General features: G+C 36.1%; 4 protein-coding genes and 2 pseudogenes across 4 annotated transcripts; 4 read left to right on the forward strand and 2 right to left on the reverse strand.

Moving 5' to 3' along the window:
- The first annotated feature begins 12,802 nt into the window (after positions 1-12,802).
- Positions 12,803-14,428, forward strand: LOC107607088 (uncharacterized). The gene is made up of 4 exons (XM_016309075.1): positions 12,803-13,246; positions 13,685-13,813; positions 14,114-14,185; positions 14,285-14,428. Exons 1-4 carry the CDS (start codon positions 12,803-12,805, stop codon positions 14,426-14,428), a joined length of 789 nt encoding a protein of 262 aa, XP_016164561.1.
- A 2,173-nt stretch (positions 14,429-16,601) lies between these two features.
- Positions 16,602-25,134, reverse strand: LOC107609176 (kinesin-like protein KIN-4C). The gene is made up of 26 exons (XM_016311033.3): positions 24,659-25,134; positions 24,162-24,308; positions 23,709-23,861; positions 23,377-23,621; positions 23,114-23,253; positions 22,804-22,928; positions 22,664-22,700; positions 22,481-22,572; positions 22,247-22,363; positions 22,046-22,159; positions 21,849-21,932; positions 21,553-21,751; positions 21,103-21,212; positions 20,824-20,922; positions 20,626-20,739; positions 20,437-20,553; positions 20,239-20,319; positions 19,994-20,065; positions 19,800-19,916; positions 19,581-19,666; positions 19,140-19,211; positions 18,821-19,048; positions 18,503-18,647; positions 18,216-18,302; positions 17,554-18,102; positions 16,602-17,330 (listed from the first exon to the last, which is right to left on the reverse strand). The coding sequence occupies exons 1-26, from the start codon at positions 24,776-24,778 to the stop codon at positions 16,908-16,910; spliced, it is 3,873 nt and encodes a 1,290-aa protein (XP_016166519.1). The 5' UTR covers positions 24,779-25,134; the 3' UTR covers positions 16,602-16,907.
- A 2,631-nt stretch (positions 25,135-27,765) lies between these two features.
- Positions 27,766-29,178, reverse strand: LOC107607087 (RING-H2 finger protein ATL43-like). The gene has a single exon (XM_016309074.3). The coding sequence runs from the start codon at positions 29,176-29,178 to the stop codon at positions 27,766-27,768; it is 1,413 nt and encodes a 470-aa protein (XP_016164560.2).
- An 8,963-nt stretch (positions 29,179-38,141) lies between these two features.
- LOC148550914 (uncharacterized) lies at positions 38,142-39,308 on the forward strand (annotated as a pseudogene).
- A 155-nt stretch (positions 39,309-39,463) lies between these two features.
- Positions 39,464-39,934, forward strand: LOC107607086 (uncharacterized). Its single transcript, XM_016309073.1, has one exon. The coding sequence runs from the start codon at positions 39,464-39,466 to the stop codon at positions 39,932-39,934; it is 471 nt and encodes a 156-aa protein (XP_016164559.1).
- A 23,704-nt stretch (positions 39,935-63,638) lies between these two features.
- On the forward strand, positions 63,639-65,126 carry LOC148550915 (uncharacterized; annotated as a pseudogene).
- Positions 65,127-72,089: the final 6,963 nt, after the last annotated feature.

Consider the following 72,089-nt stretch of genomic DNA (forward strand, 5'->3'; position numbering starts at 1 on the left):
TGGTTCGGGGGAAATACTTAGATTTTAGTCCGGAAAATGTGAGGTTGGCGTTCAACTTGCCAAACATGGAAGAGAACGCACGCCCCTACACAAGGAGAGTCAACTTTGATCAAAGGTTGGACCAAGTCCTTATGGACATATGTGTAGAAGGAGCTCAATGGAAGATTGACTCCAAAGGCAAGCCGGTTCAACTAAGAAGATTGGACCTCAAGCCTGTAGCTAGAGGATGGTTGGAGTTCATTCAATGCTCAATCATTCCCACTAGCAACCGGTCTGAAGTTACTATAGACCGGGCCATCATGATCCATAGCATCATGATTGGAGAAGAGGTGGAAGTTCATGAGATTATACCTCAAGAACTCTACAAGGTGGCTGACAAGTCCTCCACTATGGCAAGGTTAGCCTTTCCTCACCTCATTTGCCACCTATGCAATTCGGCTGGGATTGACATAGAGGGAGATATCCTCATTAAAGAGGACAAGCCCATCACTAAGAAAAAGATGGAGCAAGCAAGAGAGCCCATTCATGGAGCTCAAGAGGCGTATGAAGCTCATCACCATGAGATCCCGGAGATGCCTCAAATGCACTTTCCTCCACAAAACTATTGGGAGCAAATCAACACCTCCCTAGGAGAATTGAGTTCTAATATGGGACAACTAAGGGTGGAACATCAAGAGCACTCCATCATGCTTCATGAAATAAGAGAAGATCAAAAAGCAATGAGGGAGGAGCAACAAAGACAAGGAAGAGACATAGAAGAGCTCAAGGACATCATTGGTTCCTCAAGAAGGAAACGCCACCATCACTAAGGTGGATTCATTCCTTGCTCTTAATTTTTCTCTTTTTCGTTTTCTATGTTATGTGCTTATCTATGTTTGTGTCTTCATTACATGATCATTAGTAGTTAGTAACTATGTCTTAAAGTTATGAATGTCCTATGAATCCATCACCTCTCTTAAATGAAAAATGTTTTAATTCAAAAGAACAAGAAGTACATGAGTTTTGAACTTATCCTTGAACTTAGTTTAATTATATTGATGTGGTGACAATGCTTCTTGTTTTCTGAATGTATGCTTGAACAGTGCATATGTCTTTTGAAGTTGTTGTTTAAGAATGTTAAATATGTTGGCTCTTGAAAGAATGATGACTAGGAGACATGTTATTTGATAATCTGAAAAATCATAAAAATGATTCTTGAAGCAAGAAAAAGCAGCAAAGAACAAAGCTTGCAGAAAAAAAAAAAAATAGGCGAAAAAAAATAGAAAGAAAAAGCAAGCAGAAAAAGCCAAAAGCTCTTAAAACCAAGAGGCAAGAGCAAAAAGCCAATAACCCTTAAAACCAAAAGGCAAGGGCAAATAAAAAGGATCCCAAGGCTTTGAGCATCAGTAGATAGGAGGGCCTAAAGGAATAAAATCCTGGTCTAAGCGGCTAAACCAAGCTGTCCCTAACCATGTGCTTGTGGCGTGTATGTGTTAAGTGAAAACTTGAGACTGAGCGGTTAAAGTCAAGGTCCAAAGCAAAAAAAGAGTGTGCTTAAGAACCCTGGACACCTCTAATTGGGGACTTTAGCAAAGCTGAGTCACAATCTGAAAAGGTTCACCCAATTATGTGTCTGTGGCATTTATGTATCCGGTGGTAATACTGGAAAACAAAGTGCTTAGGGCCACGGCCAAGACTCATAAAAGAAGATGTGTTTAAGAATCATCATACTGAACTAGGAGAATCAATAACACTATCTGAACTCTGAGTTTCTATAGATGCCAATCATTCTGAACCTCAATGGATAAAGTGAGATGCCAAAACTATTCAAGAGGCAAAAAGCTATAAGTCCCGCTCATTTGATTGGAGCTATGTTTCATTGATAGTTTGGAATTTATAGTATATTCTCTTCTTTTTATCCTATATGATTTTCAGTTGCTTGGGGACAAGCAACAATTTAAGTTTGGTGTTGTGATGAGCGGATAATTTATACGCTTTTTGGCATTGTTTTTAGTATGTTTTTAGTAGGATCTAGTTACTTTTAGGGATGTTTTCACTAGTTTTTATGTCAAATTCACATTTCTGGAATTTACTATGAGTTTGTGTGTTTTTCTGTGATTTCAGGTATTTTCTGGCTGAAATTGAGGGACTTGAGCAAAAATCAGATTCAGAGGTTGAAGAAGGACTGCTGATGCTGTTGGATTCTGACCTCCCTGCACTCAAAGTAGATTTTCTGGAGCTACAGAACTCGAAATGGCGCGCTTCTAATTGCGTTGGAAAGTCGACATCCAGGGCTTTCCAACAATATATAATAGTCCATACTTTGCTCGAGGATAGATGATGTAAACTGGCGTTCAACGTCAGCTATCTGCCCAATTCTGGAGTTCAGCGCCAGAAATGGATCAAGAACCAGAGTTGAACGCCAGAAATGGATCAAAACCTGGCGTTCAACTCCACAAATGGCCTCTGCACGTGCAACACTCAAAGCTCAGCCCAAGCACACACCAAGTGGGCCCCGGAAGTGGATTTATGCATCAATTACTTACTTCTGTAAACCCTAGTAGCTAGTTTATTATAAATAGGACATTTCACTATTGTATTTGACATCTTTGGATTATATTTTGATCTATTGATCACGTTTTGGGGGCTGGCCATCTCGGCCATGCCTGGACCTTTCACTTATGTATTTTCAACGGTAGAGTTTCTACACTCCATAGATTAAGGTGTGGAGCTCTGCTGTTCCTCAAAGATTAATGCAAAGTACTACTGTTTTCTATCAAATTCATTTTATTTCGCTTTTAAGATATTCATTCGTACTTCAATCTGAATGTGATGAACGTGACAATCATCATCATTCCCTATGAATGCGTGCCTGACAACCACTTCCGTTCTACCTTCGACTGAATGAGTATCTCTTAGATCTCTTAATCAGAATCTTCGTGGTGTAAGCTAGAATGATGGCGGCATTCAAGAGAATCCGGAAGGTCTAAACCTTGTCTGTGGTATTCCGAGTAGGATTCAATGATTGAATGACTGTGACGAGCTTCAAACTCACGATTGCCGGGCGTAGTGACAGACGCAAAAGGATAGTAAATCTTATTCCAGCATGATCGAGAACCGACAGATGAATAGCCGTGCCGTGACAGGGTGCGTTGACCATTTTCACTGAGAGGATAAGATGAAGCCATTGACAAGGGTGATGCCTCCAGACGATTAGCCGTGCCGTGACAGGGCATTTGGATCATTTTCCCGAGAGAAGACCGAAAGTAGCCATTGACAATGGTGATGTATCACATAAAGCCAGCCATGGAAAGGAGTAAGACTGATTGGATGAAGATAGCAGGAAAGCAGAGGTTCAGAGGAACGAAAAGCATCTCTATTCGCTTATCTGAAATTCTCACCAATGAATTACATAAGTATTTCTATCCTTTATTATTTATCTTTTAATTATCTAATCCAATCACATTTAACCCTACCTGACTGAGATTTGCAAGGTGACCATAGCTTGCTTCATACCAACAATCTCCGTGGGATTCGACCCTTACTCACGTAAGGTATTACTTGGACGACCCAGTGCACTTGCTGGTTAGTTGTGCGAAGTTGTGAACCATGGTATTGGCATCATGTTTTTGGCGCCATTACCAGGGAAAGAAAGAGCGATGAATTTTACACAATCAAAGTGTAATCACAATTTCTGCGCACCAGTAACATATGTGAATAATGAATAGGAGCATCAATATTAAATGGATATCCTGAGGCAGGAAGACCCGAAAATGGTTGATTGGTGGTGCGCGAATTAGGATTTCGCACAGCTTAACTGGCAAGTGCACCGGGTCATCCAAGTAATACCTCAGGTGAGTGAGGATCGATCTCACGAGGATTTCCGGGTTGAACAAACAACGGTTGTCAAGTTGGACTTAGGCAAATCAGAAAGAGGTTTGGTGAGTACAATTCGCATAAAATAAAGAAAGCAATAAACAGTTTGGTGTGAAAATAATATGAGAAAACAGTTAAGGTCTCCGAGATGTTAACTTTTTCTGGATTAAAATATCTTACCAACTATTTTAACAAGTGATTCATTCTATGGCAAACCATAAGTGTCTAAACCCTAATCTCTTAGTGATTTAGCCTCCTCTAACCTTCGTCAACCGACATTCTCGTGGTTACTTAACTCCGATTAGAGGGTGAAGTTTGGAAAACTAGTTTAGTGCCACGAAAATCCTAATTACACAAGACTAACAGGATTATATGTCACATATCCAAATTAGTTCATGCAATTAGCGGTTCAAGAGGAATTTGTTTTTAAGCTGTAGTTCAAGCGAGATAACTCTATCGAGAATCACAAGAACTCATGTAAAAAAGGGTCATACTCTTGTTCCACCCAGTTCATAAGATTAAGAATGAAAACAATCCTTAGAATTGAATCAAACATAAACTAAAATAGAAGAATAATAGTTCTAATCCATAGAAATAAACAGAGCTCCAAACCTTAACCAAGAGAGGTTTAGTTGCTCATACTTAGTGATCACAGTGTTGTAACCATATGTTTTTGTTGAATCTATCGGCCTAGTCTACCATCCCATGCGATAAACCTCTCAAAGAATCCATGTACCACTTGTACCCAACCTTGCTTGGAGTATAAGCAGAATTCATGAGATATCATTTTCCCTCAGTAGATTTGAAACAAGACATGAAGTTCGCGACTATATGCCTGACACAATAAGCATGGAACGCTTTAGGAGGCTTTTAACCACTATCATCGACTCTAAGTGCAGCCTTGATCACTTGGAATCTATAAGATATAATCAAAAGTCCTTCTTGTGGTGTCACATGTCGTCTCAAGTTGTTAAGGAAGAACGACCAGGACTCCATAGTCTCAGACTCAGCAATTGCAAATGCACACAGGAAGGATATTACTATTACCGTCTTGTGCCACTCCAATTACTAACACACCATCATGTTTGCCATACAGATGCATGCCATCAACGGAGACGAAGGGCTTGCAATGTTTGAAAGTCTTCACACATGCAGGAAAAGCCCATAATACCTTATCAAATTGGCTGCAGTTGCGTACCACCAAGTGCCCATCATAGTACGGTATGACCCTAAAATCACATTGTTCCGGGACAACAAATCTGCAATGCTTGGAGCAACCTCAACACCTTATTATATGACTTCTCTCAATCACTGTATATCTATGCAATTGCCTTTTGCTTTGCCATCCAGACCTTTTTGTACGAGGGTTTGAAGTGATAGCTTTGCCTAACTGCATCTTATAGATCATGGATAATGCCTGATGGACTGGACTATATGAGGAGCAAAATGACACTATAAATGAGGTTACTGTCCAACAGTCGATGGTCCTGGGACGTGGTGAGGGGCTACACAGGTGTGTGCACCTTCCTAATGAAATAAAAGATATAAGCTAGGCATTTATAACCAAAATAATCATGATAAATAAGAATATACAACACAATTAAAAACTTGACCTCACCAATATTTGAGATTCTGTCCAAGGACATCCTGACTCCTTATACCTACAATGCACATGGTACTTTAATCGATTTGATTCCACGACTCAGTACTAAGCACTTCTATGAATACTATAATTCTTCACACTAAGCATTATTGCCTCTCTGCTTTTGAATTAGTGGCCAACCTTAAACTCCACACTACTACTATCTATGTTGTAATCATCCCCACCAATATTAAAAATTGGAGTTTCCTCATGCATCGCGTCCAGATCCAATGTGTGGTAGTGACTGGGTACAACTAATAATTCCAGAATTGGTTGCAGGGTAGGCAGAAGATACCAAACTGATGCGTCGACCGGAGTCTCTGGTACAAACTCCTCCCCATCATCATCCTCAGAAGAACCATTATCGTTGCTATTAGCAACATACTCCTCATCGGATTCTTCACCATCGACGTCCAAGTCTATCGCTAGACTAGCACAAATAGTTGCATATCCTTTTATAGCTGATCAAAATTTATCGTACTGTATCTCGTTTATAGTGAAAACATTATAACTTCACGCCTATTTCGTTTATAGTGTAAACAAAATAAGTGTATGTATATCTCGTTTACACTGTAAACGAGATACGTATTGATCGTTCACTCCCATGTATCCCATGTGCAAACATGATACTGCAATAGCAAATGTCTTATCTCGTTTATGATGTAAACAAGATAAGTAACACAATACGAATAAATAAAAACGTTCCAAATTATCTATATCTATAAATAAAATATTTATTTTATTTATTTAAAAAAAATTCAAATAAAATAAAAGTATTTAGATGCAATATGTGCTTAAATACATTATTTTTTAATGTACCAATTTCATTTTGAAATAAAAATCGCAAACTATAAACTAGTGACGCAGATACTATTAATAATTATAATTGTTGTAATTTTAATTTTTTAACAAATTAATTATATAAATAATAATTGGGTGAACTACATTAGCATTTTGTGCAAGTAAATTTATTACACGCAGATCTTTTGTATTGTTATGCCAATAAAGTCCATGGTCATAGATATGGTGCTGGCTTGGTTTGTCTGCTAAGAAGGTAAATTTGGTTGCTTCTACCAAGTTTCGGATATTGTTCTTTTTTGGGGCCATTTTCGTGGATGTGCAGCTCAAGTAACATCTTCATTTAATTTTTCTGCTTTAACTAATTAATCCACTTCAATAACAAAAAAAAAAAAAGCCTAATTAATCCACTTTATTAGAGTTTGAGTCATATTGTTCTTGATTTCGGCTATGGAGTATTATTTTATGATTATGGGCTCCCATAGGTGATCTGAATCTGAATACATTAATTATTGACGGTGTTTAGTTTATGTATGGTCTTCATTTAATTTGTGTTTCTTCCGAGGGTTTGTCTTCTTTTATCATTAAAAACTCAATCATGCTTTTTCATTTTAAATAACTCGACTAAAATAATCTAATGATGATTACTAATATCAAAAGTTTGGTTTCAACTAATGGTTAACGCGTGGCAAGTTATCATGTGTCTGGTGACAATATCTCACATTAAATAAATGATTATATACCCATTTTGGTCCTCAAAGAATTTTAGACTAGACACTTTAGTCCCTAACTAAAATTAATTACTCGATTGGTCCCTAATAATTAACTCCGTCAGTCACTTAGGTCCTTTACTCTGTTAATTCTAACGGAGGACAAAATAGTCCCTGACAACTCTAACAGGAGACAAAATGGTCCCTGATCTCCTCTGTTCGAAAACGACATTATTCTCTCCCAATTTTCATCATATCTCATATAACACTAACAGTCTAACACTGTAACTTCAAACTACACAATGCACACTATAAATTTAATGTTCACAAGAAAAGAAATCCTCAACTTGTTCTCAACCAATTCATACTCAGGAAACTAATGCCTATGTCTCTCAACTAGTTGTCGTCTTCGATAGATCCCATGAATATAGATAGCAAGTCTGATTTGTTAAGACTCATCGTCGTCGTTGCCATCTCCCTCCTCCTCTGCCCTAACATCTCCATGACCACATTGTCCACCACTCCGATCGCTTCCTTCAGCTTCTTCTCCGAATCAATGTTCAGTAATCGCTTCAGTTTCCATATGAGCGGCAACGATGACATTGCTCGTTGTAATAGCTTGGATGCGAGGTCGAAGCTGTCTGCCAACTTGGACTCCGGGAAAGAAGGAATGAAACACTCAGTATCTATTTCAAATGAGAATTTGCATATGATGTCGAAGGAGAATCTTCTCATGATGTCATAATATCCAACAATCTATATTGCTTGTCGGAGAGTGGAGAAAGGCGTGCCCTTGGAGTAGTTGTAGAACTTGGTCTTGAGGATGTCGTGGACGTTGTCGGCGTTGGAGGTGATATTATCAAAGACGTGGAAGTGGATGCTTTTGGTGGGTGAAGTGCAGAGGAGGTGGATGTACCATTCACAAAGATTTAGGAAGTGTGTGGTCCATGACATGTTAAGGTAGGTGCGACACATGTGACAATTACACCATGCCTTAATCTTGGAGCTAAAGAGGAGGAAGGAAAAGATGGAAAAGAAGATTGTGGAGGTGAAGAAGGAGAATATGAATGTTAGAGTTATGCGAGATATGATAAAAATTGGAGAAGAATAGTGTCGTTTTCGAATAAAGGGGTCATGGATCATTTTGTTCCTTATTAGAGTTGTCAGGGATCATTTTGTCCCATGTTAGAGTTTTCAGGGACCATTTTGTTTTCCGTTAGAGCTGACGAAGCTAAGGACCTAAGTGACTGACGGAATTAATTGTTAGGGACCAATTGAGTAATTAATTTTTGTTGGGGACTAAAATGTCTAATTTAAAATTCTTTGAGGACCAAAATGAGTATATACTCTAAATAAATTAATATTTGAATTAAATAAATATAAATGTCACGAGCCAATATTTATACGTTGTATTTATTTTGTATTTGAATTAATATTCTTTCTATTTTTCACTAAAAAATATGGATTTTTTAATAAATAATTTAAATATTTTATTTACAGATATAAATAATTTGTAGCATATTTATCTATTTATAATTTTTTTTATTTAGCTCATTTATATTAATCTCGTTTCAAAACACGTGTAGAAACGTAATACGTATAATATTAAACGTATCTTATTTTGTTTACAGTGTAAACGAGATATATATATAAACTTATTTCATTTACATTATAAACGAAATAAATAAAGAAATAAAAATTGATAAATAGACTATAAATTATCTATATTCGTAAATAAAATATTTAAATTATTTATTTAAAAAATTCTTAAAAAAAGGGTAAATACCCTATACGACCCTGACCTTTTTTTCGTGAGACATAACATACCTTAATCATTCTTAAACTTTAACCATCCCCCTTTAAGGAAAATGGACAAATCGACTCCTGTTACTGGATGACAAAAGATTGTTGTTGATATGTTAGGTAATAGTGTCACGTGTCACCTCCAAATAGTTATGGGACTAAAACCCCTCCTCCCTTCAACTACCCCTTCTTCTTCCTTCTTCTTATTCTCTTCTTTTTCAAAATTTTAACATTGTGCCTTTGTTTCTTCTTGGATAATGTACCCCTTTATTTCTTTTCTTCAAAGTCTTCCTTCCTTCACTCACTCATTTTCAATTTCTTTTACACAAATACCACTAAACTTTTATTTCTTCATCAATGTCAGACACCATTGAACTTCCATTCCTTCATCAAGGGTGGACTTCACTGTCATTCCTTTCACAATCACTAAATTTTATTATATTTTTCATTCACTTCAAGGATCTGTTATCCAAAATCTTCTACCACCATCTCCAAAAAAGGTAAATTTAAAATACCCAATAATTCATAGAAATTTTAAGCAGGTAAAATTTAAGAATCATTTATATAATATATTACGTCACACACACATAAAAATTTAAACTTCTATTTGTTCAATAACAAAAAATAAATCTAAAAATTGTAAATGAAGAAGAAGAAGCTAATGGCTTTGGATTTTCCGATGAAATTGACGATGATGGAGGTGACTTCGAAGAGGATGGAGGAGGTGTCGACGCCGTTGAGGGAGACGTTAGTGGAAATGTTGAGGCACGTCATCATTTCTCTCTTTGTTCTTTATTGTTTACCAGTAAATTGAACAAGTGAAGAGAAGAACAAAAACAAGAAAGAAGGAACAAGAAGAAAAAGGGTAGAGAAGAGTTTTTATCCCCTGCAGCCATTTAGAGGTGACGCGTGACATTGTTATCTAATACGTCAACATCAACCTTTTGTCATCCGGTAACAGAGGTCGATTTCTCCATTTTTCTTAATAGATAGGCGCTTGGTTGAAATTTAAAAATAATTAAATTGCGCTATGTCTCAAAAAAAAAAAAAATCAAAGACTAGATAGAGTATTTACCCCTAAAAACATCTACCTCTAACATTTGTCTTAAATAGTTTATTTAAAGCATCCTACAACATTTTTAAATTAATTAATTTATATGTTAGATAACAATTTGAACATCAAAAGAATACGTGGTAAAACAATAAAAATTAAAAATCAGTTTCAATTCTTTTATGAATTTTTTGGATAAGAACCAAAACTTTAAATTGCAAATTTTATAGGACCAAAATTTTATTCAACTCAGAAAAAACATTAGCTAGTCAATAATAGTGTAAATTACGCATATAAAATACTTTCTAACAAAATTTGCTCAAATATCCTAAATGAAATTTGGTAACATTTAGGTCCTCTTTTAATTTATTCTATATAATTTGTTATAGTAAAAAACGAACAAAATAATTTAAAGTAGTTTGTTTTAGCCCACAACAATTTAATATTAGAATGACTGTGTAGTTAATTCACCAACAAATTAATAAGAAGAGTGTAGGACTGTAAATCGTTGTGAGGCGCAATGATTTAGTAGCGTTAGAGACAGGTTCGTTGTAGCCTCCATTGATTTAATATAAGAATGTGTAAATTTATTATTACAAACTACAACGAATTAATGAGATAACTCGTTTGTGTAGTTCATTGTGAGGTGCAACGATTTAGTAAAGCAGAGAGAAGTTCGTTGTAGTCTCCAACAATTTATTGTCTCAATTTGTTTGACCTACCAACGATTTAGTAGAGAAGATGAGCCTATAAATACTTATTTAGACGTAACCTGTAGAATAGCAAATACAATGTTTAATAATAAGTTTTTATTTTTTAAACTCTTGTACACCACAAAGGGAAGATAAAAAAAAAAAATTAGAGGGGAATAAGTTTCACAAACAAAGAACGTATTTTTTTATTTGTCAATCAACTAGTTTTGTTGAGTTACAATTTGCAACTAACATAATACAAAGACTTGAAGTGTATAAAATCAAGCGTGTAGAGTAATCATTTTACAAGATCTTTATTGTTATCATGGTAGATTTTGTGAAGGTTTCTTTAGTAAAACAAAAAGTAGTTACACAAATTTATGGAAATTGAGAAGAGTTATACACGAGAAACCAAGATAGGTTCTAAACATGCAGATAACCATGTTCGACAACATTGCAGCGTTAAAGACTTTTCTGGTTAGAGTTGGGATAAGGTTGATGAGTCGTCAGTGCACTTTTACTGTCTTTTTCAACACATGTTGAGACTTTCAAACATTACAAGCTACTCATTAGTATTGATGGGACTCACTTATATGTCAAATTTGAGAGTATATTACATCTAACGATTGTGCAAGATGAAAATTCTAACATCATCCTAGAGGCTTTTACACTTGTTGAGGGAGAATATGTTGAGTAGTAGTTATTTTTTCTATCCAATCTTTGTTAGTATGTGACATCTTAGTAGGATATTCTTATTATATCAGAAAGATCAAAGCACATATCACATAGTAATTAAGCATTTAAGCTAATTGTGATTTCTCAATATCCTAGTTGATAGACATATGTGAGGTCTGTTATATCTTCCCTCGTAAGTATCTTTTTCTTGTCGAAATGTGATCTAATTCAATCAATTGCAATATTTTTCAAATTTCTTGCACTTTTCTAATACTTAATGTGATCTGACTTCAATAATTTATACTCAATCCTACCATGAATGCTATAACTCTTGACATTAAGTATAGCTTCCTTTTTATTTTGGAAGGATTGTCCAATTTAAAACTCAGTTAGAGTTGAAATACCATGCGAATCTCCAGCCTCAAATCCAAATTCTATGTCCGAAAATTCTTGTTATGCCATAAACTCCAAATTTAAAGTCAAAAAATGCATCGAGTATTATTGTGTTTCAAAACTTGAGGAGCCCTCATGTTGAATTGGAATGCTCCTAAAATCTTCGTCGATATCTTAAACAAAACATGATAGGCTCTGTCTTCATCATCGTCTCATGAGAGTACCTCTTCTATAAAATTTGGTTCTGTACTCTTCTATGCAGAAACTAAGATCATATGAGGAGAATCTATCATGACAACCACAAATTTACTAAACAAACGATTATCTTTGAGATTACAAGAAGCATCAACAAGTGTCTCATTATAACCTACAACGAATTTACTAGAGTCGTTCTCATATTAAATCGTTGTGGGCTAAAACATACTATATTAAAATATTGTTTGTTTTTTACTACAACAAATTACAAAGAAATAAAAGAAGACATAAATGTATGTTACCAAATTTCATTTCGGACATTTCAGTAAATTTTGTTGAAAGCATTTTATGTACTTAATTTACCCAAAGTTTGACTTACTATATATATATATATATATAATATATATATAAATTGTGATAATAATTTTGATATTTTAAATTTAATTTAATTAATATCCGAAAAAATGGTTCAAGAGATGTTATTAGTAAATTTTTAAAATCCATAACTTAAATTTTTAAGGTTTTCAAAAGGATAACAAAAACATTGTTTTCTTTTAAATTTTCTTTTAAGTCTATCCCCTTTTTCATTCTAGAGTTTAGTTAATATATGTTGTAAAAACAGATGTAAAATTATTAACTGAATTTTTTTTTATAAACATATAGAGTCTTAAATTTTATTGTGTTTATTACATATTTATTATAAAATTTAAAAACTTTTACTAATATTAACTAAACTCTTTCAAAATATCATATGGACATTTAAAAATTTTAAAAAGTAACCAACGTAATATTAGGCAATATGATAAATATCTTGATTCCTTAATCAATAGAAGAACACTACTAAGAAAATTTTTAAAACTTAAGTAAAAATGAATTAAACTAGTCACATTCTTGATAATAATAGGGCTCGAATAATATTGTTAAATTGGACTTTTAGAAAGTCTATGATAAAGTGAGATGAAACTTTGTGGATATAGTGATACAGAAGATGGGTTTTGGTATTAGATGGAGGACCTGGGTGAAAAAATGTGTGACTACAGCATCTATGTCAATATTGATCAATGGGTCACCAACCAAGCCGTTCAAGATGGAGAGGGGCCTCAGACAAGGCGATCCTCTCTCTCCATTCCTGTTTGTTCTCGTTGTTGACGTTCTGCATAGGATGGTGGGGGAGGCGGTTAGAAATAGCAGAATATCTCCACTGCTGGTGAGAAGGGACAATATAAAATTGTCGCATCTCCAATTTGCAGACGACACCATATTATTTTGTCCTCAGAAAACGGAGAGGCTAGTGAATTACAAGAGGCTCCTGCGTTGTTTTGAGTTAATGTCTGGCCTGAGTATCAACTTTGAAAAATCGAGCCTAATTTCAGTCAACTGTGAGAAGGAATGGGTGACGAATATGTGTGGTCTGTTGGGTTGTGGCGAAGCGGTATTACCTGTCAGGTACTTAGGGATTCCTCTTGGTGCTAATCCTCGATTGGTGAAGACCTGAAAACCAATCATTGACAAGGTTGAAGACAAGCTGAGTTTATGGAAAGCTAGGTCTCTCAACAAAGCGGGTAAGTTGGTCCTTATAAAATCTGTTCTCAATAGCCTGCCGGTTTACTACTTAAACTTATATAAGATGTCAAAGGGGGTTGCAGAAAGGATTATTGGGCTTTAAAGAAGGTTCCTGTGGAGTAAAGAAGATGGGAATAATGGGATACCACTGGTGAAATGGGAGATAGTTCAAGCTCCGAAAAAGCTAGGAGGTTTGGGGGTGGGGGATGCTCTAATTAGGAATGCGGCGCTACTGTTCAAGTGGTGGTGGTGTTTTTCAAAGGAGGACTGCCCGCTTTGGAAGAAGATTGTTTGCTCTTGTAATCAGTTGGACCCAACTGTAATGTTATCAAACCAACCTGTGCCATCAAGAGGGGGGCCGTGGAAAGATATTTGCCAGCTTAATATTAAGGAGCAACAGGCAAGAGATATGATGATCAGGGGTCTGTTGATAGAGGTGGGAAATGGCAGGAACATTCGTTTTTGGGAGGATGCGTGGTTACAAGATGGCTCTTTGAAAGAATATTTTCCAAGACTCTTCTCTATTTCAAATTAACAAGGGGACTGTGGGTTTTGGGATGGGTTAGAGTGGGTATGAGACTTCCAATGGAGGAGGGAACTCTTCCAATGGGAGTTAGAGTTGCTAAATCAATTACACGACCGGTTGAGGGTTGTGAGGTTATCGGTTGATAGATAGGATTCAGTGGTATGGAAATTTGATAAAAATGGAGTGTTTTCTACTAATTCTTTTGTGCAGGTGCTACAAAATGAGACGCTCCCAACCGACATCACAAGTTACAACTTCACAAGCTCCATTTGGAGAGGCTTGGTTCCACCAATTAATCATCATGACAACATTTGTGTTTTGTGTAAAAAGAACATAGAATTTGTACATTATTTATTTTTTACCTGTGAGTTCACGTGGCAGGTGTGGTGTGCATGGCTGACATTTTCTGATAGAGCTTGGGCCATCCCGGGAACCACTAAAGAGTTCTATGAGAGCTGGATCGAAGCAACAGGTAGGAAGTCTGAGCAAAGAAAATGGCTGATAGAATTTTGTGCGGTTATTTAGAACATCTGGTTGAAGTGAAATAGCAGAGTTTTCCAGCAAGTAGAGACAAATGTTGAAGGAGTTAAGATCATGTCCTTCTTGAGTTACAAGGATTAGTGTGGAGTCGATCCGTTCGATTGTTGATGACAATGCCGGAAATGACAACGAATACCAACTTTTCAGTTATGTCTGTGTTTATTTTGGTTGTCCTTGTTCCTCTGCTCCACTTTACTGTGTTGAACTATTTTGTTCAAAAAAAAAAAAAAAGATATTGGAGGAGACGATGAGAGGTGAATTTGATCACAGCTTAGCATGCATTAGCATGAAGACAAGAGTTCCTCCATCATCACATGTTCACATCCTATAATATTTTGTCTTATACGATGATATTGGAACCAATCATTCAATTAGCAATCTACCATCCAATCCACTTGCCAGAGGGTCCTTAATTCCTTATTCGGTCCAATAAACTCTACATGCATATTGAAAGTTTGAAACCCATCCACGAAATGTTTGTGGCTTATTTTGATTTCCTCATCCACATCCACGTGTCACTCACTAATTTAAACCTTTCATAATTGACACGAAAATTATCACTTGTTCCTCCTGTGAAAATAGGAACAAGAAAAGGACTAATATAACCCTAATTTTTTAGGTAAATTGACAGAAAAGGCCAGCTCAAAAACACTATTTGTGGCTCTCGGCTATCATAATTTGTAACATAATTCAACTATTATTCAATGATATATATTTTTTCAATAAAATTTCATATATATGTTTTATTAATATTTAACATTTATTAATATTTACTCATCAACTTATTATCTATTACTCAATTTTATAATTATTTTCACAACACACAAGTGTATAAATGAGATATTTAAAATATAATGATATAGAATGCTTATACAAATATTTTATGATATCCATTTTAATATAGAGTTTTAGATCTACCATTCAACAATGTCAATGGATTATATTAACTACAATACTGATGTTCAAATTTATTTATTGGAACATTTTAGATGCAACCAAAATTAATAGCGGCGAGGTTCATGTTGGTGGAAAAGTATTTAATTCATTTTGTGAAAATACCAAAATATGCTTATAGTGAACTTTTCTTTTAAGAATAATTTGGTTTAACTGTATTATAAACTAAAAATTTAAAAACAAAACGACTAATATACCCTTTAGTTGATTATTACACTAAAATGCTCCTTAAAACATTAACTTTAAAAATGCTATATTAGTATCTCTAAAATTAAATTCAAGTTTATTTAGAATAAAAATGAAACAACTTTAATCTTATAAGGTATATTTTAGTATTTTAAAATAAAACTCAAATTTTCGGCTAATAATTCAACTAAACAACATTAATCTTAAAAAGACATTTTCATTTTTTTAAGATTAACCAACCTTTTAGTTTTGACTTTTTAAGTTCAAATTGAAATGTCTATGACTAGTTTAGTTAAACAATCCTAACCCTAAAAAGTCATTGTTGTCTTTCTAAAATAACTAAAAAGATATTTTAATTTTTTTAATATTAAATTCTAAATTCTAATTTCTAATACAAATTAAACGGTCTTTGTTCTAAAAGATTATTATAATCTTCTTATAATTAATGTTAAAATGAATTTTTGTCTTTCATAATCATCAGAAATACTATTTTAGTCTTTTTATAATCAAATTTTAATTACTAATACAATTAAAGAATCGTAATATTTAAAAAAGACATTTTAGTATTTTATAATTAACAAAAAGGTATATTGGTTTTTCAAAAGTGTTTTGACCTTTTAGTTACCAATACAATTAAAGAATCGTAATAATTAAAAAAATATTTTAGTCTTTTAAAATTTTATCAAATTCATCCTAAATCACCTTGTAATTCACTTGCTAATTAGTATTAGTTAGAAGTCTAATAATTATAAACTATAATAATAAAAATAAACAAATTTATAAAATTAAATAAAAATCATAATAAAGATAGAAAATGAAAAAAAATAATTGAAAAATAAAATGAAAATAATTTGCATGTAAAAAAAATGACAATAAAAAAAAGTTAAAAAATAAAATAAAATAACCGTGTACGTAGAAAAAAAAAGGTAAAAAAGAATAATTGAGAGAATAAATTTTTTAATCAATTCTCAACGGTAAGAATTGAAAGCCAAAGCTACAAAATGTTGCTTCTTGATTCAAATAAACCTACTTTTGAAAGTAAAAATCATGTTTAAAAGAATCATTTAAACAAGTTTGGTCTAGCATTCAAGATTTGTTCATGCTCTAAACCAAACATAAACTACACTTCAGTAGTTAAGATGTGATCATCTGAAGATCAGCAATCTCCAGCATAGAATCGCTTACATGAACTATCTAATCTAATTAAAAAATGAAAAATAAAAAGACAAGTTTTCTATATTTGTCTGCTTAAGACAAAAACAACAATTTGGTACACATTCCTAGTCATTTCATACCCAACCGTGGAGTAAGAAAAAGACAAGATTTAACGACCGTTGTTCTCTTTTTCCAGTGCTCTTTTCTGTTGGATTGGACTTCTGGCATCAAAAGCTTCAGGCTCCTTCTTACTGACAGATTCTTCTTGCTTACTAGCATTCCTGTCACCCAATGGAATGCTGCCACCAATCGAAGGTGCTTGTTTTCGCATGGCCCGTGGTATTCTCAAAGGGATATCTGTCTCAATGAAGTTATTCTCTACCTTGGGGATCACTAAAGCATTTTCAGATCTGAATGAGTGCACTTTCTGTGGTATGTTGTTAGAGGCAATAGCTTCAATAATTACATTATTTTCTTTCTTAATGGCTTCAGAATTATCGGGTTGCATGGATGTTGCCGGAACTGGAACAAGCTGTATTTTGGATTTCCGCCATTTCTTTCTCTGGGTATCCTTTTGTATGTTTGATTTGGCCTGCAAAAGTAACACAGTATTAATTTGTTAATAAGACTATCATTATCATAACCTTTTAGATTCAACAAAAGCGCAAGTAATGGCAGCTATACCAAAAAAACAAAATACTGAAACTAATGGCAGTTTGAAGCAATTTTACATTCAATTACAATCTAATTAATCGGGGAAAAAGAATTAAATGAATTTCCAATGTTGAGAGATTTTTAAAACATAAATCAAGCACCTGTGTGTTTCCAATGTCAGAGAGAGCCTTTCTTGAACCATGACCATTGTTGTTGGTCTCAGTAGGCACATCAGTTAGTGCACCCTGCAGCAATTCAGCACCTTGAGTAGCAAGAATGCGGTCTTTCTCGGATTCCTCAGTACTAGAATCATTTCCAGTCCCTTTAACCAATCCCAAGTATGCCGGTTCTTCCGATGCAACTCTGTTGGCACACTTGCTTGCACGGCAACCACAAGAGCTCCCACAAGAGCTTCCCAGAGTTCTACACTTGCATTTTGATGTCTTGCAAAGTGAATTTTTACTGCACGAGCAGCAAACTTCCGATGCAATGTTGCCAGATGCACCAGATCCTTCTATTGAATCATCTTTAACATCTTCTTGACTGGTATTTGGTGGATTGCTTTCCACACTTCTTTTAGATTTTCTTTTTCTAACATGTAATTTTCCTGACTCTACCCATTCATCATCAGTTGCCTCTACCTCATAGCCATCTGATTCTGATTCTGATATATCCATGTCCTCAAATAAAAAGGTAGATCGTCGATTTTCCTAAATGATAACCAATTGATTAATAACTAAAAACATCCCCATAAAAAATAAATCAGACAACATATAATCCTTTGGAGGTGTCATCGCAGGAGAGTCAAATATGTGAAACTTACCGGCTTGCGCAGGTCATACTTATGTGCTCCAACACCTATGTCAGCATATCCTGACTCTCCTATGGATTCAGAATATCTCTTTGCACTCTGCATAAAGTTTAATTATTATTCATTTGAGAATGGAGATGCAAAGTAACATTAATAGATATATTTCTCCATTTGTTTTTGGTGCATCAAGGAAAATCAACATCCACATCAACATTTTTTATAAAGTACGGTTAAATTTGGAAAAGAAAAAGGTTTCTTAGAAAAAAGGGAAATACATGAGACATCTCAATTATACTAACCAACAAATTCAATCGATGAATGAGCTCAGCCTTCTGCATTTCCATCTGTCTAAGGGAACAACTTAGTCTTACTACTTTTTCTTTCAAGTCTCTTATCTCGATCTCCTTCTCTCTACAGGCAACTTCTTTATCTCTCACTACACATCTGATATAAAGAAAATCAATGAATAAGTCCACTAATATCCTCATTAAATAATTAAGGAAAGTTCAGATAACGCATTTCAGCAAAATGTCCCAAATTTTACTTCTCTAAAAGACATCTTCATCAGACTAAAAATGAGTAAATGACAAATTCCCTCAGCAGATGAGATAAGCTACCTTGACGAAGATGCTATATTGAACAGAAAATTCATTAAATTCTTGGCATCAGCAAGGGTTCGGACATGGTTCCAACGTCCCTTGCCACTAAATACCCGTTCACGCTCTTCGGCCTCTGATAACTGAGATGCCATAGTCACCAGGGTTGTAGAAGACGTTGAAAGCATATTTTCGAGAGCAAAAATCCTAGAATTTCTTGCACCAGGAGACATCGAGATGAGACCATCGCTGCATTAAATACCAGCCAATTAGTTTGCAAAGAAATAAGGAAAAGATGGTTTGTTAATTACATCCAGTATATAACTGAAGCCTTTTTCACCTTGTATTGTTTTGCTTCATCATCTCTGCTTCTTCTCTTAACCTGCTGATCTCCTTTGCCATTTTAGCCCTCCTGAATCAACCATTCAAAGAGTTTGTAAGCAAAGCTCTAATATGAGTAACAAACAGCAGTATATGCACCAGCATTAAAATATTTATATGCACCAAAATTCAAGCTAATATATGCACCAGCAGTTATTCTTAAAATATTTATGCATAACATGATAATTTGTAGAATGATCCAGATTTCTCATATTTTCAGTTCAATTCATACAGAGAAATGTAATCAAAATCTTCTTACATAATAAATAGAAGCTCGGAAAGAATGACTTTGTACACTCTGTCTATTTCATGCATCATTTCTCTATTTCACATACAACCATTAACATGGTATCTACACTTCTGGATTTTAGAAGACACTATAAATAGAAATAACACATACTCTTCTATTTGACGCTCATATTCTGATCGTACTTCGTGTACTCGGACAGTGACTTCCAACTCATGTTCAATTGCCTGCATCAAAGCCTTCAAAGAGAAATAGATATGTTAGAGCAATAATTGCACTGGAAGTCAAGTTAAATAGCCAGCAAAAGAAAGCAATAATTGGTGTTAGGGAGGAACAAAATAAATGAAACATAAACTTGGAATTGGGGAGTACCTGAATTCCAGGACCATTCCCACCTGCGGCTTCACGCATGGAAGTTTTTCGAGATTCCAAAAGTTCTTTTAGCCTTTTTGTAGCCAAGGAAGCTTCTTCTGTCTTTCTTTGCAATACCTGCACGTGAACACAAAATTAGTGGGAATAAACAGCATCCAAATTAGATTACGGCAGCGATTTGAACTGCAACATACCATCTTTTGCCGTTGATTCAATGCCAACAGCTTGTGCATCTCATATTCATTTCTCCTCCCTTCTTTTTTCAGCTGGTCATTTAGGAATTTTTGTATTAGAAGATTCATTTTCATAACTAATTCATTTGTTAAAAACTCCTGAGAGAGTAGTCGCTCTTTATATGGTAGTAAGTTAGCAAATAAACTAAAGTATAAAAAAAGATAAAACTTTAATACCATTACTAAATTCTCCCGTATTACATTACCTGCATAACTTCTTTTTCACGGTTAGCTTTCCATAACCTAAATTGTTCAGATTCTTGTTTAATCTTATGCTGCAGTTGGACCTAAAGAAGAAATAAGCAGTCAGTAATGACCTTTAAGAGGGTGGGGGTAAAACAAAACTGAATCGCTCTGCTTCAAACTAAAAATGCAAGTTTCATAAACAACCAAGACCATTGCACCTTTTGAGATTTGATTCTATGGATCTCATCCTGAAGTCGTTTTGCAGCCTCATCACTTTTCTGTTTTTGCCTCAATAGTTGAGCCTGGGCATCTTGTTTCTTCTTCAGCTCAGAGACCTAAATGCCAAACAATCAGTTCAACGCATTGGATAACAATTAAGAATTAATACATTGAAATAATAATTTCACCTGTGCTTCAAGAGCATTCAACTTTTGGAGATAATCCGCCTTTAACTTTTGAGCACCTTCATCCGAGGTGGATGAAATATTTGCAAGATTGCACCTAAGTTCCTCAATTTCTCTCTACGATAACATAGAAAAGGAATGGAATTATGCAGTAAGTTTCAAATGCAATACAACTAAAATATAATTACAAAAAACAATTACCTGCAGAACTTTCTTCTCTTGCTCCAACTCGAGTACTTTCTTTTCATAATGATGCTTAAGGACCGATGTATCAGCATTATTATAAAGTTTCATTTCAGCCTGCAACAGCGGGAAAAAATTACCCAGTCAAACATCTTACAAGATCAGAATGAAACATGTACTAATTGCATATCACACCTCACATGTGTTCTGAATCAGCTAATTCTAGTAAAGATACTAGCATACAAAAGACAAAATATTTAGTCTATATAGGATAAAAACTATATCCAGCAATTTTACCTCCTTTTGTTCAAGTTTCTTATCCAATTCTTTGAGTTCCCTATCAAACTTCTCTTGAAGAGAAGAGTGTTCTATCTCCTTAGCATGATCTTCCACATCATCTGCATTACCTGTACATGTACCATTTTAGAAACCATCTATTGATATATTTAGGATCAGATATGATTTTCAAAATTAAAATGAAACTGCAAATACAAATTTATAATCAATTTTTTTAAAGTGGTATTAAAAGATCAAAATGCATTGCAAGTCTAGCATTAACAATCAATTGTAATCTTTTAAACTTCAAATGCAGATTTGCCATCCGTGAGTATTAAAATATAAAAATTCTACTGTAAATCTAGCATTAACAATCAATTGTAATATTAAAGATTTGGTGCAACCCTAAACCCAAGATCAATTAAAAATACACCGCATACTGCACAATAATATTTCCATAGTCATTGCTACCTGTTATGTCCGCAGATTTGGCATCATCAGATGAGAACTCATTACCACAAGCAAACGAATTTTTTGATGGGAAACCACTGTCAACCGAATCAACCCACTCAACCAAATGGTTTGGTGTTTTGCTTGAATTTTTCAAACGCAACAATTCACCTTCCAGATCTTGAATCTTTGACACATAAGATTTCACTAGGTCATAGTCCTACGAATAAGTTCAAACCATGAGTGAGTGATGGCTCTACTTCATTAGAAAAGAATAATTGTGCCTCAACAATGACTTGATTTATCGAAGTTCAAACCTGATTTGAATTTGAATCTATCTCATCCCAAGATTTACCATTTCGAAATGATTCTATTTTCATGGCCAACTGGTCTTTTTCCACCTAAAAGCATTCACCACCTTGAGTGAGACCCAACAGCTTGATGCAAAATAAAATACAGTATCGTAATTGTAATATTTTATATGATACTAATAAGTATAGGAATGTAGAAAGACCTGAGCAAGGCAAGCACGTTCAGCTAAACTCTCACAAGTTACTCGACGTTCTTGAAGCTCACGCTGTAGCTCTTTATTGCTTGCTTCAAGGATGGATATCTTGTGTTTAAGAATCTGGGAAGAAAACGACATTGGAACCTATAACTGACATATAAGGGTTCAACCATTTATGCTTTCTAGTTTCTAAGATAAATGAAGTACCTGAAGTTCCTCAAATGGTCTACCAGCATCACCTCGATAAAACAGAAGCTCAGCCTGCAATTGCTCAATCTGGCTTCGCATTGTCTGTAATTGAGCTCCAACTGGATCACGATTAACCTAAAATACAAGAAAATTTCAAAAACACCAAAACATAAGAAATGTGATACAACACCACCCATATGAAAGTAAAAAATTAAACTATATTCATATTAGACAATAATTTAAATCACTTACAACTGCCTTATTTTGAATATTGCGAGCACGGTTTGCATACTTTAAAGTGTTCAACGTCTCTTCGGCATTGGTGTCAGCAGGACTAACACATGCTGCAACATTTCCAACCAAGTTAATTCATACATGTCTTAAGGAAAAGAATTTCAAACTGCAGTCATAACACACTAAGCATGAAGACTTTACCTATCATCACTGTTTTGCTGTTTCCCCCAAGAGAATCCTACATATTATCGACCAATTACTTATCATGATAATATATTATACATTCATGGCATATGCACTTTAGCAGTATTGTTTAAAAGTTAAAATAATGTTGTACAAACCTGAAGTAGCCGAGTTAATTTGCTATCACGATATGGTACGTGACCTCCTTCTTTTCGCTTTCTTTCATCTCCTAATGCACTTATTACATTCCCAAGAGCCAATAAACCCTTGTTGATATGAATACCTAAACCATGAAATACCATAATTAATTAGTAAATAACATAATTCACAACTTACATTTATAGAAATCATCAAGCAGAAACAGAAAGAATTAGCTCAAATTTTGAAATTTTGTTACAGTTTGAGATAAGTTTAAGATATATTTTTGTATAATTGCATATACTGTTAGTAGCAAATGAAACAAAATACCTTCTTTCAAGCGCATGCCATCTGCACCAGTTCTTTTTGCACGTTCAGAGCCAGCAAGGTCCACTAAATGGAGTTTGGCGCATAAGACATCATCGCCACTTTTTTGCTCCATTGTGATTGTGAAAATGGCATGTGATCGACTAGACAAAACACATAAAACCACATTGTCATCATCAACATACTATAATAATATGTTGGATTCAATTTTTATCAAATAAAAGAAACAAGCTTATTCATAAAAAAATCATTTTATGGCCGGTTACCTTGACTGACTGTTCATGTTTGTGCTTCCAGTAGCACGTGACAATGAACCACGTGAGAGATAAGATGACATCTCCTCTTTTGTCTTAACCTCAGCTTCAGTAACACCCGCCAGTGTAATTCCTCCATTCACTGTTTCTCTAATTTGTATGGGAACTCTAGCTGGCACGGTGACCTTGGCAGTGGATGCCACTTCTCCTCTAGATGAATTAATGTCAAGTAAATCAAACACCTCTTCTTTGAATATCTATCATTGTAAACAGTTTAAGTTTTAAAGTTAATTTCTCTTCAGTTAGAAAAATACATTTAAAGTAGAAAACAATAATTTTGTTACCTCAATAAATGACACTCGAATCAAAAACTCGGTTGATTCTTTCATCGTATGAACCCTCTTGAAAATCGTCCCCATCACCTTAGGGATAATTCCACTAGCGCTCTCTTCCCCTGTGTAATTGGTGCCCATTGTATATGTCTTTCCGGATCCAGTCTGAGAACCAAAAAAACCCAATGACAAACTATCAAAACGTATATTAAAGTATAAAATGAAATAAAAACATGAATCATAAAAGCTTGAGTATTGTATTAGATACTAAACAATGGTTATGTATTTAGCATGCCACTTTGCTAAAGAGAGGGCTTGAAGCATAAATTATGCCCAGGTCTATTTTTGAAAATTCTATTTATATTTAGAAAAAATAGGATGATAAGAATCAAATCCTAACAGAAACAAGCTTCTAAATCATCATAGCCACTAATTCAAAACCATCTATAATAATGAAAATTATACCTGACCGTATGCAAGAACTGTTGCATTGTATCCATGGAAGAGGGCATCAACAAGTGGAGCTACACAATCATCATATATTGAAGACGAGGGTGAACCATTGCTACCGTAAACATAATCATAGGTGAAAGCATGAGATCCAATTTGCACCTATCAGTTACAACCATTACAATCAATTTCGATAGAAGATTTCATACCATTTCGCCATATATACATTAACATGAATTCAACACTGTTTAACAAGACACAGTAAACAACATATAAAGATAGATCATTTATACATATATATCTTCACAGATTCGTAAGCTTTCAAACGTAAAGTAAACTAATTATGAATTAAGAATTAAAAATTACAACCCAGCTTCCGAACATTAACCAAACAAAATGGTAAAGCTTCAAATTAGTGAGTATAATACAAATGTTCATAAGAAATCAGAAATTAATCAAATTATCAAAATAATTAGAACTAACAGCAAAAGGACCATCGGCTTTTCATATACCTGAGGCTCTCCGGGAACGACAGTGATGCAATCGGTGCATCCGAGAAGAAGCTCCGACGTGATCAGAGGGCGAATATTTACTGCTACTCTCACACACTGTGTTGAATCTGAATGCTCCATTCCGTAATAGATAGGTAAAAAATCAGTGTTCAAAAGGAAATCAGAAAAAATAAGAACCCTAGAACCCAATAAAAAATACTAGTGTCAACGACTCAGTGAAATTGGTCTTCAGATTCATTCCAATTTCGATCTATTACTGAACGTACTTAACGCAGGAGCTTGGAAGTTTCAAAACAGAATTTTTCGAACGATGTGAGAGAGAGAAAGAGAAAAAGGGGAAGAAGATGAAGAAGAAGGAAAAGAAAATGGAGGAACGAAAGGGTTCTGGCTTCTGAAGTTTGGTGTGTGATTTGAAGAAAGAAAGAGGGTGCGATTTTTCGAATGCGGACTTGAGGAGTTTGGATTAAACTGGATTTAAGAGAAAAGGCGCTCATGTCCGATTTCAAATGAAGGGTATGTCACGGGCGAGTCACGTGCAACAACGAATATTAGTGAAGTTATAACGGTACACTAGGCACATATATGAGGAAAAAATTTGTCCCCACTTGGAAACCCCACCATAGCTAATTTGATTTCATCATTGCTTTTAAAATTTTAATTTAGAATTTCCGCTGATAAACTGGTAAACTTATTATATTTTTATGCCTATGTTTTACTTTGATAAACATTTTTTTTTGTTGTCTAAAAAATTAACAATTTTGATAAACTTTTGATGTAACCTGCAGGCTTTTTCTTATATATGTTAAATTAATTTATTTTGATGAACTTATGATGTTTTTTATTTCTTAGTTTTTTATTAGGCCTTTATTTCTTTGTTAAACAACATTTTTTGATAAAATATTATTTTGATTTTTAAAAGATTCGATTTTTTATATCCAAAAAACACAATAACATTTTGGCTCTTGGTGAACTTGTGTTATATATATATATATATCTTTGTTTTCTTTGTTAGACTGTGTTTTTATAATAAATTATTATTTTGATATTTAAAAGATTCCATTTTGTACAAAATAATATTTTTGGTACAATGCAAAATGCACCAAATAAAAAACACATTTTAAAAAGTTTCTACAAATCAAAATTTGACAGTTTATGTTATGCATGTAGCAAAAAATTAAAAGGAAACTAAAAAGAGTCTAGAGTCTAGATAATTTTATTTCAATTTTTTGATACATACCTTTTAAATAATTGTACGAATATTTTCATAAAATTTTGAATTAAATAAATAAGACATTTGCTACTTATAAAAAAATACCTATGAAAATAGTTATTTTGTCAAATTTAAATCATCTTTTATCAGTCAAGATAGTATTTTTCTTTTAAAAATTATTTTATCCAAAATGAAATATTTTGATCTCAAAATAATAATTTCCTTTTGTCTTTTTTAAATATCCCAAGAGTATTTTTGATGATATCTATTTAATTCAATCAAACGGAAGACATATTGTATTAAAGAATATAGAGAGAAATTAGACTTTTTAATTATATCATGTATATTCATACTATTACATGATATTTTTATTTATAGTATAATTTTTTAATTCGGCTTATAACCCAATCTTAATTTTATTATTATCCTTCCCTTCAAAACAACTTTGCTCTCAAGATTGTAAAAAAAATTATAAATTCAAATTAAAATTGTAAATACAAATTACAATAAATAAAAAATAATTAATCCTAAATTATTATTTTTTATTCTACTGCTTAAAATAAAATATGCCACCAAAATCTTATTGTTTAAAATAATATCCACCAATTAAAAGATAACACACTTATTGGATCTGATCCAAAAACTCAAATAGATAACCCCTTTTTTTTTTTGGGGACAGAAAATAGATAACCCCTTAACAAACTTCAATATACCTTAAACAAAAATTGTCATTGAGTTTTGATCCATTAACAAAAAAATTGTGCTGCCTTTAAGCTAATAGAATTGGGCTTGCCATTGGCTCATTACAGACAACAAGGGTCTTCAATGCATAGCCTCATTAACAAAAAAATTGTGCTGCCTTTACGGGATCATTGTTTATGGGTTTGGGTTTGGTTCGGTTGGTCTCTAAAACTGAACACGTCCAAAAAAAAAAAAAAGAATTACAATTCTTTGCAAACGAGTTATAACTCAAATGGTATAGTCTCTCTTCTCCATCTAAAAATTTCGGATTCGAATCCCACCAGTTGCAACTGATTGAAAAAAACCTTCTAGAGCATCGATGGAGGAGAAAAAACTCTAAAGAGGGGGAGGTGGTGTTGGTGAAATGACTTATACCTGAAAAATAAATACATTTCTTTTATAGTGTTAGACATCCAACCTGATAGTCCCACTTTTAGATATACTATATTAATATTAATTACCTTTAAAATTGTCATTCTCTTCTAATTTTTTCTTCTCTTCACATACTTTTATGTTTGTGGTGTTAAAATATATATATAAGTGACCAATAACTTTTAGCGAACATGTAGCTAATGATTTCATTTTCAACTAAAAAAATGATATTTATATCACCTTTCGTTAAAGACAAAATTTTACTATATACAGTAATACAATCTTCAATCCAAAGAATTTGTCTTTTTCTTAAAGAAGTTGATTTTTTTAGCAAAACTATGTTTTATGTAAAAAAATGTGTAAAAGAGTTTACACAAAAAGTAATGTAAATATAATTTTTCTTTTCACTTTCTACTTTCCATCCTTCAAAAACCGAGAACGATGATACTCATTGGTTTCCTTATGTTAGCTACAAAATTGTCTTATAACGATTCAGATTCCAATCTTTGTGTGTTATGGGTGTCGAGAATCTAAAGAAACAAAGGAATCAATTAGCACAATAGCTCGTCCAAAAATAATAGCATTCTCCATTAGGATTTGATAACAAACAATCCCGACTATAGTTACATGAATTCACCAAGTAGATAGCATACTGAGCATCAATTTGCGCGTTTCATGTATCAGTTTATCTGCGTACCAAAACTTAATATGTATATTTTTCACGTAAAATACTTTACAAACGACGTAACTCGTTTCCATATCAGAACGTATTGGGTTCCTGTAACTATGATCCCGACTGAACATTTGCTTGCGGTCGTTGTGACCTTGAGCTCCAAGCTGACCACCTTGTAGCAACCCCCACACAGTGTTGCTTATCTTGCTCTTCGTGATTGCCATGTTCTCTTCCTTTGCTCCCTCCTAAGAACCTACTCATTCCCGTAACCTCTGAAAAACTCCTCAAATTCTTCAAACCGCCATTATTCTTATTCTCATTGCTAACGATGTGGTTATGAGTTGCTCTTCTTTCCCCAGGTACAGAAGAAGCAGCATCATTGATTATCATCTCAGAAGTCAAGTACAAAAGATCCGATTGTGGAACTTCACTCCATCTATGATGAGGATGTGATGATGATGACTCTCCTTTACCGTTAGATTTAACGAAAGAGGCCACTGGTGAATCAATAATAATTTGGTGCTGCAACCTATGGTGCTCTGCATTACTACCTATGTTGTTATTATTACTAAAATTACCTTCTTGCCTTGCCATTAACGTTTTGTCCTTTCTTGGGCGAACAAAGCCTCCGAAGCTTCTAGAAGAAGTGTGAAATGACCTGGTGCTACTAGAAGACTTCATTTTTTTATTCTTTTTCTCATTTGAATTATGTGTAATAATCTCCAAGAAGCCACCTTCTCTTTCCCCCAACACCGAGGAGTGCCTCCCCGAGACTCTCCGAAAGGTTCCTCTCTCAATATCCTCCACTAATTCATCTCTTTCTCCTTGTTCTTGTAATTGTTCCCTCGGGACGATGTCTTTAAGCTCCACCCTATTGCGACAAAGAGGGCAAGTTGAATGCGCATCGAACCACTTGTCTACACAATCTACATGGAAAGCATGATTGCACTTTGGAAGCAAACGAAGAACATCTGTGTGCTCGAACCTGTTCAAGCAAACTGCACAATCTAACCCTTCTTTTTGTCCTCTTAGCGATCCAAATCGAAAAATCGGTAGCTTTTCCACAACACCACGATCAATGCCAGAGTCATTTCTCTGCAGTGGCTCACCTTCTTGATGGGATTGGTTTTCGTTATTCCTATGGATGCAATGCTTGATGTAAAGAAGGAAAATAAATGTAAGAGAGAACAAGGTGGTTAAGACACCAACCACGATAATCGTGCTTGGCTTTAATGGCTCTGATTTTCTGTTCAAATGGTTGGAGTTTCTTGTCGATATGCCGTTGGTGGATGGTACCCTATTCGTTGAGTTTTGGAAACTGGGGAATGAAGGGGGAGATTCTCTAGAATCGTCGTCGGCGTCGGCAACAATGAAGGGGCCAATGAGGGTAAAGGTGGTGGTAACCGTGACGAGGAAAAAGGAAAATGTGAGGTTGAATATTGGATTGAATGAAAGGGTACCACCCATGTCATGTGCAAGAGTGAAGCTAATGGTTTTTCTAATTATTATTTCTGTTGTTGGCATTAGAAAAGTAGTATAAGATGGTAAAGGGGAAAGAAAAGGCACATTGTTATTGTGAGTGCATATATATGTGGATGAGGAAAACTAGAGGATGGAGGCTATTTGGGGAGAGAATCTATGGTAGGAATTTATGGAAAAATTAAAAAGAGAACATTTCAGAGCTTGAGACAACACAAACACCAAAAACTTGCCAAGCTTTGATTGAATAATGAAAAAGCTTATAATTTGGTACGTAAAATTTGCATTTTGCATTGTGTGACCTTAATTGGTCCCTCAAAATAAAGTTTGTATATGTGTGTGCGCTCTTCGTATTGTTTGTATTAGATAAAAATTTTCACATCTAATCCTACTTCGTCAATGGTAATTTACTAATTTTCCCTTAATATTGCTGACTCTCTCTTTATTAAAAAATGTTCTAAATTCTGAGTGCTTATAGACCACCCACTAAAATAACCCTCGTATCAACAACAATAATGGAACTTTGATATATGTAGAATTCAATTCACAAACTATACCTACTATCTTTGACCATAGTTGTTAAATCCCAATGTTTTGAAAACTGGTTCAAATCGGCCGGTCAAATTACAAATCGACGGAAATTACGGTTCAATCATATGTTAAAACTATAAAAATAAAAAACCTAAGTTGAACCGTTAAACTGGTTAAGAATTGATTGGTCGGACCAAACCAGAACTCGGTCGATTTTCTGAATTTGAAAAAAAATGCTGTCGTTTTGTTAGCTGATTCACTAAGCCCTTAACAATTACCAATCTAGCAACCCTAACTCACTCCAACAGCACAACAGCAACACACACTTCCTCCCTCCCATCACCCTCGAGCTCGTTGTTCCTCTCAATGCCAGCTCACTGACTCCCTCACTTCCAATCAGTCGTTGGACTGCTCCTGCCACCGTCGCAAGTTGGAGATTCGAAGCTCACTCCCTCACTCCTGGTCATGCAACTAACGTTTCAAGAGTGGAACCACAGTCGCCGGGATCGCCTCCTGCCTCCGTCACGAAGCTCTATTCTAGCGTCGTCAGCGCCATCTCTGTTCCACCGTCGTCGGCACCATCTCTGTTCCACCGGTCAGCGCTGCTCCCCCTTTTGCTTACGATCTGCTCTATTCTATGCTTCTAGCTTCTAGGTATTTTTTTCAACAATAATTGTTGAATAATCTGTGAATTTGTTATGGGTTGAATAATTGTTAATTAATCTGTAAGCCTTGCTGTTGTTACTGGGTTGAATAATTGTTGAATAATTCTTCTTAATTAATCTGTGAACCTTGCTGTGGTTACTAGATTGAATAATTGTTGTTAGTTAGTCTATAAATCTTGCTATTGTTACTGGTTTTAGGGTTTTCTATCATATTATCTCTTTATTCTTAATTTACTTTGGTGAAATTGTTAATTATTACAGCATTGTTCTTATTTTTGTGATTTATGTTAATTATAATTTATATTTCTAATTCTTATTATTCTTGAGATTTTGATTTTGTTCATTATAATTTATATTTCTGGATTATTTGTGATTTGATTTTTGTGATTTCTTTAAAATTTTGTGACAAGCTTCAATTCAAGATGGTATGGTATCATTTCTATGAATCAATCTCATTAGGGTTTGGTTTATTGATTCTTTCACTATGCTCCCAGGGGGTGGTGGATTGGTTTATTATTGATAAGATTTTATGACTTGTTCTGGAGATGGTGTTGTGATCAATATGATTGTTGGTGGGGAAGTGGTCGAAACGCAAAGTAATTTCCATTGGTAAAAAGTTTGAATTAGAGAATCTGTATGTTACTTTGTTATCAATTTTCTTTCGATGTGTACTAGTAATTTGTAATTCAAGAAAGGTAGCTTGCTTAGAATCTCCATTAGCCTAGGCACTAATAGCGTTATTCTGTTTCAGTAAACTAGTAATGTCTCTTTTGTAACTGTCTATTGATTCTAAAATTCTTACTTTACAAGAAACTGTAACCAAGATCAAGGAGCTTATTTTGCTGGAAAGTATCAAGAGCAACCCACCAGAAAGTAATCATATTTTTTATGATATAAATTAAATGTTAGAATTCATAGACGAACCTTTTTTTCTTTGAAGTAAATAAAAATAATAATATTTTCTCCACTGTCAAGAATATATTCAAACTTTTAAGGTAAGACTGTTAACTAGAAATATAGCATTGTTGATGCTTATGTTTGTAGTTTTTATGCTTCCGTTCATATGCTGTGATTGTGTTGGTTTGTTTGTTATTTGTGATGGTAATCAGTGGCTAAGAGAAGGGGGGTTGAATCTTAGCCCCTCTTTTTGCTGAATATTACTTTCTGCCTTTTAAGATAGCTTCAGGAGATATTTCTGCTTTTTATCTCATAACAAGTCAAGAGATATTTTCTTTTTGTCTCGTAACCGGTTAGGAGATATTTTTCAACTTTGTCTCCTATGCAACAGAATTAGCAATGGAGTAGATGAGAAAGAGAAAATCACACCCAGAAGTATCCTGGTTCAGCTGCTAAGTGCAATGCAGCCTACATCCAGTCTCCATCACAACAGTGACTGACGTGGCGAAAAATTGCCGATTAAGAAATTAATATAGAAATAACGTTGCGAGTACAGTCCTTAACCGACGAAAACTCCGCTTATCAATTTAGAAAGAATTGTCACAAATTGAGAATAAAAATACTAGGAGTAGAAATCCCAGGTCGTCTCCCAACGAGTTGACAAAAGAGTGCTATTTTATTAGTCAGAAATTTTCGAGAAATTTTAAGAGTTGGAGAACAGAAAATTAAATGATTGTAAATTAAAGCAATGAAAATTAGCAAGAGAATTTATATAATCAAAATAAAAAGCCTTGACTGGGAGAAGATTAATTGGAAGTTCTATCCTTGTTGAATTTCTCCCAAGTGTAATAGCAAGAGGTTGTTGTTTTCACTTAGTTAACCCTTACCGAATAAAGGAAAGTCAAGCAATTGAGCCAAATCTTATTCACAAGTCCTAATCCTCTTCTATGGAAGGATTAGCGTGAGTGACTAGAGAGTCAGCCAACAACTTCCAATTTCTAATTACACTTGAGTATTCCAACTCAAGGGTCTTCTTTTAATTAACTCCCAAGTCAAGTTAAGAGTCTACTCCATTGACATGAATGCCATTTTCATAAACCATAAAAGGGAATAAAAAGAAGACATGGTAAACTAAATAAGATAATAACTGAAAATTAATTAAAAGTAAAAATAATTCTTTGCATTAATAAATCCCAAAATCAAAAGTATCCATACTTAAATCTGAACAGGGTTAATGGTTGATTAAAAGAGTAAAGGAATAAGAAAACAACCTAGAATAATGGAAACTTCAATGGAGGTAGTAACTCTTCAATATCTAAATCAAAAGCATAAAACTCTAAAACTATGAATGTGAAGAAACCTAGAGGAAGTAGTGTTTCTCTCTAAGATTCAAAACTAAAACTAAAAACTATGCGAATGAGAATGTCTGTTGAGTCTCTGCTTGTCTCCTGGCTCTAGTATGTGTTTCTGGGCCAAAAACTGGGTCCAAACTCAGCCCAAAATCGCCCCCAGCGTCTTTTATGGTTTCTGCACGTGGCGCATGTCACGTGTACGCGTCGATGGTCTTCTTCGCGTGTCACGCGTATGCGTCAGGTATGCGCACGCATCGCTGTAAAAATCTCCAAATCACACGCACGCGTGATCCATGCGTGCGCGTCGATCCTTGCTGGTCATCTCCTTTATTTCTTGTGTTTCTTCCATTTTTGCAAGCTTCCTCTCCATCCTTTAAGCCATTCCTGCCCTATAAAGCCTGAGAACACTTAACACATAGATCACGGCATCAAATGGTATAAAAGTTCATTAAAAATACACAATTTAAAGGCTTAGGAAGCAAGTTTTCAACCATAGAACAAAATTGGGAAGGAAATGTAAAATCATGCAAATTGTATGAATAAGTATGCAAAGACTTGATAAAAACCACTCAAATTAGCACAAGATAAACCATAAAATAGTGGTTTATTAGTGACGGAATTTCACTATAATCAACAGATTACATATACCAATTCTTCCCTAGGAACTACCCATTCCTATCTGGAACAAGTCCAGAATCTATCCCCAAAACTAAACTTGACTTGGACAACTACCAAGCTTTCAACCGCAAAGTGCTAACCCAACTTGCAAGGGAACAAGTCCAGATTCTACCCCAACCTAAACTTGACTAGACCTCAATCTAGCTTTCAACCACAAAGTGCTAACCCAACTTGCAAGAGAATCCCCTCAGGATCATTACAACAAAACAGAAATACATACAAAGAATTTTTGAGATAATAATGGCTTTTTCTTTAACTCTCTGCCTTTTTTCACTCATTGGCTTTTTCTTACAAAACCTCACATTTTGCCTTTTACCAATGAAACACAGACAGACTCACTGAGAAAAAGAAATATTCAATGAAAGCCATGAAGGAGAAGAATAAACAACTCAAAGAGCTATAGAAACTCAAACGTGTGCTCTAACTCCTTGCTTCAACCCTTGACTGTTCACCCTTATTATAGAAGAGGAAGCTTCCAAGGTTGAAACCGGTTCAACCAAACCACCAACATTTTCTTCTTCAACACACAATCGGTTTGGACAGAGAGAAGAGAGAGGCAAACCGAAAGCAAATCAACATGCATGTACCTCTCTCTCATCCCTTCTCATCAAGCTTTATCAATCTGAGCCTTCCATCTTGACTTTGTCCCCAAGAAAGAATTCTGACCCTTGATGAACTCTTGATCCTTGACAGCTCTATCTGTTCCATTTTTGCTTTTTCCTCCACGTAGCTACAATAGCTACCTTTTGTCTTGGATGAACAAAAAGTGAAAATGAGCTTCACCATAGAGATCTTCTTCTCTGACTGAGGCCGATTGTTTCTACTTTAGGCATGAAGATCTTGAAGCTTCTTCTTCACATCTTGCCTTTAGTGGCAACAATCTTAGCCACTACATGCTTCGGATCTTCTTTCTTCAGAGGCCATCATCAAACTAGCTTTTTTCTTCTTCATAGCTTCACTATTTTTCTTTGAACTTCTCTTTTCTTTGATAACTTGTTCACTCTTCTTTCTTGAGTGAAGTGACAACCGAAACAACAAAGAGAGAGAAGAGAGAGTAGAAACAAAGCATTGAATGTTAGATTAAATAAAATTGAAATCCCACTAACAATCCCCAATGCAACGTGTGGTGTAAGAACCGCGACTAATCAACCGGTTAATTAAGTAATTAATATTACCCAAATTAGGCTTCAAAAAGTTAGAGAGAGAATTTGAGGATTTAAAGGTAATTTTCAGACTCAGTGGGTTTTTCTGAGTCAGAAAATGTGCTTTCTGCAAAAAACCGTAAAAAATCGTGAATCGGTAGTTGAACCGGTTGAACCGGTTCAAGTCTGCCCGGTACCGCAAGAGAAAAAGTGAAAACCGGCAAAAACCTTAGAAAAATGTTAGAAATGAAAAAACCGGGCATTAATTTTAAAGGTTTGGCCCGAAGTTGGGCCAAACGGACTAAAAACGCTAACGGGTCGGACCGGGCCCAAGTTGGGCCCAAGCCCAACATATAAAAGGCTTGTTAAATGAACCAAATCAGCCACAACACTAAACACACTCACACATGCTGAATTGAAGAGAGGAAGAAGAAACCCTTTTGGGCACTATTCATCTCAATCTTCCAAAGCTCATATCTTGAGTTAGAGAGCTCTGATCACCGCACTGTTTGCGGCTACGCGTTCCTTGTGAAGAGCTCTACAAAACTCATTTAAAAAACTGGTAAGGAAAGCTTGAATCCCTCTCAGTTTCTCTCCTCAAAATTTCGGGTTTATAGGATTTTTGATTAAATGAGTTTTTGTGATTCTTGGTGTTTAGGTTTGCTCTAATCCTTGCTTAGCCTTGGATTCTTGCTAGTAAATCTGTTGGAGAAGGTAAGAGCCACTAAAACCTTGTGAATTAATGTTTAATTGGAACCCTAGATTGATTTGAGGTGAATTGTATGTATATAGTTTGATTATTGTGGCTTTGGGAGCTCTTGGAACTTAATTGTGCTTATTGAAGTGGAAGTGAAAGCTTGGTTTGTGGTTGGGAGCTTGCTTGGGGTAAATTAAAGTTTTGGTGCATAAAGGGAATCGGCCAAGGTATGGTTTCGGTTTCCACTATGTAGTATATAATATTCATGGACACATAGGCTAGTGACCAATAAGATAGGTTGAACTAAAATGATGGTTGGTGTGTTAAATGTTGATGAATTGATAAATGTTGGGTTAATTTGTGATGAATTTTAATGATATGATGTTGTTGAATGATTGTATGGATTGGAAGTTGGTTCCTTATCAAACTTTAGAGGATCCAAATCCGGGTTTGATGGTGATTTTGATCATAAGTGTTATATAGTTGATGTTGGAATTGAGAGTAATGAAATGAGAAGGAGAATATGGTAAGGTTGGTGTATTATAATACAACAGGTATATTTTGATGAAAAATGGAGTTTTGGATGTTTTGGTATGATTTGGAATGTGTATGGTAAGGAATTGTGTACATGGTGAAAATTGGTAAATTTGGGATTTTGATGAACTTTGTACGATCATAACTTTGACCTCGTTTTCAAAATTAATTAAAATTTATTTATAATTAAAGATTTTTTAAAACTCTTTAAATTGATATAAAATTTGTGAAAATTGGAATTTTGTAGAGGAAGTTATGATCCTTCAAAGTTGGTGTTAAAAATTTGAAATTCTGCAAAGTTGCAGAATTTCATGATTTCTGATATGTGCGGGCGCACACCCTCGTGCGGACGCCCCCTGCAAATATTTTGACCTGTGCGGACGCACACACTTATGCGCACACACAGATAGGGAAGTGCGTTCTGTTCGCAGCGCCAGCACGGCTTGTGCGCGCACATATCCAAGGAAAAACTTCAACCTGTGCGGACACATAGGTCTGTGCGGACGCACACGTCGGGAAGGTCAATCTGTTGGGGGCGCTGGCACAGGTTGTGCGAGGGAACAGATTTTAGAAATTTTGTTACCTGTGTATACTCACACCCCTATGCGTACGCACACATCTTAAAACTTCCTGGGCGTGCGCACGCACACACCCCTCTACGGCTGCACACGTCCTGTTTCTTAAATTTTTCTTGTTTTTCAACTATTCTACCTTCCTAACAAGGTTGTAAGCTTCTAAAACACCATTTTAAGAGTTTTGGGCTTAATTTTGAGTATTAGAACATGGGATATAACTTAAGGGTTCTAGAGCATGGTTTTATGATAAATTAGAAAACGGAGGCTTAGGTTTCTGGCATGTTGAGAATGATTTGACTTTGGGTGGAGGATGATTGATATATGAGATAAGGAATGATGAACTTTTGACATTGGAAACTGAGTTATGAATGGACAGTGGCTGAGCTGATTCGAGCACTCGGATTGAGACAATGGATCTCTGTATACTGAAAATGTTTTTCTGAAAACCACTAAAATATTGTTTTTACTGAGAATATGAGACGCTGTGCGTCCGGCAGGGACGGCGGTTGGATCCCGCCTGTCGAGGTAGCGGCAGCGATGTAAGGGCAGTGGTTCATCCCGCTTGCATTGAGATGTGAGGTCTGAGGCAAGAGTATCTTGCTCGCATCCCTTCGAATCTATAGGCGAGCAGGCGCCGGTACCTGGACAGTGATCCAGGCACTATATCTCGGGGTTCCCATATGAGAAATTCGTAGGGCGACGTTTCCATGGAGATGTGTCGGGTTGGCAGTTGAACCGACAATGTGATATCACAGCCAGTAGGGCAGGCATTCATCATATGCATTTTCTACCTGTTTGCTTGCTTTGCCGACTTAAATTTGTATGTCCAATTGAATAACATGTCTAATTGCTTACCTGATCTACTTGCCTTGTATGCCTTTACTTGTGAATTACTTGCATTGTTACTAATTATGTTTTCTACTAGGATTGAGGAGGTTCGGAAGGCGGTGGCGATGGGATCGCATGGAGGATAGGTTGGTGAAGGCTGTGGGACAGCGGTGTTTGGTTAGAATAGAAATCCCTTAAGATAGATCACCCGGTTTAATTATGATAAGGTTTATATTATACTTATTTGTTTTAGAATGTTTTAAGCTTGAATCTTGTGATGGATATGGAGTTTAGGATTGTCTTTGGCGTCCTGGGGTCTTATATCCTACATCACTGGGCACTGTTACCATACTAAGAACCTCCGGTTCTCATACCATATCTTTGTTGTGTTTTTCAGATGCAGGTTACAACCCACCTCGGTGAGTTTCTTGGGATGGTAACAGAAGCAGAGGATCCTGGACTATTTTGGAGTCTTTTTGGTTTATCTGTTTATACATCTCTCTTTTGTATTTCGTTTTGCCTAGAGGCATATTTATGAGAGAAAAACTTGTATAAGCTGTTTCAAACTATCAGTTTTCTATATGGTTCTGTATACTTGTATATGGCTAGCCGGCTTAAACTTCGCGAGTCGTGGCTAGTTTCCTATGATATTATATACTTATCTTTTGATATATCTTATTTGTTTCTTGTGCCTCAAGCTAGTAGCTTTGTTAGTACGTTTTGTGCTTTTGAAATACTATTTTTGAGCTATATCCTTCATCGGGCTTCTAGATTATAATATTTCTTCTATATATTATACGTATGAGCTTTAGAACTGTTGTAATCTCTGATTAACATTTGCTTTACGGTGCCAGGTAAGACTTAGGGTAATTAGGGTGTTACATTTAGTGGTATCAGAGCGGTTCGTCCTCGTGAACCTGAGGGATGGACCGATTGTGCTTCGTTGCATACTCTGTGTGTCTTTTCTTTGATGCTATTAGGTTATCTACTTGATATATACATAGCATGCTTGTTTGTGAGTGCCTGTTTAGGATAATTGAAGCACTAGGCTTTTGATATTGAGACTGATCACCTTGATATCGATTGTTTGGTGTAGACAGGAACCCTACATGGCCACTCGCGGGCGAGGTCGAACACGTACACGGGAAAGTAGGAATGAGCAACTAGCTGATAACCATGCCGAGTTCATGGCGGCCATGGCTAACTTAGCGAACACCATGGAAGCAAATGCTACTGCGACTCTGCAAGCTATGCAGAGGTTAGGCCAACCAGCGGGGAATGGCAATGGGAACGGAGAAGGAAATGCCAATGATAATGCTGAGGGAAATGGCGATAATACGGGAGTAGTTCCGATGACCTTGGCGACGTTCCTCAAGGTTCATCCGTCAATTTTTTGAGGGTCCACAAATCCTATTGAAGCGGACCACTGGTTCCAGGCTATGGAGCGTGCTTTACAGGCGCAGCATGTTCCCCTCAATCAATATGTAGAGTTTGCCGCTTATCAACTAGCAGGAGAGGCCCAGCCCTGGTGGCAAGCTGAGTATTATTTGCTACAGCTTCAGAATGCCGACATTCCATGGGAGGTGTTCCAAACGGCTTTCTACAAGAAATACTTCCCTGAGTCTGCAAGGGAAGCGAAGGAGATAGAGCTAATGCAGCTGAAGCAAGGTTCCATGTCTGTAGCTGAGTACACCAACAAGTTCGAAGAGCTTTGTAGGTTTTCTCGGGTGTGTCAGGGTAACCCGGAGACTTTCGAGAGCTGTAGGTGCATTAAGTACCAAAGGGGCTTGAAGGACAACATTATGACTGCTGTGGCTCCTATAGAGATCCGTGTCTTCTCCGACTTGGTGAATAAGGTTAGAGTAGTGGAGGAGTATGCCAAGACTGTGGCAGTATCTAAGGACACTCATGGAGGGAGTTCTAGTGGTGGGCGTGGCAAGTATTTTCATCCGAGAGGACAAAGCTTCAAGAGAGGAGGATATACGCCTCAAGGCCAAGGGGGCTTTAGAAAGAACAATAAGAATCAGTTTTAGTATGCTAGGGTAAGAGGAAATCAGAGTAAGAGTTCTCCGGATTTAGCTTGTAATCGTTGTGGACGTTTTCACCCTTATGACTCATGCAAGATTGGTTTAGGTGGTTGCTTCAAGTGTGGGTTGCCTGGCCACATTACGAAGGATTGCCCTCGTGGGGGGAATCAGAATGCAGGCCAGAGTCAGCATCAAGGTCGAGTCTTTGCTGTGAATGCCAAGAATGCTTCTAAGGTGGATCCGTCGTGAGAGGTATATGTCTAATTGGTGATAAGCCCTTAGTTACATTATATGATACTAGAGCTTTGCATTCATTTATTTCATTTGCTAAAGTTGAGGAATTAGGTTTGAAAGTGTCAGAATTACCTTTTGATCTGCATGTACATACTCCGCATCAGACAGTTATGACTAGGTCAGGTTGTAGACAAGTAGGTTTCAAGCTTGAGAGTAGAGATTTTGTGCATGATTTGATCTGTTTACCAATGGTGGGGCTTGAAATGATTTTGGGGTTTGATTGGTTGTCGAAGAATCGGATTTTGTTGGACTGTTCTGAGCGGACCATTCGGTTTATGCCGGAAGGAGAGAATGGAGTGGTGGTAGCTACGGGATATTACCTGAATTCTGTAATGGTGCACTGTAGTGGGGAGGAGTGTCAGGGTTATATTCTGTTGGCTGCTAATGCGTTGGATGATGCCCAGAACTTAGATCAGATACCAGTGGTTAAAGATTTTCCAAAAGTGTTCCCAGAAGATATCCCTGAGTTCCCACCTCAGAGGGAAATTGAATTTGCGATCGAATTGGTGCTGGGAGCCGGACCAGTATCGATTACACCTTATAGGATGGCTCCGATAGAGCTGGCAGAGTTAAAGACTTAGTTGGAAGAGCTTCTGAACAAGAGGTTTATTCGACCGAGTGTATCATCGTGGGGAGCGCCAGTTTTATTGGTAAAGAAGAAGGATGGAGGGATGAGATTGTGTGTGGATTACCGACAATTGAACAAAGTGACTGTGAAGAACAAGTACCCGCTGCCAAGGATAGATGATTTGATGGATCAATTGCAAGGAGCTGGAGTGTTTTCCAAAATCAATTTGAGATCCGGTTACTGATAAACCACTATTTTATGGTTTATATTGTGTTTAATTGTGTGGTTTTATCATGATCCTTACCCACTTATTCATTAAATTAGCATGAAATTATAATCCCTTCCTGAATTTATAACATGTTTGAAAACTGCTTCCTAGAAACTTTAATTATGTATTTTTAATTCTCCTTTATTCCATTCGATGCCGTGATCTGTGTGTTGAGTGTTTCAGACTTTATAGGGCATGAATGAGTTGGAGATTGGAAAGGAAGCTAGCAAAAATAGAAGGAACACAAGAATTTGAGGAGATAACCAGCAAGAAGTGACGCGGTCGCATGGCTCACGCGACCGCGCGAAGGAGCGCAAATCGCAGTGACGCGGCCGCATGGCTCACGCGGCCGCGCGGATTGGAAAAGCTCAGGCGACGCGGTAGCGTGGACGACGCGAACGCGTGGCAAGGAAAAGCGCGAATGACGCGTCCGCATGGATGACGCGATCGCGTGACATGTGCGATCTGCATAATCTGCAGACTTCACTGGGGGCAATTTTGGACCTTATTTCGACCCAGTTTTCGGCCCGGAACAGCAGACTAGAGCCAGAGAATATGCAGAAACAAAAGAGAACATTCATTCTACACAGTTGACAGTTTTAGATCTAGTTTTTCCTTCTCTAGGTTTTTCTCTCTAGGTTTTAGAATTTTAATTTTGGGAATTGATCTTAGCATTGGAACATTGAGAAGAGTTATTTTTCCTCATCAAGACCTCGTCATTCTAGTTCGTTCTCTTAACTTGGTTTTATTCTTCCATGTTCTTTGCTTTGTTCAATTTTGTCATTTGAATACTTTCATGATTATTTGATACAAGGATTATTTCTTCCATTTTAATTTATTTTTCCATTCCAATAATCATGTCTTCTTTTAATTCCCTTTCATGTGTTATGGATTTATTATTTACAATGAGTGAGTAGTTCCCTTACTTGATGGGGAGTTGATTGAAAGGAACTCTTGAGTTGGAAGGATTGAAAGAAAAATTGTAATTGGGTTAACTATTGGATTGTTATCTAATCACTAACACCAATCCCTTTGAACTAAGTGGGTTGCAACTCGTGAACAAATCTAGCATTCCAACTTGTTTGATTTTCCTTTACCTAGTAAAGGATAACTAAACGGAACAACCATTAATTATAAATTAATCTTGAAATCATCCCATCAATAATAGAGATTCCAACTAATCAACTCCCAGTCAAGGCTTTTATTCATATTATTTAAATTTCCTCTTTTTAATTTTCCCTCTACTTAACTCAACTTCTTGGAACATCTGATTAATAAAATAGCACACTTTTCTACAACTCGTTGGGAGACGACCTGGGACTCCAACTCCCAGTAATTTTTAATTTAAACTCTTTGTGACATATTTCTAAATTGATAGGCAGATTTTTGGTGAGTTAAGAACTATACTTGCAACGTAACTATTTTAATAATTTTTAATTCACCAACTTCTGCGCCTCATCAATTTTTGGCGCCGTTGCCGGGGAGTTGCAATAGAGTGCTAAAGTTATTAATTAGAATTTATTTATTTGCATTTTATTTTATTTTGCTACTATGAGCTGCATGTTTCTTCCGTCAAATGACGTGTTCACTTCCTGATCCGCGCTTGCTAATATTCGATCCTGAAATTGAAAGGACTATTTCACGAATAAGGCGAGAACAGCGTCGGTTAGTCCACTCTAAGGGCGGATCTAAGAGTGAACTTGAGGAAGAAACCAGCCCCCGTTCTACTGATTCGGTTGTTTTACGTGCAGAAGACATGGCAGCTAGGAGAGTTACCATCCAGGAGGAAGGAGCCCCTGATTTTACAATGCAACCGTTTCAAGCGCATCATCTAGCGGTAGCTACAGAGATTTCCAGAGCCTATCAAGCACTTGAGAGATTTCCAGGCAGCCTGTTCTACTGTCAGGCATGATGGTACTGATGAAACTTCAATTTTGCTGAAAGCTTTCCCGTTTTCTCTCGAGGGAAAAGCAAGAGACTAGTATTACACTCAACCTCTGGCAAATGTATCCAACTGGGATACACTCAGAAAGGAGTTTTTGGAAAAATTCTTTCCATTTGAAGTTACTGATAAACTGAGGAAGGATATTTCCACAATTGTTCAGGATGACAATGAAACTCTCTTTGAATACTGGGAGCGCTTCAATAATCTTCTGGAAGCATGCCCCCACCACATGATCGACAAGATAGTGTTGCTTAGCTATATTACACAGGGCATGAGGCCCCAAGATAAGACCACATTGGAAAGTGCTAGCAATGGGTCTATGAAGAAGTACAAGACCACTGATGAGGCTTGGCAATTGATCAGTGATTTAGCTGAATCTACTAGGAACCACAGACAAAGGCAAGACCGTTCAAAAGCCGTTGCAGAAGTATCCTCTAACAGAGAGACTGCTGCTCTAACTCAAAGTATATGTGAGATGACCAACTTGCTGAAGCAGATGCAATTGAATCAACAACAAGCTCAGCAAGCTCAACCTCCTTCGCCACAGCAAAACCAACAATTAGTCCCGCAAAGAATTTGTGGAATCTGTGCTGATTACAGCCATTACACTGATGAATGCCCGCAGCTCCAACAAGAAGACAACATGGTGGCATCCACTCATAACTTCTATGACCGCCCCAACCAAGGGTACAATCAAAGTGGAAATAATAACCATGGATGGCAGGACAATTCTAACCAGAATTGGAGGGACAACAATAACAGAGGAGGCAGAGATAATCAGGGAAATCAGAGGTGGAATAATAACAACAACAACAGGCAGCAGAATCAACCTTACAAAGCACCTCACCTGAGGCAAAACCAAGGACCACAGAACAATCAACAGCAGACATCTCAATTTACTCATTCTTCTTTATCTCCTAATGAAGAGCTACTACAATCTTTTGAGCAAAGACAACAGACCATGGAAAATAACATGAATAGTATTAACGCCAGTCTGAATGGTCTCACTTTTACTTTGCAAGCTCTTATGTCACAGCTTGGATCAACGCAAAATTCCAGTAACCAACCTTCAAGCTCCACTGGAATCCCCTCTCAACCATTACCCAATCCAAAGGGAGGCATTAATGCCATCACCCTAAGGTCTGGAACCACACTGCAGGAGGGGAGTCAGGAGGAACCAAGCCCACCAGAACACACCTCAGCTGAAGAGGTAGTAGAAATAGAAGATGTTGAAGAGGAAGAGGACATACAGGACATAGCTGAAGAAGAAATAGCTCAACCACAGGAGGAAGCACCAAAAGGCGCAGACACCACAGAAGAAACCACTCCTATTCCATTTCCACAACTTGCAAGGAAGCCCAGGAAGCAGCTGGAACCCGACCCCAAAATAGTAGAAATATTCAAAAAGGTTGAGGTAACTGTTCCTCTTTTTGATGTTATTCAGCAGGTACCTAAATATGCAAAGTTTCTAAAAGACTTATGTATCCATAAAGACAAAATTAATGAATTAGAAACTATTCCTTTAGGTAGTTCTATATCTGCTTTAATGGGAGGATTACCTGAAAAATGTAGTGATCCAGGTCCTTGTATAGTTAGCTGTACTATTGGTGGTGTAGTAATTTATGATTGCATGTATGATTTAGGAGCATGTGTCAGTATAATGCCTTTGTCTATATATGATATTTTGAGGCTCCCTCCCTTAAGAAGGTCGGCAGCTCGTTTTGTGTTAGCAGATAAAAGCATTATTACAGTGGCTGGAATTGCTGAAGATGTTTTGGTGAACATTAAAGGACTTACATTTTCCACTGATTTTTATATCTTGGAGATGCCCCATAATGATTCAGATAAGCCATCATCAATCCTACTCGGAAGACCATTCCTGAAGACATCAAAATTCAAATTGGATGCCTTTTCAGGAACATACTCCTTTGAAATAGATGGCCGCATAGTAATCTTCAATCTGAATGGAGTCATTGACAAAAGCCCAGAAGATCGTTCCATCTTCCAGTGTGATGTCATAAATGAAAGTGTAGCTAAATTTCACAAGGAAGAGTTTGAAGAGAGGCACACTGGACAAGGTCCAAGAGTGGGGACCCTCTTAACTGACAATGAGGGCACTTCGTCATTTTCACAAGCTCCAGATAATCCAGAGCCTGCCCATGATCAAAAGTTAGAATTGAAACCCCTCCCTCCACATCTCAAATATGCCTATCTCGAAGATGAGCAGAGGTTTCCAGTTATCATTGCAAGGGAACTTACTTCTCAACAAGAAGAGCAGTTACTTGATGTGCTGAGAAAGCATAAGAAGGCAATTGGGTGGAGCTTGGCAGACATAGTAGGCATCAACCCTCAAGTATGTGAGCACAGAATATTTTTAGAAGAGGAAGCAAGACCTGTCCGTCAACCCCAAAGAAGATTGAATCCCACCATCTTGGAAGTTGTCAAAAAGGAAGTGACCAGACTGTTGGAAGTAGGTATCATATATCCCATTTCAGACAGTGAATGGGTAATCCCAGTACAACTGGTGCCCAAGAAGTCTGGAGTCACTACAGTGAAGAATGAGCATGGAGAGTTCATAGCAACTAGAGTTCAGAATGCTTGGAGAGTCTGCATTGATTACAGGCGTCTCAACCAAGCTACCCGTAAGGATCACTACCCACTTCCATTCATTGATCAAATGCTGGATCGCCTGTCAGGTAAATCACATTATTACTTTTTAGATGGTTACACAGGTTATTTCCAGATTCATATAGCTCCTGAGGATCAGGAAAAGACTACTTTTACATGTCCTTTTGGGACTTATGCTTATAAGAGAATGCCCTTTGGCTTGTACAATGCACCAGCTACTTTCCAAAGGTGCATGATGAGTCTTTTCTCTGATCTTATTGAGGACTGTATGGAAGTTTTTATAGATGATTTTATGGTGATTTTTTTAGCCTTTGCTTAGATGGATTATCTAGAGTATTAGATAGATGTGTTAATACAAACCTTGTATTAAATTTCGAAAAATGTCACTTTATGGTAAAACAAGGAATTGTATTAGGACATGTGGTATCTAATAATGGCATTTCTGTAGACCCAGCAAAGGTGAATGTTATTTCTAGTTTACCTTACCCCTCTTTTGTGAGGGAAGTCCGTTCGTTCCTTGGCCATGCAGGTTTTTACAGGAGATTTATTAAGGACTTTAGTAAGGTCTCACTTTCCTTATCCAGATTACTGCAGAAGGATATTGAGTTCGAGCTCAGTGAGGATTGCAAATAAGCGTTTGATAAGCTGAAGACTGCTCTGACTCAAGCTCCAATTGTGAGAGGACCAGACTGGAGCCAGCCATTTGAAATCATGTGCGATGCTTCCAACCATGCAGTAGGAGCAGCGCTAGCTCAGCGTGAAGGTAAGGATCCTTTCGTTATTGCTTATGCGTCTAAGACTTTAGACACTGCCCAGGCCAATTATACTACTACTGAGAAAGAGCTTCTTGCTATTGTTTTTACTCTGGATAAATTCCGAGCTTATTTACTTGGTACTAGAGTAGTAGTGTATTCGGACCATGCAGCTTTAAAGTATCTATTAGCTAAAAAGGAGTCCAAACCAAGACTTATACGTTGGATACTGCTGTTACAAGAATTTGATTTAGAAATAAAGGATAGGAGTGGTAATCAAAATTTAGTGGCAGACCACTTGAGTCACCTTGAGCATATTAAGGATGATTCTACTCCTATAGATGATAATTTTCCTTTTGATAACCTGCAAGCCTGAGGTAGTCCCTTGGTATGCACCTGTTGCTAATTATTTAGTTAGCCGCACATTTCCTCCGAATTTCTCTAAGCATCAAAGAGATAAGCTGAAAAGCGAGTCTAAATATTATATATGGGATGACCCATATTTATGGAGATGTGGCGCTGATCAAGTAATTAGACGTTGTGTGCCTCAATCAGAATTCTAGTCCATTTTAGAGGCCTGTCACTCATCTAAGAGTGGAGGACATTTTGGTCCTCAAAGGACAGCTAGAAAGATCTTAGACTGTGGATTCTGGTGGCCTACCCTTTTTAGAGACGCTACTGAGTTTTGTAAATCTTGTCTCCCATGCCAGAAATTTGGTAATATATCCAGGAGGGATGAGATGCCTCAACAAATTATGCTTTTCTATGAAATTTTTGATGTTTGGGGCATTGACTTCATGGGTCCATTTCCAAATTCTAATGGATATTTTTATATATTGTTAGTTGTGGATTATGTTTTCAAATGGGTGGAAGCAATTTTTACCCGTATTGATGATGCTAACACTGTTGTTTCCTTTGTGAGAAACCATATTATATGTCGCTTCGGATCACCACGAGCAATCGTGAGCGATCAATGCACCCATTTTTGTAACAAGAGACTGACGGGATTAATGAAGAAGCATGGGATAATTCATAAAGTTGCAACAGCTTACCATCCCCAAACTAATGGGCAAGCCGAGGTGTCAAACAGAGAAATTAAGCATATCTTGCAAAAGATAGTAAAGCCTCATAGAAAAGACTGGAGCACCAGGCTACAAGATGCACTCTGGGCATACAGAACAGCATACAAGACACCCATTGGGATGAGTCCTTTCCGCTTGGTTTATGGAAAAGCTTGTCATCTCCCAATTGAAGTAGAACACAGAGCCTTTTGGGCAGTTAAGGAGTGCAACATGGGAATTGAGAAAGCTGGAGCTGAAAGGAAGTTGCAACTGTAAGAACTGGAGAACCTTCGCCTAGAAGCTTATGAAAACTCCAGAATATACAAGGAAAAGATGAAGGCTGTACATGATCAAAACATCAAGAAGAAAGAGTTCCAACCTAGGGATTTAGTCCTCCTTTACAAATCTCGACTAAGGCTCATGCCAAGCAAGTTGAGATCAAGATGGGAAGGTCCATACAGAGTAGAGAAGGCCGAACCGTACGGAGTTTATCACCTAAGCCATCCTTCAAGCTCTGAACTTATTAAGGTTATTGGACAACGCCTGAAGCTATACCATGGCGAGAAGGTATAGAGAAACAAGGAGTTTGAGATCTTCCTCTTGGAAGATCCTCACATAGCAGAGGATTGAGCTAGTGGAGCGTCCAACTTACGGACGTTAAAGCAAAGTGCTAGGTGGGAGACAACCCACCATGGTATGATCGTTCTTTTCTTTATTTTTAGTTTTTCCTATTCAATAACTCTTCTCTTTATTAGTACTTTCGTGCATCTGCATTTACATGTTTTATTTCTTTCAAAAAAAAAATTTTTCTTTTTTCGCTACGCGACGCGATCGCTTCAGCGACGCGTCTGCGTCACAGGGAGAGTAAAGAAAAATAAAAATGAACAGAAAGTCACACTGGAGTGTGGCTAGAGGCATGCCAATGGCACAAATCCTTCCACGCGACTGCGTCGCTGACGCGTTCGCGTCGCATGGGAATCATGGCCTCCCACACGACCGCGTGCCCCACGCGGCCGCATGCCCTGAAGTTTTCGACGTAAAAGGGTGCACAATGAAATATTGTGCGAAAGTGATGCTGGATTGGTGCTGGAAGCACAATCCTTATCACGCGACCGTATCGCTGACGCGGCCACATCATCCATTTTCTGGCGCAAACTCACGCGATCGCGTGCCCCACGCGATCGCGCCGTCCCAATTTTGGCAAATAAATTAATTTGAACAGAGAGTTGTGCTGGTGCGAGGCTGCACTCGCGCCAGAGGCATAATATGGGTCACGCGACCGCGTGACCAACGCGATCGCGTCACCTTACTTGAAGCGCATTCACGCGAACGCGTGCCCCACGCGGCCGCGTCGCGTGCACCGCACAGCTCAACCTAAATTGCCAAATTATCTTATCTTTCTCCCCTCCAAATCCTAGTTTTTCTTTTCCCCCCTTATTTCTTCCTTCCCCCTTCCCCCTTCTATCTCACCTTTCACTCTCTATCTCTCTCACCTCCATTAACAAGGTTCTATTTTCTTCTTCCCTCTTTCTTTTTCTATCATTCTTATTATTTTATATGTATCTTCTTTTCTTTTCTTTTTCTTTTCATTATTCATATTTTCTTTCTTTTTTCTTTTCCTTTTTACATGGTGTTAGAAATTTTTTGAGTCATTATCCCTCATTATATGCTTGTGGATTGTTGCAAATTGTTTGACAATTATTTTTATTCTATTTAAGGGATTGCTTGCATGTTCCCCTTCATATTTTCTATACCTTTTTCACCATGCATGCTATGTGTTTGTGAAAAAGCTCAAATGGCATTATGCACTTCTCTATGTTGTTATACTATTCAATGCTTGCTTTTCACAACCTTCCTTTACTATTATTTTAATTGAATTTAATTGTCAATACAAACGTGATGGTTTGTTACAAAGTATTGCTTGGTCTATGCTACTCATGCCCTTTGTCGGCATGCCAATAAACACCTTGCATTCACTTGTCTTTACATGCACTAGCTATTTCCCATTGTTGGCTTTTCACATGTACTCGCGAGCATGTGATAATGTCAGTATATCTTAATGTGCATCCATCACCCTCTTTTCCGTTTCCTTCCTTGCTGTATATCTTTTTGAATTTAATTTACTTTCTCTTCCCTTCTTTCAGGATGGCCTCCAAGAAAGGAAAAGAGAAAGCTACTTCCAAACCACCAGCAAGAAGAGGAACTAAAAGAGCATTAGTGGCAGAGCCTTCTTCAACCGCAGTCAAGCCCTCAACAAAAAGAGTTAAGAGGATAATAAAGGTTGATGAAAAGGAAAAAGCCTTTCCAGCAAAGGACACTGCGCGATTTCCCAATCGCTACTGTGAGCAGATGTTCCCTATCCTGGCAGAAAGAAACTATAACAATGAATACCTTCTTATCCTCCCGTCCAACATTGCTACCTTTGTTGAGCCGCAAATTGAACGAAGACAATGGGGTTTCCTACGGAGACAGCCAAGGCAAGTCAATCTTTCTTGGGTAGTTGAGTTCTACTCTAACTTCTACATGCCATCCCTGCCGTCTGTTTATGTCTGGCAGAAGCAAGTCCCCATCACAGAAAAGGCCATTCAGCAAGCTCTGAGTCTTACCCCTATTCCAGAAGGAATGGACGCCTTCCAAGAAGCCGCACTTAAGCGCTAGAGGTACCAATTTAACTGGGACTCCGTTCTCGGAGTTATTGCATTACCTGGCAGCCGTTGGATCTACGGATACCACCGTACCCGCCCTAAGAGAATCTACTTACCTTGGAGGCTCGCGTATGGGCACAGATTATGTCCCATTACATCTTTTCGAGCACTCATGAGTCCTCCTTCACTGCGGACATGACCGTTCTACTATGGTGCATCCTTACAGACCAACCTCTGAATCTCGCAAGACATATCCGGAATGCTATGGGACATGTACAAATTGCGGGCAACTTACCTTTCCCCGCCTTGGTCTCAGATCTTGTCTTAGCAGCAGGAGTCTCCTACAGAGCTGGGGACACCAAAGCCGTGCTTCCACGGGATGATTAGTATGTCCCTAACGGAAAATACCTCAGACTTCCAGCAGCCACTACAAGTCTTCCTACTGCTCTAGTTGAAGATAATCTTTCTTCAACACCACAAGCACCTACAACTGATGAATTGCTCAAGCAGATAATCGAAAGGTTGGATCGGCAAGAACACAAAGCTAAGTTGAGAGAGCGCCGTAACGAGTGCCGATTCAAACACCTCAAGGAGCTACTTAAGGGACACTTTAGGGACTCAGATACCCCGGACTCCACTTTTTTTACCAGCACAGGGAGCCATGACGGTCCCGATTGTGGAGATACTGCTACCAGCCCACCTCTGTTCCTGACGGATGGCACCGAGGATGGTGCAAAGCCTTAAGTGTGGGGAAGTCGGTCAGTACCTGACTTCCGGAGGTAATTTCTTTTCCCTAGCACCAATAATTAGGATACTTTAGTTAGATTTTCTTTCTTTTATAGAATAGAATAAATTGCATAGGTTAGGATAGTTGCATGCATGTTCTACTTGATTGAAAAGACAATAAGTTTCTTTTAAGACTCTATCTTTGGAACAAAATTTCACTAATTTTTCAAAATTTTTATGATAAATTTGCTTGAGTTGTATTTGGAACATGATATTTGAGCTAAAGAACACACAACCTGTGAAAGATTTGAGCCTTTATGTATGGTTACACTATTTAACCATAATTATTTCATTCTTGTGTGTTTACTTCTTTATGATTGTGATCTATATTTTGTTTTATCTTATATGTCCAATATTTATTATATTTGCATGTCTGCACATGATTGAGGCCATTATTTGTTTAAACTCACTTATCCAAATTAAGCCTACCCTTTTCAATTACCTTTGTTAACCACTTTGAGCCTTTAAATCCCATTTGTTCTATATTTTACCACATTACTAACCTTAAGCTGAAAAACAATTGTATATCCCAAATTGAATCTTTGGTTAACTTAAGATAGAATTGTGTGTGCTAGTTAAGTATGGAAAATTATGGGAACAAAAGTTGTTAAGGAAATGTGTCATGAGAATTTAATGGGAATTTGGATACCTACTCATGTGAAACTATAAGAATTAAAAATCTATGTGCATTGATAAGCTATATTTATTTTAATGTCAAATATATATATATATATATATATATATATATATATATATATATATATATATATATATATATATATATATATATATATTTATATAAATAATTAAAGGGGACAAAAATTACCCCAATGTTAAATTCAGAATTCAAAGATCAATGCACATATGATAGAATCAAATATAAAGTTGATACATGAGTATGAATAGAAAAAGGGAATTCTGGGTAGCTAGGTATGAACTTTAAGATTACATTAAAAATATATAGGTTGGGTTGAAGCTTGGGTTAATTAAAGATTCAATTTATTAGCTCACTTAACCATATGTATACCCCTACCTGTACCTTAGCCCCATTACAACCTTGAAAAGACCTCATGATGTTTGCATTGGTATATTAACTGTTGTTGATTGGTTAGGAGAAGAACAAAAGTTAGAAAGCATGATTAGAGAAAGATAGAGTGATTACCCTATACACTAGAGATTAGAGCGTACATACATTATCAGTGAGGGTTCAATGCTTGAATTTTCATGTTCCCTGCTTTCATCAGCTATCTTCTTGCACCTTTATCTGTTTTATTGTATAATGATAGAATTAGTGGAATTTGATTTGTAATTGTTTTGAAGAGCTTATTTACTTTTGATCAAGTAGGCAAGAATCATATAGTTGTATTTATTTATATATATATATATAGGCTTGCATTGCATTTCATGAGTTTCTACATGTTCATACTTATTTCCTTATCTCCTTCAATTAAGCATGAGGACATGCTAATGTTTAAGTGTAGGGAGATTGATAAACCACTATTTTATGGTTTATATTGTGTTTAATTGTGTGGTTTTATCATGATCCTTACCCACTTATTCATTAAATTAGCATGAAATTATAATCCCTTCCTGAATTTATAACATGTTTGAAAACTGCTTCCTAGAAACTTTAATTATGTATTTTTAATTCTCCTTTATTCCATTCGATGCCGTGATCTGTGTGTTGAGTGTTTCAGACTTTATAGGGCATGAATGAGTTGGAAATTGGAAAGGAAGCTAGCAAAAATGGAAGGAACACAAGAATTTGAGGAGATAACCAGCGAGAAGTGACGCGGTCGCATGGCTCACACGACCGCGTGAAGGAGAGCAAATCGCAGTGACACGGCCGCATGGCTCACGCGGCCACGCGGATTGGAAAAGCTCAGGTGACGCGGTAGCGTGGACGACGCGAACGCGTGGCAAGGAAAAGCGCGAATGACGCGTCCGCATGGATGACGCGATCGCATGACATGTGCGATCTGCATAATCTGCAGACTTCGCTGGGGGCGATTTTGGACCTTATTTCGACCCAGTTTTCGGTCCGGAACAGCAGACTAGAGCCAGAGAATATGCAGAAACAAAAGAGAACATTCATTCTACACAGTTGACAGTTTTAGATCTAGTTTTTCCTCCTCTAGGTTTTTCTCTCTAGGTTTTAGAATTTTAATTTTGGGAATTGATCTTAGCATTGGAACATTGAGAAGAGTTATTTTTCCTCATCAAGACCTCGTCATTCTAGTTCGTTCTCTTAACTTGGTTTTATTCTTTCATGTTCTTTGCTTTGTTTAATTTTGTCATTTGAATACTTTCATGATTATTTGATACAAGGATTATTTCTTCCATTTTAATTTATTTTTCCATTCCAATAATCATGTCTTCTTTTAATTCCCTTTCATGTGTTATGGATTTATTATTTACAATGAGTGAGTAGTTCCCTTACTTGATGGGGAGTTGATTGAAAGGAACTCTTGAGTTGGAAGGATTGAAAGAAAAATTGTAATTGGGTTAACTATTGGATTGTTATCTAATCACTAACACCAATCCCTTTGAACTAAGTGAGTTGCAACTCGTGAACAGATCTAGCATTCCAACTTGTTTGATTTTCCTTTACCTAGTAAAGGATAACTAAACGGAACAACCATTAATTATAAATTAATCTTGAAATCATCCCATCAATAATAGAGATTCCAACTAATCAACTCCCAGTCAAGGCTTTTATTCATATTATTTAAATTTCCTCTTTTTAATTTTCCCTCTACTTAACTCAACTTCTTGGAACATCTGATTAATAAAATAGCACACTTTTCTGCAACTCGTTGGGAGACGACCTGGGACTCCAACTCCCAGTAATTTTTAATTTAAACTCTCTGTGACATATTTCTAAATTGATAGGCAAATTTTTGGTGAGTTAAGAACTATACTTGCAACGTAACTATTTTAATAATTTTTAATTTACCAACTTCTGCGCCTCATCAGTTACCATCAGATAAGTGTGAAGGAAGATGATATCCCTAAGACTATGTTTAGAACACGCTATGGACACTACGAGTTTGCGGTAATATCTTTTGGGTTAACGAATGCACCTGCTGTTTCATGGATTACATGAATAGAGTGTTTCATCCCTTTTTGGACAATTTCGTGGTGGTTTTTCATAGATGACATCTTAGTTTACTCTAAGACGACAAGAGAGCATGAGGAACACTTGAAGATTGTGCTACAAATCTTGAAGGAGCGGAAGTTGTACACTAAGTTGCCAAAGTGCAAGTTCTGGAAGGAGGAAGTAAAGTTCTTAGGCCACGTGGTGAGTAAAGGAGGAATAGTTGTAGATCCTTCTAAGGTAGAAGCGGTGATGGAGTGGGAAAGACCGACGACGGTGACGGAAGTTAGGAGCTTCGTGGGCTTAGCAAGATATTACCGAAGATTCATTGAAGGATTTTCCCGGATTGCATTACCGATAACGAAGTTAACAAGGAAAGAAGTGCCATTCATGTGGACGTCGGAGTGTGAAGAGAGTTTCCAGACCTTGAAGCAGAAGTTAACTTCAGCACCTGTTCTAATCTTACCGGAACTGCATGAACCGTTTGAAGTATATTGTGATGCGTCACTGAAAGGTTTAGATTGCGTGTTGATGCAACACCGGAACGTGGTGGCTTACGCGTCGCGTCAGCTAAGACCGCATGAGGTGAATTACCCCACTCATGACTTAGAATTAGCGGCGATTGTGTTTGCATTGAAGATTTAGAGATACCACTTTTATGGAGTGAGATTTAGCATCTTTTCGGATCATAAGAGCCTGAAGTACATCTTTGATCAGAAAGAGCTAAATATGCACCAGAGAAGGTGGATGGAGTTGCTTAAAGATTATGATTTCAAGTTGAGTTATCACCCTGGAATGGCGAACGTGGTAGCAGACGCTTTGAGTCGGAAATCTCTAACAATAGCTTGGATGAGAATCAAGGAAGAAGAGCTAGTGGATAAGTTTGTAGATCTTAAGCTGGATATTAGTGAAGTTGCCAGGAGAGATTGTTTGAACCAGCTACAAATCTCAAGCACGTTTAAATCAAAAATACAAAGGGCTCAGCAAGATGAGCAGAAGCTTCAACAAATGTTCCAACTAGTTGGTGATAAGAGGCATGAAGAATTCAATAAGGATGATAAAGGGTTATGGAGATACAAGGGAAGAATTTGCATACCGGATGTTGGGAGTTTAAGACAAGATTTATTGTTAGAAGCTCACAACAGTGGATTTTCTATTCATCCCAGAAGTACGAAGATGTATTATGACTTAAAAAAGATGTTCTGGTGGCCGGGGATGAAGGGTGATGTAGCAATAGTAATATCCAAGTGTTTAACTTGTTAGAAAGTGAAGATAGAGCATCAGAAACCGTCAGGAATGCTACAACCACTTGATATTCCTCAATGGAAGTGGGAAGGAATTGAAATGAATTTTGTGACCAGTTTACCGAGGACTAGGTAAGGATTTGATGCAATTTGGGTGATCGTGGATCGTTTAACCAAATCTGCTCACTTTCTGCCTATCCGATTAAACTGTTCTATGGAGGAGTTAGCAAGATTGTACATAAAGGAGATAGTAAGGTTGCATGGTGTGCCGTCGAGCATAGTATCAGACCGTGATCCTCGATTCACTTCAAGGTTTTGGGGAGCCTTCCAAAGGTCTTTCGGTACGAAGCTATGTCTCAGTATCGCATATCATCCGCAAACCGATGGACAGTCGGAAAGGACTATTCAAACGTTGGAGTATATGCTAAGAACGTGTGTTTTGGATTAACCTGGAAGTTGGAACTATTACATGCCATTGGTGGAGTTTGCATACAACAACAGCTTTCATGCGAGCATTGGGATGGCTTCGTATGAGGCTCTGTATGGACGGAAGTACCAGTCTCTACTTTGTTGGTATGAATATGGTGAAGCAAGTGTATTAGGTCCAGATGTGGTAGCAGAGACTACTGAAAAGATTAAGAGAATACGAGAAAGGATTTTGACTGCTCAGAGTCGACAAAAGAATTATGTGGATCAGAGAAGGAAACCGTTAGATCTAGAGTTTGAAGTAGGAGAACATGTATTCCTTAGGGTTACACTGACAACTGGGATTGGGAGAGCAATCAAGACCAAGAAGTTGAACCCAAGATACATATGATTGTTTGAGATTCTGAAGAGATTCGGGCCGGTGGCGTATCAAGTCGCTTTGCCACCTCATCTGTCTAACTTGCATGACGTATTCCACGTGTCATAGCTATGCAAGTACACGTCGGATGCGGCTCATGTGTTGGAGCCTGAATCGGTCGAGTTGGAAGAGAACTTGACTTTCCAAGTAACGCCAGTGAGGATCGATGACACTAGTGTGAAAAAGCTGCGAGGAAAGGATGTCTCATTGGTTAAAGTTGTTTGCGAGCGAGCAGGAGTAGAAGAGCATACTTGGGAATTGGAGTCTGAGATGCGAAAGGATTATCCTGAACTTTTCTCAGGTAATTCAAATTTTGAGGGCAAAATTTCTTATTTGGTGGGGAGAATGTAAGAACCGCGACTAATCAACCGGTTAATTAAGTAATTAATATTGCCCAAATTAGGCTTCAAAAAGTTAGAGAGAGAATTTGAGGATTTAAAGGTGATTTCAGACTCAGTGGGTTTTTCTGAGTCAGAAAATGTGCTTTCTGCGAAAAATCATGAAAAACCACAAACCGGCAGTTGAACCGGTTGAACCGGTTCAAGTCTGCCCGGTACCACAAAAAAAAAGTGAAAACCAGCAAAAACCTTAGAAAAATGTTAGAAATGGAAAAACCGGGCGTTAATTTTAAAGGTTTGGCCAGAAGTTGGGCCAAACGGGCTAAAAACGCTAACGGGTTAGATCGGGCCCAAGTTGGGCCCAACCCAACATATAAAAGGCTCATTAAATGAACCAAATTAGCCACAACAGTAAACACACTCACACTCATGCTGAATTGAAGAGAGGAAGAAGAAACCCTTTTGGGCACTATTCATCTCAATCTTCCAAAGCTCATATCTTGAGTTAGAGAGCTCCGATCACCCCACCGTTTACGGCTACACATTCCTTGTGAAAAACTCTACAAAACCCATGTAAGAAACTGGTAAGAAAAGGTCGAATCCCTCTCAGTTTCTCTATAGGGTTTTTGATTAAATGAGTTTTTGTGATTCTTAGTGTTTAGGTTTGCTCTAATCCTTGCTTAGCCTTGAATTCTTGCTAGTAAATCTATTGGAGAAGGTAAGAGCCACTAAACCCTTGTGAATTTATGTTTAATTGGAACCCTAGGTTGATTTGAGGTGAATTGTATGTATATAGTTTGATTATTGTGGCTTTGGGAGCTTTTAGAACTTAATTGTGCTTATTGGAGTGGAAGTGAAAGCATGGTTTGTTGTTGGGATCTTGTTTGGGCTAAATTGAAGTTTTGGTGCATAAAGGGAATCGGTCAAGGTATGATTTTAGTTTCCTTTATGTAGTATATAATATTCATGGACACATAGGCTAGTGACCAATAAGATAGGTTGAAATAAAATGATGGTTGGTGTGTTAAATGTTGATGAATTGATGAATGTTGGATTAATTTGTGATGAATTTTAATGATATGATGTTGTTGAATGATTGTATGGATTGGAAGTTGGTTCCTTATGATAATTGTAGTGTTGTGATTTATGAAATGGTGGGTTTGATGGTAATTTTGATTATAAGTGTTATATAGTTGATGTTGGAATTGAGAGTGATGAAATGAGAAGGAGAATATGGTAAGTTTGGTGTATTGTAATAAAACAGGTATATTTTGATGAAAAATGGAGTTTTGGATGTTTTGGTATGATTTGGAATGTGTATGGTAAGGAATTGTGTAAATGGTGAAAATTGGTAAATTTGGGATTTTGATGAACTTTGTACGATCATAACTTTGGCCTCGGTTTTCGAAATTGATTGAAATTTGTTTATAATTAAATATTTTTTAAAACTCTTTAAATCAATATAAAATTTGTGAAAATTAGAATTTTGTAGAGGAAGTTATGATCCTTCAAAGTTGGTGTTAAAAATATGAAATTCTGCAAAGTTGCAGAATTTCATGATTTCTGATATGTGCGGGCGCACACCCTCGTGCGGACACACCCCCTGCAAATATTTTGACCTGTGCGGATACACACACTTGTGTGCACGCACAGGTAGGGAAGTGCGTTCTGTTCGTAGCACCAGCACAGCTTGTGCGCGCACCATGGTTCTGAAATCCGAACCGGACCGGCCGGTTTAATCGGAATAACCGGGAACCGGTCACCTAGCCGGTTCGGGTAACGTCAAAAACCGATTGGAAGAGAACCGGTGAAAAAACCGGTCAAACCGGCGGTTAAGCGGTGAACCAGGAGAACCGTCCAGTTTTTTGGCAGTTTTATGGTTTGCATCCTGAGAGGCCAAACGACGTCGTTTTGTTTTTTTTTTTTTTTAAAAAAAAAGGAGAAAGGCGTAACACTCAGTGCACCCACTAACCCTAATCAGTTTCCCCTTTCCCCTTTCCAAGTGCATTCAGCAGCCATTCACCCACCATTGCCACCAAGCTCTAGATTCGAGAAACCACCGAGCCACCCACAGCCATCCACAGCAGCCGCGACCACCACCGCGTTCTGCACCCACCATTGACACCAAGCTCCATATTCAAGAAACCACCGAGCCACCCACAGCCATCCACAGCAGCCACGACTACCACCGCGTTCTGCACCCACCATTGCCACCAATCTCTAGATTCGAGAAACCACCGAGCCACCCATAGCCATCCACAGCAGCCACGACCACCACCACGTTCTGCTTCTAGCTGAGCCCGCCTCGTCGTCGCCGAGCTCGCGGAGCCCGCCTCCTCGTCGCCGAAAGTCGCCGACACCGCGTCTTCACTCGCCGTTGGTAAGACTTTGTTCTTGACTTCTTATCTTCTTGATTTATTTGCTGCCTTCTGGGCTTCTGGGTTCTGATTATGATTTATGAGCTCGCCTGCTCTATGGATGAACTTGCTTCCTTATGAATTCTGATGATGATTTATGAGTTCTATGCTTCTTGATTTTGATTTTCTAATCTTGCCTCCCTCTGAACTTGCTGCCTTCTGATTATGAGTTCTGTGCTTGAATATGTTTTGCTGCTTCACGATGAATATGTTTGCTGAATATAATTTTTTATTTTGAATGCTGTATGAATTGATATAATCTTCTAGGTTCTGAATTGTTATCATTTTGAATTTTGCTATAATTGTTGGATGTAATTTGTAATTTGGATTTCTAGATTTTGGATTTGGATTCGCTTCTGAAGTCATGACAAATTCCTCGCCCAATTCAATCAATCATGTCATTCACAAATCCCTTGCCCAATTCAATCAATCATGGCATTCACGGACATGTTCCTGCATTGAAGTATTTTTTTTGTTAATCTATGTAAGGCAGAGGTGTGCGTGCTCTGGGTCACAAAGGGTGTTGAACAGAACTTTGGAAAGGAGATTAAGGAAATGATGAGTGGGCACTCGAAAGAGAAGGTTATAGTTCATGACACTGCTGTGCTTGGCAGGTCAAACGTGTCTGAGATGAGTGTCAATGCTGACAACAACTTTGGTGCTCAAGTCGTCATTGTCACAAGCAATCCTCAAGGAAGCAGAGATGTTGTTAATGCATGCAAAGCTAATGGAATTGCAGCCTTTGGTCCCATTTGGGATTCCTAGTTCTTCCATCTCTAATATATTGCTTCTTAATTTTGTTTAATATATTGTCGGTATGTGTTCTTGGTATGCATTGAAGTATTTTTTTTGTTAATCTCTTTATATGTTGTGTTCTCCTTGGCTACATAAAATCATTCTTGGTATGGTAGAAATTTCTAGAATTAGGTAATTATTGAGAATATAGTTTAGAAGGTTTTTTATTTTTATTGGTACCATTTGTTTCTAAATAATGGATATCCTATCTTAATTATTATGAATGTATTATCTCTATTAGTGTTTTTACTGAGCATCTTAATGTATTCAGGGTTGGTATTTTTAAGAAACCTGTTAATATCTAATTTTGAGGTATAACACTTTTAGTCTCATGTTGAGGTATAACTTTAAAATTATTTCCATATTAAAATTTTTAGATTTAGAAATTATTAAATTTAAATATTGAAAATTATATATTATTGTTAATAATTTTATTTATATTTAATTAAACCGGTTGAACCCCGATCGAACCAGTGAACCAATTGCCTCACCAGTTCATTGACCGGTCCGGTTCTCGCAACCTTGGCGCGCACATATCCAAGGAAAAACTTCAACCTGTGCGGACACACAGGTATGTGCGGACGCACACGTCGGGAAGGTCAATCTGTTGGGGGCGCTGGCACAGGTTGTGCGAGGGAACAGATTTTAGAAATTTTGTTACCTGTGTGTACGCACACCCCTATGCGTACGCACACATCTTAAAACTTCCTGGGCGTGAGCACGCACACACCCCTGTTCGGCCGCACACATCCTGTTTCTTAAATTTTTCTTATTTTTCAACTATTCTACCTTCCCAACAAGGTTGTAAGCTTCTAAAACACCATTTTAAGAGTTTTGGGCTTAATTTTGAGTGTTAGAACATGGGATATAACTTAAGGGTTCTAGAGCATGGTTTTATGATAAATTAGAAAACGGAGGCTTAGGTTTCTGGCATGTTGAGAATGATTTGACTTTGGGTGGAGGATGATTGATATATGAGATAAGAAATGATGAACTTTTGACATTGGAAACTGAGTTATGAATGGACAGTGGTTAAGCTGATTCGAGCACTCGGATTGAGACGATGGATCTCTGTATACTGAAAATGTTTTTCTGAAAACCACTGAAATATTGTTTTTACTGAGAATATGAAACGCTATGCGCTCAGCAGGGATGGCGGTTGGATACCGCCTGTCGAGGTAGCGGCGACGGCGTAAGGGCGGTGGTTCGTCCTGCTTGCGTTGAGATGTGAGGTCTGAGGCAAGAGTATCCCGCTCGCATCCCTTCGGATCTATAGGCGAGCAGGCGCCGGTAGCTGGACAGTGATCCAAGTACTATATCTCGGGGGTTCCCATATGAGAAATCTGACGTCTCCATAGAGATGTGTCAGGTTGGCAGTTGAACCGACAATGTGATATCACAGCCAGTAGGGCAGGCATTTATCGTATGCATTTTCTACCTTTTTGCTTGCTTTACCGACTTGAATTTGTATGTCCAATTGAATAACATGTCTAATTGCTTACCTGATCTACTTGCCTTGTATGTTTTTACTTGTGAATTACTTGCATTGTTATTAATTGTGTTTTCTACTGGGATTGAGGAGGTTCGGAAGGCGGTGGCGATGGGATCGCATGGAGGATAGGTTGGTGAAGGCTGTGGGACAGCGGTACTTAGTTAGAATAGAAATCCCTTAAGATAGATCACCCGGTTTAATTATGATAAGGTTTATATTATGCTTATTTGTTTTAGAATGCTTTAAGCTTGAATATTGTGATGGATATGGAGCTTAGGATTGCCTTTGGCATCCCGGGGTCTTATATCCTACATCACTGGGCACTGTTACCATACTAAGAACCTCCGGTTCTCATACCATATATTTGTTGTATTTTTCAGATGTTGGTCGCAACCCACCTCGGTGAGTTGCTTGGGATGCTGACAGAAGCGGAGGATCCTGGACTATTTTGGAGTCTTTTTGGTTTATCTGTTTATACATCTCTCTTTTGTATTTCGTTTTGCCTAGAGGCATGTTTATGAGAGAAAAACTTGTATAAGCTGTTTCAAACTGTCAGTTTTCTATATGGTTCTGTATAGTTGTATATGGCTAGCCGGCTTAAACTCCGCGAGTCGTGGCTAGTTTCCTATGATATTATATATTTATCTTTTGATATATCTTATTTGTTTCTTGTGCCTCAAGCTAGTAGCTTCGTTAGTACGTTTTGCGCTTTTGAAATACTGTTTTTGAGCTATATCCTTCATCGGGCTTCTAGATTATAATATTTCTTCTATATATTATACGTATGAGCTTTAGAACTATCGTAATCTCTGATTAACCTTTGCTTTACAGCACGAGGTAAGGCTTAGGGTAATTAGGGTGTCACATTTAGAGCATTTACTATAATTAAATCAAATTTAATTTTCACTTCTTGTTACCAATACATGGAGTCACGTATGGCTTTTGGTTACTTAAGAATGAGCTTAATTGAGTTGCAATATAAAGTCCATTAACCATGAGAGCTTCGGTTACCAAAGAATATAATTAATTGAATTGGAATTTGGATTCTAGTAGGTAACCGAAGCATGCCTTGATCCACTTCTTTCTTCTTCTAATTTGGATCAATAATGATGTTGGACCAAAAGAAGAGTTTATTTGGGCTTTTTATTAGTTTCTTGGGCCAACTTTATATTTCTTTCTTTTTAATATTTGAATTAATTTTGTCCAAGGATGAATTTGTTCAATGATCAAATTGGACTTATTTAACTTTTGGCCCAATATGGAATTAAATTGCTTGCTTGCACACTTGAACAAAAATCATCAAACAACCTATTGAAAATTATTAAATAAAATACTTAATAATAATTTTAATAATTTTCTAATTTATATTTTAATAATGTTTGATCATCATTTTAGTTTTCCAAACTCAACAATTTGACTTTTGAGTTTGTATTTGAATGAGATTATAACATTATGGTTTATGTAGTACTTTTAATTTGGATGATATTTTGAAGTTTATATTAGATTATAATTATATTTATTATTTTATTATAAAATAGTTTTTTGGTTGAACTATGGTGGAACCGATTGAACCAATAAATCAATAAACCAATAACTAGAACGGTTCGATGACCGGTTGCGTTTTCAGAACCTTGTTAAATCCACATGGCTGCATTCAAATCGGTCAAACTCAAAAAATCAGTTCAATTTAGTATTTCGATCAATTCGCATGTTGCTATATGTCAGCCTGCGGTTTTTTAGTTGATTATCAAAAAATGGCTCCCTCTCAACTCTTGGATTCGAACAAGGAACTCCTAATTGCGTACCGGCTTGACCAAGGTAGTTAGAATCGCGTTTTAACTTGTACAAATGCACAATTTTACGCTTTTTCTCTATCTTTCTATTGCGCTTCTGCTTATCATCCAAAACCAAGCTGTACCGTGCGGAATCGCCGCTAAAAAATGCAGAGCCGCCGAAATCATTCCTTCTACTGTGATGTTGCGTTCCAGGTTGAAGAAGCTCTTTTCTTGGCCTTGATTGCAGCCCAACCCAACACAATGGCCCAATCTGAATAGAAGACCATGGAAGAGGATCCCTAGCAGACTAACAGGCCCTAATCTTTTAATATCCCCACGTTTACAGTTTATCTCCAATTCTCCATGGCTAAAATTTCAAATTTTTACCTCTCTCAAGTCTCAATCTATGACTCTCTCTGACTCTATCTCTCTATCCCTCTGAAATTTGAATTTCGCGTGACCGGAATCCCTAGTTTGGAGCGACGTCGACTCGTTGTGAGGTTTGCCGCTGGTGTTGTCGAATCGGACTGGTGGTGGCTAGACTACGTGAGCATCACTTTGAGATTGCGACTTGCGAGACTCTTTGGTCCTCTGACTCCGCCTCTCTAACTCTAGAATCTGGATCGTTGCTCTTCTCCTCCCCTTTGCTGCTAGTTCATCAGGTAAATTAAGACCTCTTTATCCTCTTTAGTCTTTAGTCTTCAATATTCAATCTACTACTTATTAATCAAACTTCAATTGAAAAGTAAATATGTTCAATTTACTAATCGAATCTTTTCAATTGAAAAGTCTAATTGATTAAACTTTAAAGTAAATATTTCTACTACTTATTGCAAGCAAGAGCATTGAACAGGATTCAAAGCCTCTCCATTTTTTCTGCCTTTGTCACACCTTTTGTCACCCACTGTTAACAATTATTTTTATTTTTATTTTGGCAAAAATTGCTATTATTTTGATTTATTATTTTAGATGTTAATTATTGTGAATCTTTGTTTTATCTTCTCCTTCTATGTTTATACATGCTTAATCTCTGAGCATCATGTCTTACCTTAATATATTATGCTCAATGATGTTTAACACAAAATGTATTGAGATAGTAGTTGTCTATGATTGAAAATTTCAGAATCTTGTTGGGATGGAGGCTTTGGTGCACACCGTACCATTAGTTTAGTAACTGTATATGAGCATTAAAATTTTATAAGCCATGAGATCTGAGGGCACTCTACATTTTTACCCGCTTATACTTAGAACTTTATGTGACAAGATTTATTAGTTTTGATATGATGTTGTGACTTAAATAGTACTTTAGTTATCTTAGTGGCTTAAATTTGTTTTACTCTATTTTGTTCTAAATTACTTAAAAAGTTAAAATATTTTATTGAAATTTTTTAGTTGAATTTCTTTTAACTGAATGGTTGAATTGTTGTTGTGGCATTGAATATAATTCTTGAATTTTTGTTATGCTGGTATTTTTTGTTCAAATTGGATTCTTAAACTTTTATTGTTGAACTTGGATGGTTGTAATTGGCATTAAACACAATTCTGTAATTTTTGCTAAATTATTGAATTTTTGCTATGATATTGAACTAATTTATTGAATATTTATTGTTTTAATTTTTTCTAAATTAAAATGGCATCGAGTTAAGCTAATGCAAGTGAAAATCAGACTAACATTCCAACTTCTCAGCTAAAAAATACAGCTGGAATTACTAGTAAAAGAAAAGTTGCTAAGAATACTCTTAGAAGTAGAACTGATATAGGATGGGAGCACGAAATATTTGTTGGAGAAGATGAAAAGAAGATACAATATAAATACTGTAAAAAAATTTTTATGGAGAGTTTATAGATTGAAACATCACTTAACAGAAACTTAAAAAGATGTTAGGGCTTGTATAACTGTAGTGATGAAGTTAAGAAGCAAATGTGGGATGTTGTTAGTGGGTTGCAAGTAAATTTGATGAAGCAAACAAGCATGGGTGGGGCAAGTCAGGTGAAGCTACTAAAGAAGGTGACATTACCGGTAAAAAAAGAAAGGAAAAAGAATTATATGGCAACATATTCAAGAAAACACATATTAGTACTCAAACAACAATCAACAATATATTTAAGAATAATTTGAAAGAGGAAGTATGTTTAGATATTAGTTCTTTATTTACAACAATGGTATCTCTTTTAATGTATCAAGGAGCGAGGAATACAATGGAATGTTTAAGAAAGCTATAAGATATGGATAAGGATTCAAGCCACCATCCTACCATGAATTAAGGGTGTCTCTTTTGAAGAAACACGTGGAGCTTGTTCAACAATCACTAGAGGAACATAGAGCATATTAGAATCAAGTTGGTTGTATAATAATGACTGATGGTTGGACAGATAAGAGAAGACGGATTATCCTAAATTTTTTTGTTAATAGTCCTAAAGGGACTATTTTTTTTAAAATCTATTGATGTCTCTCATATTAATAATACAGTTGATAAGATTTTTAAAATAATAGATGATGTGGTTGAAGATGTTGGTGAAAAAAATGTCATCCAAGTTGTCACTGACAATGCGGCTAACTACAAAATTGCCAGAGAAATGCTAATGAAAAAGAGAAAAATGTTGTTTTTGAATGCCTTGTATGCGCAGCACATTGCATTGATTTAATATTAGAATACTTGGAAAAGAAAAGTAACATTTCACAATGATACAATTTATAAAGGTAAAAAAATTACTACTTACATAAATGCTAGAACTGCTTTTATTGCACTACTACACATTCACACCAAGGAAAAAGATTTGGTGATGCTGGTTTGATCCATTTTGTAACTTTTTACCTTACTTTATCTTGGGATGCCTCAATGATAACAAAATTTCTTTAATAAGAATGTTTCTTTCTGATCAATGGACTTTTAGTAAATTTGCAAAGACAAAAGATGAAAAGATAATTGCAAGTGTGGTATTGAATAAGATGTTTTGAAAAGAAGTGGTAATTTGCTTGAGGTGTGCCTACCCTCTTCTTCATGTGCTTCGTATGGTGGATTCAGAAGAAAAGCCAGCAACGGGGTTTATTTATGAAAAAATGAAAAGTACAAAGGAGAAAATACGAGATGCATTTCAAGAAGTTGAGACAAGGTAAATTTCTTAATTATTTTTTAATTAATGCATGAAAATATTTTTTATTTTGTAACTAATTAATTTATTTTTCTATGTTTTAATTATATACCTATTTGCAAGGTTGTCAAACTCGCGAGTCTAAGTAAACTCGTGGAGCTGACCTAGACTCGACTCACGAGTTAACTCGTAGACTCGTACGAGTTCACCTGTTATGAAGTTTATATATATCATACATAATGTATATTTTACTCAATTCTAACCCTTCAAAATTAATAATATCAATCTTAAAGCACATAATAAATTAAAATAATAGCATACATTATAACAAATACTTTAAAATATACATTCAAATCCTCTATAATTATTCTTATACAAATACAACATAGAACACACAAAATTAAAAATTCTAAATATGTAATACTAAATCTTAAATTGAACATTGAACGATATCAAATAATCAAATTAACTCTAATAAAAATAATTAATTACTAATCAGCCATGAATGGATAAACCATCTGGCCATCTAACATAAATGATAAGCAATAGGCTAAAATTAGAAGTAATAAAATTTAAAAAGAAAAAAAACTAAATCAAGAAGCAAAGGCTCAAAGAAAGGGCAAAAAGCATACAAAAAATAGAGGATACAGAAGAAAAGAAGGGGCAAACTAGAGTAGAGATAGGACTGTAGGAGAAATAGTCAAACTCGTGAACGGTGATAGCACGATGGAGTTGCGGATAGTGGAGATGTGAAGAAATATAAAGCAGAGGGCAACATAGGTAAAATTCACAAAGACAATGGCGCAAATCAGGGTAGAGGTAGCAGACGCCGCAAGCGAACAACGGCAGCTCGACGGGGAACGGCGACTACGGCAGAACATGTAAAAAGTGAGACTTGAGAGAAATGACGCAGACGAGTGAGTTGTGAGTGAGTTTTCTTTCTTTCTTTGGGAGTGTTATCGTAATCCTAATAAAAAAATATTTTTTTGGTTTCAAAATGACACTTTTTTTAGCAAAAATGAAGAAAAATACAAACTCGCTAACTCGGTCCTAGACTCACAAGTTTGTCCGAGTTTGACCGAGTCTAGCCGAGTTTACTCAGGATAGAGTCTATGCCCGAGTCAACTCGATTCCATATCTAAATTCGTAAACTCGTACAAGTTTACAAGTTAACTCGAGAGTTTGACAACAATGCCTATTTAGGATATTATTGATGCAAGATGGGGCAACTAACTTCATAGGCCATTGCATGCTACAGGCTATTTTTTGAATCCTCAAATTTATTATAGTTCTGGTTTTAAAATTGCTTGTGAGCTTAAAAAGCAGTTTTATGCTTGTTGAAAGGATGACAAAAAATCCAGATTTAATTATTAAGATGGATGTTCAACTTGAAGATTTTAAGACTTAAAAATAGTTTTTTGGTAGTAAAGTAGCTCAGAATACAATTTCTATTAAAACTCTGGCTCAATGGTGGGATTCTTATGGAGATTAGCATTCAGAACTCCAACAATTTGCAATTCATGTCTTAAATTTGACATGTAGCTCATCCGAATGTGAACACAATTGGAGCATTTTGGAGATGGTTAGTAATTAAATGTAATTTGCATTTTACTTCTATAAATTTAGTTGTTAATTCTTCAATTTTATCTTATTATTTGACTAATATTTTTTCTATACTTTTAAAAAGTTCACACAAAAAGGAAAAACATTTGAAGGCTAAAACCATGAATGATGTTATGTTTGTGATGACAAACTCAAGATGGACAAAAAAAAACTAGAAAAAGTCTTGATTATGACTATAATCTTGATGAGTTGGACTCTGATGAATAGTGAATTGTTGCTGACAAAGATAAAGAAGAAGAAGATTTAGATGCTCTAATTCTAGATCCTGATTTAAATGATGGAGTAAGTGGTAATAGAGTTGTTGGTACCTCTAAGGATTCTTTGGCAATTCCTTATCTTGATGATGATGATGAGTTTGAAGAACTTATTCAAGGACCTCTTCCTCCTGCTCCTGATAATAAAGATGGTAATGCAAAATCTTATGAATGATTATTAAATGACTTGTTTAGATTTTAGTTAATTAGTTGTTCAAAGTTATGAATTTGTATTGAAATGTGACTTTTAACTTGAAATTATATATATATATATATATATATATATATATATATATTAATTATAATACTATGGGTAATTTAGTATATTTGAGATTTATTTTATTATCTGTGAAATTATTTTTTGTTATCAAATTTTTTTAAACTTTTATATTTTACAAATTATGTTTATGTTCCATTTTACGATTTAACGAATTACATTTTTAAATTAGCTTAACGAAGCAAAAACTATGATTTTACTATCTTAAACTTGACATTCACTCAAACAACTAGCTTTTCATTATATAATATGATTTTCAATAAATATATTTCATTCGAAGACCTACTTGCTATATATATAAAATTGAAACCTTCAATTCAATTTTATTTTTATATTTTTATATAATATTAAAAAATTAAACAAAAATATTTTTAATAATAATAATAATAATATATTTTGTCTTGTTATAGTTATTATATAATACTTATTAATATTAGTTTTTAATAAATATTTAAAAAATATAATAAATATAAATTAATTAATGAACTATTGAAATACAAAAATAATAATTACTTTAATACCAAAATAAAATAAAAATTACTTGTCATAAGAGAAATATAAAGTTTTATATAAATATTTAATTATGAGTGAGTCAATAATTCAATTAGTCATCTAAAAATTAAATGAATAATCTATTAACCTATTATCTGTTCAATTATGATAATTATGTTCTTGACACTAGTAACAAATAGACCCTCCCCTTTTATAGGGGGTATTCAAATTTAAGGGGAAAGACAATAGTTGAAAGCACTAAATAAAATTATTTACATTAAAATGTATGTGCAACCAAAACTTATAAAGCACACAAATATAAAATGCAATAGAAATATATTATAACAAAAGACCAGTTGAGATATGTGATACAAAAAGAATGATAGAAATAATTATTTTATCAAATGGTAATTTATTTAACCAATTATAGTAAATTTTGGGATATTTTTTGGAAAATATCTTGAGGACATGAAATAAAAGATGGGTTATGTTACGTGTATACTAAAATCAGCCACCAAAGTCAGCCACCAGTATAAAATACATGTTAGAATACAAATATAATATTAAAAATAAATTAAATCACACATGTATTTATACACAAATACATTAATGGCTTATTTTAGTGGGTGATTTTGGTGTGTAAATAACATTTTTTTATAAAAAAGAAATAAAAAATAAAACACAATTTTTTTATGTTTTCAGCTAGGAACTCAAATTCTTTTTTTTTCCCTCAAAGAACTCGAGTTACTTATTTTGTTTTAACTTGTCTTTTTGGATAAGGCGGACAAAAGTCATTAACACAAACAAAACTAAAACCCTTAAATATAGCAATTTTATGGACAATTTAATCTTTAGAATGCTGGGAGAATTAAGAAAAAAGTGATGACACCTAGTGGAATTGGATTAGAAAAAAATAACGATTAAAATATAAGATTTGGTCGAAATTTGTCACAAAAATAGTTAGCTAGCTTTTCTTATTTTTAACAAAATACGTAGTTGATATACACAATGGTGTAATTTCTCATGCATTCCCTACTGGCAATTTATCTTTAGATAAGTCTACCCTTTTCAAACAAAGTGACTTCACCAAATAGTGTTTCTTTGAATAAGCACTTTTTCTCTGATCTCGGACGTTATCCTCGTGCAGTTTAACAAGTACTTAGCGACCCAGGTTATGGTACGGGCCTGTCGAGCATCCAGCACGGGGGAATCCACCACCAACAAGATGGTTCGTATAAATGAATTGTGTTACTTATTATTTGCTTTATTTTTTATAAATATGATATATAATGACTTTGAGATTTTTTTTTTTTTGGACTTGGACTTTGACATTTTCTAAAATGTATGGATAGGAGAGAAATTAAGTTGGGTCTCAAAGGAGTTATTTGAGAGAACGCACACTAAGAAGGATAACCGCTCGCAGTAGGTCGACAGCCCCACTCAAGATACTGCTGTGAGTTTTTCATACCCTAAGGGTGTGTGGGGTTCAAGTATTACTTTGTTACAAAAATTTTATTTTTATGGGAATCAAATATACCCAGGAGAAAGGTGGAAATTAAAATTATGATATTTTAATTCTCTGGAATCAAATTTGGTTAGAAATAGCTTTTCAAACTTTGAAACAAACATAAGCATATGATATTCCCATCTTAAAATTTCTAGAAATTATTTATAATTCTCCCATCCACACACACCATAAGAATTATTCAATATTATGGTTCATATTTAAATGATGTTAAACTTTCTTGAATATAAAAGCAACGCCTATTTGAGGAGATTGTTGCGAAGGCTCATGAAGACTGTACTCATTTTTCTAATGATAAGTCCACTGTTAGCGGACTGGTCGATACAATTGACACAGCTCTTGGAGCGAGAGTTGTAGCAATAAAAGACGAGAAATGTAAAGGTGGAGGCCCGCTACCAGCAAGAATGGGAAGAGTGTAGGCGTGCTCATCAAAAGTATGAGAGGGAGATCACCCCCTCCAGCAGATTGTCAACACCAACTCTTTCATCTCGACATGTACTCCTTCATGCATCAAATCTTGAGCGGTTCATCCAGTGGTGAGCCAGCCATACCTCCTCTACCTCTACCTCCACCTCGATATTTACAGCTTCGGCTGTCGACGCTGCCACCACCACCACCCTAGCTGCGAGATGACGGGTCATTAGGAGTGATGATGACAGGCTCATCTCGGAGGATTATGTGTAGGATAAATTTTATTTTTTATGGTATTTTTTAGTTTTGATGACTTTTTTGTTTTTATTTTGATGGTTTGTTATATGATGAGCAAAAGTTGAAGTTTACGGATACCCATAAATGCATTGGATCGTTCAAATAATATCACGATAAGTAAATATCGTTCTCACGAGAATTAAAGAATTATATAAGTAAATATCGGATTAAAAGCCTAATTAGATTAATAAAACCTAATTGATGAGGAGGGTAAGAGTATATTTTACCGAGAATCTTGAATGCTTGAATGATGATTTGAGAAAAAATAATGATGGTGAGTGTCAAGGGCTTTGGAGATGTTTATGATTTTAGAGAAATCAAACCTTATTTACTTATCTTAAAGTTTGCAAAGATCTTTTACGATAAAATCTTTAGTAACTGATTTCTAATTCCTTGGTTCTTCAGTTTCTCAAGCATTAATTAGTTATCAATTAATTAATCAAAGAGATTAAGTACAAAAACTTATTTTAGATTCAAATAAGATTTAAAAGTAGTCCTTAAGTCGAATTATATATCACGTATTCAAGTTAGTCCTGTTCAGTTAAATCTTAAAAGAAAACACAATTTTCAAAAGTTATTCTAATCCGAATTATATGTCACTTATTCAAAATTAGAGTGATTAAAAATCATGTATGTATCGTACACTAATTGAACCACTATTACTAGCCGAATTAAAAAAGTCATGTGAAAAAGTTTTCAAGTTTTAATTCAAATATCAAAATTTTCAATTATAATAAAAGAATTCAAAAGAAATTATCAAATCTTTCGATACTACTAATTCGAATGAAGAATGAATACTCAATCATGAAATAGATTAATGTGAAACTTCAAAATAAAATAAATGTAGATTAATAACCCATAGAAAATATAAACAAAACTCATAACCCTTTCACAAAGGATTAGTTATCCATGAAAAAATAAAAGAAAATAAAACAAAAGAAAAAAGAAAGAGAGACACGTGAGAAATTCGAAGATCCTTCCCCCAGATGCCTTCTCTTGCACTTATTTATGTCCTAAATTCTAGAATTCAAATTCAAAACTAATCCTAATCTTATTCTTCGTAGAGAAAGATAAGATAACTACTTATTTCAAATTCAAATCATAATCATAATTCAAATCTAATCTAGAAACAAATCCTAACAATTAAATCTTTTATGTTTCTAGAGAGAATTAAAAACTAGTCTTATGGAATCTTCAATATTTTGGATGTGATTAAGGCTTCTAATGACGTAGATAATTAAGTTTGGACTTTAATTTTTGCTTCCTGGGTGTTGTAATTGTCTTTAAGCCGAGCTTGCATTTTGAGTTGTTTGGGAGCGCTGTTTTTTCGTATTCCAAAGATGATGGTCGTGCATGGCCCAAACCAACCATCCACTATAGACATATGCATATCATTCTGAAGTTCTGGACATTAGCTTTCTAATACAATTAAAACAGTCTCATTTGAACTTTTGTAGCTCAAGTTTTCATCACTTGAGTATGAAGAAGTAAGGGCTCAGAACTAGTACACCCGGCATGGAAGGAGGCCGCTAGGAATGCATCACCTCTGCCAGGCGTGGATCAAGGCCACCGGGCGTGCTGCTCCATGGAAGGGGTCCCACCAGACGTGAAGTCCTTCCGCTAGGCATGCTCGTTTCCTTGTTCCCTAGGGCACATTTCTGTTTCTTAGGCCATGCTTTTGTTGATTTTGAGTTTTTCTTTTGATTCTTGATTGTTTTTGGATAAAAAACTCTTGAAAACACGAAAACACTAACACAACTTCAAACATTTGATTATTTTATTAAATTCTATTAGAAAATATAAGAAATTGAATTAAAACTTATGAAAATGAATAAGAAAAAGACCTTAAAAATCGCTTAAGATGACGTGTCATCACAACACCAAACTTAAAACTTTGCTTGTCCTCAAGCAGAAAGAAAGATAAACGGAGTTTAGCTTAATGAAAAAGAATAGAAAGACTTTTAAGATTTGGAAACAAAAGTGACATTTATGACAATCCTTGTGGTATATTCGGCTTCTCTTATCCTCCATGAATCTTGCATACTTAGATACATTTAGAAATTTTCAAAAACCGAAATTCGAATTATATTATGAGAATTATTTTTGAAT

Source organism: Arachis ipaensis, chromosome B7 (genome assembly GCF_059453495.1).
Source record: "Arachis ipaensis isolate K30076 ecotype BB chromosome B7, ASM5945349v1, whole genome shotgun sequence".
Taxonomy (NCBI): domain Eukaryota; kingdom Viridiplantae; phylum Streptophyta; class Magnoliopsida; order Fabales; family Fabaceae; genus Arachis; species Arachis ipaensis.

Coding starts and splice junctions, on each gene's coding strand:
- LOC107609176 (XM_016311033.3), bottom strand. CDS start 24,778: ATGGAGCATTCAGATTCAACACAGTGTGTGAGAGTAGCAGTAAATATT. Junction 23,862..24,161: donor CAGTTCTTGCATACGGTCAG/GTATAATTTTCA, acceptor TTTGGTTCTCAG/ACTGGATCCGGAAAGACATA. Junction 22,701..22,803: donor AATTAACTCGGCTACTTCAG/GTTTGTACAACA, acceptor GATAATATGTAG/GATTCTCTTGGGGGAAACAG.
- LOC107607087 (XM_016309074.3), bottom strand. CDS start 29,178: ATGCCAACAACAGAAATAATAATTAGAAAAACCATTAGCTTCACTCTT.
- LOC107607088 (XM_016309075.1), top strand. CDS start 12,803: ATGGGTTTTGGTATTAGATGGAGGACCTGGGTGAAAAAATGTGTGACT. Junction 13,247..13,684: donor TGTTGGGTTGTGGCGAAGCG/GTATTACCTGTC, acceptor TCTTGTAATCAG/TTGGACCCAACTGTAATGTT. Junction 13,814..14,113: donor TCAGGGGTCTGTTGATAGAG/GTGGGAAATGGC, acceptor TCTTTTGTGCAG/GTGCTACAAAATGAGACGCT.
- LOC107607086 (XM_016309073.1), top strand. CDS start 39,464: ATGACTAGGTCAGGTTGTAGACAAGTAGGTTTCAAGCTTGAGAGTAGA.